Here is a 72,089-nt window from a genome sequence, read left to right as displayed (position 1 = left end):
AACACTAATCTGATCTGTCAGAGCTGAAATGTGGAAGTTCTGGCAGGAAGCCACACACAAGGCAAGAGTGAATCAGCTCTTAACTGGCTGGATGATCTGAAATGTAGGAAACATGACTCCACTCTGTGGCACTGTCCATCTTCCCCCTGGGGACAGAACACATGTGATAATCATGATGAGGTGGCTCTCATTACCTGCTTGGGTAGGCAGTTTCTCTCTGGTAGATCTAGTAGATATTACAATAAGCAAAATTATTTCTGTCTAAAATTAGACACTAAGGTTACAGAGGAAGATCTGAGAATTGTGAAATAACATATGTAAAGAATCTGAGTGATTTCTTGGTCTTTAAAGTTACATTTGTAAGCAAAGCAGTTCAATAAATAAATGCACTTTTCTGTACAACAGGAGAGAAAAAACATTTTGCGCAGCAAAACCATCTGAAATGCTCCTCATTTATTAACCAGAGACAATGCTCAAGTAAGGACATTGAGATCTTTCTTTAAGAATGTTCGTGTTTCTGCTTTTCACATCAATGCTTTATATGCAGTATCTGTGTTATTGTGATTTCTGAGATTGCATTAATTAATCAGTGTCTCTATCTCCTGTGTGATGTGTGTGATGTAGATCACCTGCCTCTCAGGCTGAGGAGAGGAAATGGAAGCTGCTCTGGGAGGCTGGAGGTGTATCATAACGCTGAGTGGGGGTCCATATGTGATGATCAGTGGGACATCAGGGACTCTCAGGTGGTCTGCAGGCAGCTGGGCTGTGGGCCGGCGCTGGGTGCTGATGGGAGTGCTGTCTTTGGTGCTGGTGAAGGGCCTATCTGGCTGAACAGAGTGAAGTGTAGAGGGAATGAGATTCACCTGTGGGACTGTCCTCATTCCCTGAAGAACCACACTGACTGCTCCCACAGGCAGGACGCTGGAGTCACCTGTGCAGGTCAGAGGAGTCTGCTGACTTTCAGGGTTGTAGATCTAATCAACATTTTTCTCTTGGTGTTAACTGCTTTCAATGCAACTGCAATTACATTTTATTATTTTTATTCATTTTATTGATTGCACAATATTGACAACAGAAAAACCAGAATGCCAGGAATGTGCAGGAAACTCCTACAGCAGCCGTTTGAAGGCTTGCCATGATATTAAGTTCAAACAGATCAAAACATGTCTTTTGAACATACTGGTTAAACAGTTGAGTGTGTGTATAGGAGGTCATTTGCACATGGGACCAAACATGGAAATATCATTTAACCCTTTAAAAGGCCTAGGCCAAAGTTTTATTACACAATTCTATAAACTAACAATAGCTCCCAGTTTTTTTTTTTAATTCCTTGTAGTTACTGAATGACAAGCCTTAGTAAGTACTAAGCCTGGGATTTTAATGGGTTAATACACTTCAACCTCTTGTTGGTAAAATGACTGCCAGAGTGATTCAGGCATTATTTTTGTGGGACTGTGTCATGTTATGAATCCATACTGCCATGTTTAAGTTAAGGAAACATGCATCCCCGCTTCACATGCTGGTAATCCTTGTTTATGAATGAACAAATGCATTACTGCCATGTTATTTGAACTTACCGTCATGGTAAATGCATGCACATAAAATAGATATAAGCCTGTGATTAAATGATACTGGTTGTCTGGTTTATATAACAGGAAAAATTCTGTCCATTGCAGTTCATTAGAAAATACACTAGCACATGAGGTCTGGTTGGTACCCTGAAGTAATGGTTCTGATAATAACACAGGCACATCTTCCAGACCAGCAGCAGTGTTTTGAGTTTTAATACTGTTCTTCTCCAGTAAAGTTATAAATTAAAATTTAAAAGTATTTAAAATACTTCACTTTTACTGGTGATCAATGTATTTTCAGTGTTAAATTTAAATTCATTAGTATATGTAGTTTGGGTGCACCTAGTCATGAGTTCACTGATAGTGTGCCATGTGATTTTTATGTTGTTCTGTTTTGACTGACTTTTTTACAAATGGAAAAGACGGATTGGTTCCTTGAATAATCTTCTTTTCAAATGCAGAGTGAATATTTTATGCATTACTGTGAGTTTGAACATCATTCAAGAAAAGCTTGAAATATATTCAGTTTATTAGTGTTGCTTTCTTGAGGTTCTCAAAGTAATAGTTATACTAGTTGTGTTTATGGCTGTAGTTGTAGTTCTAGCTGTGTGTAAGACTGGCATAGTTCTAGTTGTGTGCATGAGTGTAGTTTTAGCTGTGTGTATGGCTGTAGTTGTAGCTATGTGTATAGCTGTAGTTGTAGCTGTGTGTATGGCTGTAGTGCTAGCTGTGTGTATGGCTGTAGTTCTAGCTGTGTGTAAGGCTGTAGTGCTAGTTGTGTGTAAGGCTGTAGTGCTAGCTGTGTGTATGGCTGTAATTCTAGCTGTGTGTATGGCTGTAGTTGTTGCTGTGTGTATGGCTGTAGTTGTTGCTGTGTGTACGGCTGTAGTTCTAGCTGTGTGTATGGCTGTAGTTCTAGCTGTGTGTATGGCTGTAGTGCTAGCTGTATGTATGGCTGTTTTAGAATTAGAAAAGAAAAAGTGGTATTGTATCATTCCTAGTCATGATATACTTCACTTTCCATTGCAAGTTTTAGGATACATACTGGCAAGTTCTCTTTCTCTCTAAATAATTCTGACTCTAAATCTCAATGTCAACATTGATATGTTCTCATGAGCTCTCACACGTTCCTCACCCTGTTTGAGTACATGCAAACTGTAGTTTCTGATTAAGTGACATGGTCTCTGTTTGCCTCAATTCATTTTGCTTTTCTTTTTGCAGACATATCTGTATCCCCCACTGTTGCATCTGAAGTAAATACTCTTACTATCACAGGTACATAATTAATTCCTGTGATTTTTCCAAATGTCTCTAAATGCATAAAAGTATAGAGTTTGTCTTCTGTATTTTTATTCACAGTTAGTCAGACAGAGAAAGGAGCAGTTACTCCTCCACAAACTCCATCACCAGCTGTTTCATACATCTATCCAGTGTCTCTCCTGGTTCTGGGAGTGCTGCTCTTCCTGGCCTTAGCGTTTCTGGTTGTGCTGTTTTACCAGAACAGAGTGCTCAGGAGAGGTAGAGAGATTCAGAGATCATCTACAATCCACTTTCTGTACATTCTCTAAACATCATTAGTCCTTCAGTCTGTCATCAGTCTTCTCTTCTACTGAACTGGCTCCATGTTTCTCTCTGTCTCCCTCACAGTGCTCTCTAAGAGAAAGCATAAGACTCTGCCTGAGGTCATTTATGAGGAGATTGACCAGAGACTCATCTCTAAAGGAAAGGCTCAAAGGGGTAAATGGCATGTGCAGCATTGTACTGAAGGCAATCCCAGGGTCCTCTTAATGATTAGAACATATTTTAGCTTTCTCTTTTTATGTCTTATTAATGATGCTAGAGTGGGTAATTCATTGTTAAACAACACTTGAAAAAAGTTAAACATCCCTGTCAGTACAACCTGTGCAATAATATGTTATTGAAGTTCTCGGAACCGCAAATAATCATCCCTGGACAGGTGCATATGATTTCTCTCAGACTGATCTAAATGGTAAGAGGGAAGCCAGCAGTCACTTGAAAGGAGTTACAGGATGACCTTAGAGGAGCAGGAACAACAATTACACAGAGAATAATAAGCAATGAACTGCACTGCAATTATATCTCTTCCTAAACCCCACGCAGAACTCCTCTGGTAAAAAAGAAGCACAGAGACGCACATCCATCATATTTGTGCATCATGTTTGGAGAAAGAACGGCTGTGTGTAGGATCCCAAGAACACAATATCCACACTGAAGTATGGAGATGTGATCATCATGATATAGGGCTATTTCTGGCAAATGGTGCTGGGGCATTACAGATCATCAAAGAAACCTGACTGGAGTGATGGACCAGGACATATTACAGGTCAATTTAGTCCAAACAGCCAAGAAATTAAGGAAAATGAATGTTTCAATAAGACAACAGCCACAAATATACAGTCAAAATTACTCAAAACAGGTTTTTAAAAAATGAATGAATTGGCAAACTGGTGAATTGGCTCGCATGGCCTAGCCAATCTCTTGACCATTGAAAATTTATGGAAGAGGGGCAGAGGGGCACTCTTAATCTTGAGAAATTGAAGACAGTTGGCCAAGAAGGATGCGTCATTGCTGCAAAAAGCTATTTACTTCTTCTTACAGAGGCATAATGCTGCAAAAAGACAGTTATTTCCAGTTGCAACTGTAATTGCTGACAGCGGTCATACAGCAAAGTACGGTGATATTTTATAATGACATTGTTTAATAAACCTTTAACTAACCATTAATAGTTGAATTCATTAGTTAATTAGAATTCTAAAAAAATTAATGTCACTGACAACTTGGTGATCTGACAGGTTACACAGTCCAGCACAGTCAAGGCTCACCTCCTCCGTATAAACATGAAAAAAAACATGACATTTTCTAATTTTTAATACAAGACTTAAATTATTAAAATTGTATGCAAACTTTCACACATTGTATCTTTCACATGGAGGGGTCCAAAGCGTGCCTGATTGCAAAATCGTGCTGTAATGCAAAAATATACATGAGAAGTGTCTGTCAGTAAAAAGAGCAACAAAGAGCAACCACCTCTTCTCTTTCTCTTTTTGAATCTTCAAACTCAAATGAGTTCAGAAACTACAACAGCATGTTGCTCAGGCTTCATTTTGGCAAAGTCACATACATTAGCCATAAGGTAATACATATATACATGTATATGTATATGTGTATATATATATATATATATATATATATATATATATATATATATATATATAGGAGGATGTAGAATGTAACAAATATTACATCTTTCTCTCAGTTCACTGTAATTAATGGGAGATTTTATGTGCTTTTGTTCGACAATGAATGTATTTCTAACAGGAAGTATCCTCTCTGAAACACATCATTCAGGATATGAGGATGTGGATGAGGAGCTTCTCTCAGGTAAGAGGACCAGAACATGTGTGTGTGTGTGTGTGTGTGTGTGTGTGTGAAACTCAATTCAACAGAGGAATATTAGAAGTATAATTATAGAAATACTCCAGTATTGATTAATTAATTAATCAATTAATTAATTAGTCAGTACTTCCAGACCACCATGTTAGTCTTGGACTTACCAGTGTGAACTATTTTTGTTTTTACAGTTTAAAATATTAAGTTAATTTGTTTTTTTTAATTATTTATTTATTTATTTATTTTCTGTTCTGTAGCTGATTATATTGGACACTCTCACATTAGTGCAGTGTTGTGTAGGCTAATGTCGTCCATGCATAAGTATTGAGATTGGCACATGTTTATCTCCTAAAATTAAAATATCATAGCTACTTTGGAAATTAGCTTCTGCAAGACCACCCAACCTCTGAGATTAATCTTATCCAGAAGCTTCCTTTGGAATTAACCTTTATTTTAAAAGAGTGATGGAGAAATTAACTTTCTTCTTTCTCTTCCAGCAAAGATTGTGAATGAGGAAAAAGCTGAATATTATGATGATGTCACCACCAGTGGCCTGAAAAGTGGGTGCCTTTATAGAGATCACTTCACTGAAAGATTTTAGGAAAAGCTCTCTGAATTCATTGTAAAAACTGTTTTGTATGTGATTCAGGTGAGGTAGGAACACAAGACACTCCAGAGAACTATGATGATGTCATCTCTGCTGGACAGACTCCAGAAAAATTAACAAGTGTGTTTCTATTGTGTAATATTTGCAATGCAAAATCAGTCAGTCATACAGCAACAAAGCAGCTCTGCTTGGTTTGTGTGGTGTAACAACATATCTGTATAATGATTGAACAGAGTAGGATTTAGATCTAAAGAAATGATCAGAAGACAGATTACATGAAGGCAACAGGTCATGACATACACACCATTTTTAAAAACACTTTACTGTGTTTTACTGTGATCACTGCAATCTGTCACGAGACAAAAAATGTAAAATTAAGTTTAAAAGTCAAGCTTTCTGACTCTGACACTGACATTATTTTCTACATTTTGACAGAGAACAAGGTGGAGATTTATGATGACGCCATTCCAGCTGGAGAGAATCTACACATTACAGCAGGTTTGTTTCTGTAGAAGGTCATTGTGAACTCATGGTGAACCAGCATCAGTAATAAAACCACATTTTATGCTCACTGTATCAAAATTTGTCCACATATGTTTGTGCAGGGTACACACCAGATAACTATGATGATGTCATCACTCCTGGACAGGATTTAGGAGATTCAGCTGGTGAGTCTCCTTTCTTCTTTATTGAAGTGGAAACAGAAGAAATGAATATTGTTTTCTTGCTCTTGCACATGTCATTACAGAGTGCTGTTAGTTAAACATGGATTTGCATCACTGTAACGTTACATACATGAAGGACTATAATATAATGGTAGTGATGTACATGTGGAGTAACGTCATGTCTTTGTTTAATAGGTTTGTCACTTAATTAACAACAGTTCAATAGAAATAGTATTTGTCAATGTGTAATTATTCTTGTTTTATTTTCAGACTATGATGATGTGGTAGAGGTGTCTAAGAATGAGGGATAGATCATCTGAAAGAGACCCAAATAATATATCTGCTCAGGAAATGACATTTTAACCTCTTTGGATTTGGCCAAAGGTGAAACAATACCAAATATTTTGTTTTGTTTTGCTTTTGTTTTTTGAATTCATTCTGTATTCCTTTGTGACAGTTCTTGTTAAACTTTTTTTTAAAGGAAAATTAAAATATTCTTGTTTATCTCATCACACTGTAAACCACTTTGCCTTTTTTCCAAAAAAACGGAGAAAAACATGCAAAATGTATAATGCAAAACCTGTTTACCTTACACACATTAACTTTTATTTCATTATCTATCTAATTGAAACTGTTCTTTGCAATTTTTATTTACATTTAATTTCTTGCTTTATTCATTTGCTTTGTTGCTCTTTGTATCTGCTCACCAGTCAGGCTACACATTCTGTATTATGCAAATGATTTATCAGTTCAGTCTTGATTGTGTACTGTAATAGGTAAATAAACAGATCTCCACATATCACTGTAGAGAACAGAGATGTGGGAAGGTGTTTTAAGTTGGAGGTGCTGAAAGTTTTAGGATCATAAAAATGATGGATATCATGATTCTTGCTAAATACTGTGGGGTTTTTATTTTTGTTTTTTCATTCAAGTTGCTTGGAGAGAGACGACACGATACAGCTGTACTTATAAAACCAGCCCAGCAGTCAGAGCTGATGCTCACCCTGCTGGCTCTGCAAATGAACTGAGCACTGATAAATCAGATTGTTAACATGGAGGAAAACTGCTTGTACTACAAGCTACACATGCATCTAATGGGACATTAAAACGTTAGTTGAAAAATTTTAAAACAATGTTTTAAAAGCACACAGAACTGGCCTACAACTCCAGCTTGTATGTTAAGAGGCACAAATATTTTAAAGGTTTGTTTCTTTGTTATTTTTTATCGTTTGTTATTATATGATATTTTATGTTGTCACTGTTACAGAATGTATTTTACATGATCAGCATTTCAGCCATTAATATTAAATTAAAATATTTTGGTGACATTTTACTGTATGTCACTGTTCATAAGGCTGCCTTTCATAAGCTACAAAGTGTGTGTAGGTTTACATCAGCTGTCATGAAAGGCTTATGTACTTGTAATGTAGCCTTATGAACATGATCTATGGTAAAGTTTCACAAAAAAAATGAAACTGAATGTGTTTTAGTTTGCTTAAATATATTTTTATTCAAAATGAATAAAGAATTTTTTTATTACTGAGACTAAATTCTGAATTTTCTGAGCACATTGATAAACAGTAAATGTGATTCCAAACTACAGTGTTCTACAAAGTGCACACTTATGATAAGGTGGAATCCTCTTGTTTAACATGACTGTCACAATCAGTTTTATAATATGAAGAACAATATTGCAACTCTGATAATAAAGTGTGATTTTTGTGGTAACACTTTATTTGGAGTGGTCCTTTGTAGATGATCAATAAACTCTCAAAAGCCTATCAATAACATGTCAACAACATGTGTAAATTTGCAGTAATGAAGAACATGAACATTCAAGTGAATATTTTCTTAGTTTGTAGATGAACAGCAATGCTTTCTAATTAACATATTGACATGAAGTAGATATGTTGTTTATATGTTACTTACATTAAGTAGATGTTTTGTTGACATTTCTTACACTAAGACGTTTTGTTGATACATTACTTACATTAAGTAGATTTTTGTTGATATGTCAATTACATTCAGTAGATGTTTTGTTAATAAGTTACTATATTAGGTAGATTTTTTGATGCATTTGATACATTAGATTTGTTGATACATTACTTACATTAAGTAGATTTTTTGTTGGTGTTAATTACATTAAGTAGATGTTTTGTTGACATTTCTTACACTAAGACGTTTTGTTGATACATTACTTACGTTAAGTAGATTTTTTGCTGATACATTAATTAAATTCAGTAGATGTTTTATTAATAAGTTACTATATTAGGTAGATTTTTTGATACATTTAATACATTAGGTTTGTTGATATTACTTATTAAAGAGCTGTTTTGTTGATACATTACTTACATTAAGTAGATTTTTTGCTGATACATTAATTACATTAAGTAGATGTTTTGTTAATGTTACTACATTAAGTAGCTGTTTTGTTGATACATTACTTACATTAAGTAGATTTTTTGTTGACACATTACTTACATTAAGTAGATGTTTTGTTGATACATTACATAAAGTAGATGTATTACCTTAAGTAGATGGGATATGTTACATTAAGTAAATGTTTTGTTGACACATTACTTACATTAAGTAGATATATTGCTGATGTGTTTCATTAAGTACATTTATTCTTGGTGTTACTTACATAACAGCTTGTTGAGCACCTAGAGATGACATGTATTATACCTGTTACATGTTCAGTAACTTCTCATGTAAACATATACAGTTATGAAAGAGGACACTCCAAATAAAGTAAAAAACAAGTGCATTCAGTAAATTATTAACAGACTTTATTTAAACAACAGTTAAACAAAATATTTACATACACAGTTTAAAAGGGTAACAAACCTTCAATGCATTGTCATTTCAACAGTTCAAAACAAACAAAGGACATGTAACATGTACCTCTAGCATAGGCATATAAAATCCTAAAAAAAAAGATAAAAGTTACAAAACATTTGTGTGTATGTGAGAGTATTTGCAATAGAGGAAGTGTATGTGTATGTGAGTGTGTGCAATAGAAGAAGTGTGTGTGTGTGCGTGTGCACAACATGAACATCCATTTTACTTTTTGTAACAACAAGGCTTCAGACAGGAAGACTAAAACTCCAACTCAAAGCTACACATGACATTAACACACAGGCCTACCTGAGAGAACAATTACTCTACACGAATGTCCTTCAGAAGCCGTCCAAGAACTCCTTTTCTGTGCTTCCTTCCCAGCCAATAGGTCCATTCAATAAACAAGTAGCTGATCTTTCAAGGCCTTTTCTTTTCGGTTTCCTCGAAGACGCCACACCTCATGTTTATAGGTGTTCCATGCCCTCTCAATGTGTTGGGTATGGTTCCCTGTGACCGTGCAACAAAGTTGACGCTGTGGTTCACTGTATGGTGGACATATCCCACTTGACTAAGAGTGGAGTATGCACGCCATTCATCACTGATGATTACACTTTGCGGCCTCACATGTTGTTTGATGATGGGAAGAAGAGTCTGCTTGTTTCTTCTTTTGACTAGTCGTAGAACAGGTCTTCTGGAATCACCACGGATCTCCAAGATTCCAAAAACCCATGTTCTCCTCCTCCAGGTGTTGCCAATACGGCCTCTGGCATACTACACTGAAGAAGAAAAATGTATGATGTATTATTAACATTAAATGACACATTGTGTCACACCAGTACACTGTAAAGATTTTTTTTTTAACAGTGGAAATTCTGCAGTAATCTACAGTATTCCTTAAATACAGCAAAAAAATGTGCACTCTGTATAGCTTCTTGTCAAAGAAGTTAAAATATTGAATTTTACCATAATTAGCTGTTATTTGCAGATCAAATGGGGGAAATGGCTAGTACTTTGGACAGTCTTGAGCAGCTTGTCTCTGAATATTGTAGTGATGGTAGTGGGGCTTCCCAGCATTTGGTTATGCTCCATTTACATAGACAAAAATTTCATTCTTTGCTATCAAAAATAATTAATTAAATTAATAAGAAAAATTGGTGCTGTTCACTCTTATTTTTATGTTATACTAGATAATGTGGTAAAACTAAGAAAAACAGGATTACAAAAAAGAGTGTAGAAATACAGTAATCAGCTGTAGAGAATCAGCTTTAGAATCACAGTAAAGTAATGTTATGGTATTACACAGTATGAATACTGTAAACAAACATGAAGTCGCTACAGAAATTACTTCCAGTAAATTACTGCAATTTTACACTGAATTTATTTAAAGTGTAAGTCCTTCTCAGTTGAATAATTATACATTGTAGTTACTCTGAACATGTACATACACTAAGACACTGCTAAAAAAGCTTATGTTTTTCAAACTTAAAAAAAATCATTGTTCTGGATATTCAAGTAAATGTAAGGTTTTTTATGTGCTTAGGTTTGTTGACATAAATTTAGTTATTACATTATCTCTACATGTTTTAAAATGAGTTAAAATTCATGGATTTGTACTAGAGGGTTACTTGAAAATACCCATAAATCATAATAATTATCATTCTTTGGTGCAAGTTGTGCAGTGGTCTAGACCATGAATTTGAACCTAAAAAACATTAGCTTGAGGCGAGAACACAACAGCAATAATAAGCAAATTAAAAGTTTAGACAAGGGTGACTTATGACCTGCCACACCTTTTGTGTGAATCCAGAGAAGGGAATCTCTTTTCTTAAACATCCTGTTGAAAACAGTCTGTAGACTTACCTTCCTTTTGTGGCAGAATTTGCTCTCATCTATATGCACAACAGCATTGATGCCACCAACCCTTTGTCCTCTCCTGCCATATTTTTTCATGCTTTTATTGCATCTCTTTCACAGTCTCTTGGACATTTTTGAGAGGGTGGCACTGCTGCCTGCGATCCCATCCTGGATCATGCCCACCTGTCTCATTCTCAGACCTTGTGCAAACCTGAATACAAATAAACCAATATGATTCTGCTTCTTCAGATGAGTCCCATATATTTAGTATGTGAACAAGCTGTAGCCTCAGCTTGATGTTTGAAGCACCCCACTAACCCCCAACCCCTACATGATAATGTATATGATAGTTTTTGTAGCTGACAGTTTTAGTTAATCATATTGCAGATATTCATGTGGAATAGTGACATGGCCTGATCATACCTGTGTATGTATTTCATCCATGTGAACAGGGTAGAATGTGATGTTGAAAGAAACTCCCAGTTCTTACGCTCTTTGCTGTTCTGCATGGTGTCTTACATTTCCTATAAATATATGTTAAAACTGTTCAAATTGTTGCCAGCTACACTCTGTGGCCATTTTATCAGCAACACCAACCTTATAGGTGCACGTTGTAAGTTTACAAAATCAGCCCTCATGAATTTGCCTTGAGACTGAAGGAATTGTAATACAATTGTAACTTCAAAAAGTATTAAACTAGGAAAGAGAATAAGACTGCTTATATAGTGGTTTCAGCATTAAATAAAGTTAATCTGCTAATGCTGCATCGTTAAAAGATGTTCATGCGGGGTACAGTGGACACCCTCTTGTTCAAACACAGCTTTTAAATGGCTTTGAAGCAACACATTCAGCATACAGTGCTGAACAGTTGAGAACAATTAACTGTACATGTAACTGTTTAAACAAAACCTTGTATCACCATTTTTGTTTTTTTGTTTTTTTAAATGCTAGTTGGTCTTTACATTAATGAATGGATAGAATGAAGTTCCAAAATTACTTAGAATCTTGTACCATTAACTTCTATTCAAAGTTGAGATCCTTCTGTTCTAAAGTTTACCATTGTTCCAACTATATGATTTATACACTCATTGGTTGTAACATTTTACAGCCACTGTTGCTCTCATTGGACACGGATGATGAAAATGAGAAACTATGTTCACTCTACGCTCATCCAAATAGTGGATGTGTGGACTTGAACATGGGTGTGGCTTGATTCCCAAATGAATATTTCTTAGCTATATTATGCAATGTGGGGTTCAACATCCAGTATTTAAACTGCTCTATAGTGCACTGTGTAGGGAGCAGGGAGCTGTTTGAGATTCAGCTCCAGTGTGAGAAGAGGGGCATCATCAGATTGGCACAATATAAGACTTGTGGTGGTAATTTGGTGGCCAAAAAGTATGTATAAAGCAAACGTGCATTAAACAGTGCTATGTTATGTTCATTGCTATATGACAAAAAGTTAAGTTTATAAAATGGCATATTATTATTATTATTATTATTATTAGTAGTAGTAGTAGTAGTATTAATAGTAGTAGTAGTAGTGATAGTATGGATGGTGGTTCTGTGGAGGTTGCAGTTGAAATTTAAAGAAGAAGAACAGTACTTAATTAGCTTAGAACTACTGTCCTTGTAGATCATCATTCAAAGACAAAGAATCACATTAAGACAGGTGTGCCTAACTGTCATCCTGGTGATCTTCTGCTTTGGAGATTTTCAACACACCTGCCTCTACTATTCAGATGCTCCTGAAAGCTTTTATTAGATGGATTAGACGTGTTTAGAGTGGAGTTGGAACCACACTTTCCAGAGCAGTAGATCACCAGAACTGGATTTAGACACCTCTGCATTAAGCTGTGTTCAGTGTCTTGGCAGGAGTGATATTGTCACTGATGAAGTGTCACAGCACATTTAGAGTTTTTATTTCCATTATTGGAAGAAATACATATGTTCCAATTAAGCTTATTTTGCCCACTCATATAGATTTAACAAAATTCGCTGATTTTTAAGTCTTCATGGTCAAATTTGGCAAATGAGATTAATCATATTACATTTTTTGTTGTCTGTTTTGTTGTTTCTATCAGATAATCAGTATAAACCCAAGATCCTGGAGGATTCAACTGAGAGTCTGGAGGACTCGACTGATGATTCTTCCTCTTCTGATGAGGAAGACTCAAGTGAGGAAGCCTCGCACAAGGAAAAGAAGAGAAACAAGATGAAGAAAGTGAAATTCAAGAAGAAGGATAAGCATAAAAGAAAGGAAAAGGACAGGAAAAAACGAGATATGTATATATCATACATCACACTAATCCTGCTTGCTGCCATGTCTTAAATGCGGGAGGGACTTTACAGTGATTTCTATTTTCAATAAGCAAACAGTAAATAATTTAATAGTTATTCTAAACCTATTGCTGTAGGTTGTTTGTGTTACATTGATTGTCCTTATGATTTTTTATATTTTCACCTTTAGAATTTATTTGGCCAAATTTGTTTGGTCTTTGATTACTCAGTCTTTGATTTTTTTATTTTTATTTTTTAGGACTGGGACTATAAGAAATTTTGAAAAATCTATTAATGGTTTGAAACTGGGTATTTTATGGGTACACCTGAGATAGCACTACAATGGCTTCACAACTTAGCACCACTTGAAATAGCACAGCAATGCTTCACAACAACTTAGCACCACCTGAGATAGCACAGCAATGGCTTCACAACAACTTAGCACCGCCTGAGATAGCACAGCAATGGCTTAACTACAGTTTAGCACCACCTGAAATAGCACAGCAGTGGCCTAGTTGTATCAACTTAGCAACCATAGCATAATAATAGAAATTGCTGTGGTGTTGCAAGGTGGTTGCTAAGGTATTGCTAGGTGGTTGCTATGGTGTCCCAATATTGTCCATGTTGCTCCTGCATTTTTGTTTTTGTGTTTTTGTTTTCTATTCAGTGTCAACCAGAAGAGAAAGCCTTCTCCTTTTGAGCCTTTCTAGGTTTCTTCCTCTCATGGGGTTTTTCCTTGCCACTGTTGCCCTTAGTGATGTTCATGGGGGCTTGGACCCAGGTTTTCTCTAATGCTGCCTGTGACATCAAGCCTGTTGCCTGTACATGCAAATATATTAGTGATGGGCTGGTCCACATTTTTTTCAGTTCCGATCTGATTTAGATACACAGATGCCGATACTGATACAGATTGCGATACAAGAGATAATTTTTTTACTTTAATATTGTCATTATTGTTGGTATTGTGTTTAAGGTTGTATTTAAGGTGTTTAATCTTCCGATCACTAAGCATGCCTGTAATGGACGCTGCAGCTGAACTGCTGGTGTGTGACACCCTGCACTTTTTTACCTGATTCACTGCACTCTGTAGTGCATATGTTCACCAAGTGTACAGTGACACTTATTAGAGACACTGGGCCCACATCTGAGCTGGAAATATCAGTTTTGAAGCTCATGGCATCTAGCTAACTGTGCTGTTAGCGGTGATGACACCTGGTTGGACAGTTCAGGTATAGCCATCTCTGAATCTCTGAATTATATTTTCTGGATTGCAGATGCAAGTGCTCCAGCAGGCTGTGAATTCTGACATTTTCCACTACAGACAGCTGTTGTTCATCGAGTATGATGAAGTTGAGCAACTTCTCTGTGATCTCTTTAGCCTTTCAGTTGTCTGCTGGAAGTGTATCACATTTCTGTAAAGCATGTTATATAATGTTATTTGCTCAGTTAACAGACTGAAGTTGCCGTAGGTTCACGGTAAGATGTGGAATGGAATACTGATATTGGACCGGATTGGTCCCATCTTTAAAAAATATTTTCCGGATACAAGGCTGGCCTTCTGGTTCTGGTTCTTGGATTCATCCAAGGGGTAAATTCTGCACCAGATAGTTGCTAGGGTGTTGCTAAACGGTTGCTGTGGTATCCCAGATGGTTGCTAGGGGGTTGCTAGATGGTTGCTGGTGGTTGCTATGATATCAGGGTAATTGGGTCAAAGTAACATTACCATGCTGGGAGTGGCAGAAAAACAAAAAATCCATCCACATCCACAAAGCATGTGCTAAATACATCTCAGAGCAAAGAAATACCCAGGCACACTCATTTAGCAAACCAATTTAAAAGGGACAGGTTGTGTGGTTAAATCTAGTCTCATGGTGTAACACGACAGAATCAACCAGACGTTCGCCCAAAAGAAGAGTAAAAGAAGCAAGGGTCATCGTCAGTAAGGGTCAAATCTAGTAAAGACAAAATATAAAAATAGATAGAGAAAACATAACAAACAAGATCATGCAAACAAATCCAATAAATCAAAAACAGAGTAGAAAGGTGAAACCAGAATGAAATAAAAACATCAGGAAAAGAACCCTCAGTAGCTCATAATAGAAGCAATACCTTGCTGTCTAAAGCTAAAAGCCCAGGCTTATTAACTGTCATAACTAGGTCATATAGAGCATAGAGCAGGTGCACAGAATCAGTAATCCAGTGAGGCAGATCTCTCATAGGTAGAGTGGGATGATGTCACAGTCATGTGTTGAAAAATATTTGCCCATTTTGAATATGATGGCAGCAACACTTTCCAAAAAAGTTGGGACAGGGGCATATTTACCACTGTTTCATCACCTCTTCTTTTAACAATACTCTGTAAGCATGGTGGGAACTGAGGAAACCAATTGCTGTAGTTTTGAAAGTGAAATGTTTTCCCCATTCTTACTTGATATAGGATTTCAGCTGCTCAACAGCTCAGGGTCTCTCTTGTCGTATTTCTCGTTTCATTAAGTGTCAAATGTTTTCAGTGGCGACAGGTCTGGACTGCAGGCAGGCCAGTTTAGCACCCGGACTCTTTTAATACAGAGCAATGCTGCTGTAATACATGCAGAATGCGGTTTGACATTGTCTTGCTGAAATAATCAAGGCCTTCCCTGAAAAAGACGTTGTCTGGATGGCAGCATATGTTGTCAAAACATGTATGTATCGTTCAGCATTAATGGTGCCTTCACAGATGTGCACATCAGCCATGCCATGTGCACTAATGCACCCCTATACCATCATGAACACTGGCTTTTGAACTGTGCACTGATAACAAGCTGAGGGGTCTTTAGCCCGGAGGATGCAGCATTCATGATTTCCAAAAAGAATTTCAGATTTTGATTCGGCAGACCCCAGAACACTTTTCTACTTCCCCTCAGTCCATTTCCAGGTAGTTAGGACATTATTGATAATTACTTATAATTAGATATTACTTAATTTTGTTATAACAATAGCCCATAGTATCTTTTTTTGTTAATTCTGAATGTAAAGGGTTTGTATTGTGCTCACATGTATGTATGCCATACACTGATTTTTAGCAACTTTTTATGTGTTTTTTTTATGGTTCTATTGACTTATTGACAAAAACCAAAACAAACAATGTGTATCAGACTAGAGGAACAAATGCTGAAAAATGGTGTCAAGAATAACAGCTTAAATGTTGTATTTTTGCAGTGATCGCTCACATAAAAAATTAAGGCAAAATAGGAAAAACACTAATAGTTTATCAGCATTTCCTAGCTCCTGTAGTCTTGAAGACATCACACTGCTTTATTACACTTACTAATAATTTACAGGAACTGCTTCCTACACACCATCCACAGTTGTTTTTATTCTCCACACATTTCCTAAAGGAAAAGTGCCATAAAAGCTCAGGGGGTTTCAAATGGCCCTGAAGTTAACATTTGAAGCATGTAATCCATTCAAGTGGCATTTGTAGACTTGTATATTGCCGTTTTACAGTGAATCATATCAACAGTATTTTAATTCAAGTCCCCGATATTAATGATGGCATTGTTTAGCATGTTTGCTATCTTTTAGCCTGTTAGCAAGCTGACCAGCTTAGTTCTAGTTAAGAAGATAAGTTGTCACCCCTTCAGTTAAAAAAAAAACTTACTCCATCAGCACACATTAGGTGGTCCATGCAAGCAGCATAAGATTCAAAGATTGTTCCATTAACATCACACATTTTAGAACTGGAATTATCAGTTTTATAAAGGAACTTAATTTCTTGATTATTAATAATAATAATAACAACTCTTGTCTGTCTGTTGTGTTTTCTTTTAGCAAACAACATTGATGATGTGGTGAAGCGTTATCGGAGGCTGCTGAAACACACCAAAAAGGGACTAACCATGACAAGAGCCTTCCAAAAGGAAAAAGTGTCCCGAAATGCAGTGGCCCAGCTGGCTCCAATAGCTGAGCTGTATATTGCTGACCAACAGCATTTTCAGTCAGTCCCTTTCAAGCCAGGGAAACTAGCAGAATTTGCCACCAAATGCCAAGAAAAAATAGCAGGAGAATTGAAAGAGAAGATCGAAGACATGAAAAAGAATGGTTTGCTTTTGCCATTCAACCTCCCTAAGTGAAATGGACATTCCTGTTACCAGTTTCAGAAAGTGAGGTTGATGATATCTGCGTATTTACACTAATACAAACACACCACCCCTCTCTCTCTCTGTCACACACACACACACACACACACACACACACACACAGAGAGACACCAAGAATAAATGTACTTAATGAAACACATCAGCAATATATCTACTTAATGTAAGTAATGTGTCAACAAAACATTTACTTAATGTAACATATCCCATCTACTTAATGTAATATATCTACTTTATGTAATGTATCAACAAAACATCTACTTAATTTAAGTAACATATCAATAAAACATCTACTTAATGTAAATAACACCAACAAAAAATCTATTTAATGTAAGTAATGTATCAACAAAACTAATGTATCAAATGCATCAAAAAATCTACCTAATATAGTAACTTATTAACAAAACATCTACTGAATGTAATTGACATATCAACAAAAATCTACTTAATGTAAGTAATGTATCAACAAAAAATCTACTTAATGTAAGTAATGTATCAACAAAACAGCTACTTAATAAGTAATATCAACAAACCTAATGTATTAAATGTATCAAAAAATCTACCTAATATAGTAACTTATTAATAAAACATCTACTGAATTTAATTTATGTATCAGCAAAAAATCTACTTAATGTAAGTAATGTATCAACAAAACGTCTTAGTGTAAGAAATGTCAACAAAACATCTACTTAATGTAATTAACACCAACAAAAAATCTACTTAATGTAAGTAATGTATCAACAGAACTAATGTATCAAATGCATCAAAAAATCTACCTAATATAGTAACTTATTAACAAAACATCTACTGAATGTAATTGACATATCAACAAAAATCTACTTAATGTAAGTAATGTATCAACAAAACGTCTTAGTGTAAAAAATGTCAACAAAACATCTACTTAATGTAAGTAACATATAAACAACATATCTACTTCATGTCAATATGTTAATTAGAAAGCATTGCTGTTCATCTACAAACTAAGAAAATATTCACTTGAATGTTCATGTTCTTCATTACTGCAAATTTACACATGTTGTTGACATGTTATTGATAGGCTTTTGAGAGTTTATTGATCATCTACAAAGGACCACTCCAAATAAAGTGTTACCAGGTTTTGCTATGTGGTTGCTATGGTATCATAGGTGGTTGCTAAGCATTGGACAATCACTAAAAAGAAAAGTAATCTACACACATTTAAACGGAAAACAATACATGATAATATCATGATAACACTGATTGAGCAGATGCTACTATGACTGTTACTGAAAGATGTTGCAGCAAACAGCACAGCTCTGAGTATGGAAAATTAATAACTGAAATTATGAAAATGACAGCTGGTAAATTGATGGTATTGATTCATGTGAAAACAGACAATGAGAAGCTGAAGATGATGGCAGCTGAGGCCGAAGCAATTGACCACCTCAGGAACATTTATCTGGATGAGACTCAGGACACCATGGAGAAACATCTGGGTACGTACAGAAACTGAGCTGATGGCGTGATGATAAAACAGCAGAATAACTGCTGATATTCTATTAATATAAAAGCAGGAACTCAACTTAATAAGAAAACTAATAAACTAATAAGCAAAGGTCATTAACAAACTAATGTACACTGACCTTCAGGAGACTGAAGAAATCTGGGTGAGAAACGAATACCAAAACAAGCTAACAATCACAGAGATATCACTTTAAAAATATGAATTCATAACGATATCTGTTAGATATCTGTTCTTTTTCTTAAATACAGCTGTTTACATGGTTCTTGATTTCTGTAATTACTGATATTTATTCATGTTAAAGCAGGAGACAAGATGTTTGAGACGACACTCACTAAAGCTGAGGATGAAGCCCTTAAAGAGCTAATGCTCCTTTTCATCAACAACATGGAGGCTGCATCGCTGGGTAAGAAATAGAAATTAATAATATAAAATAAACCCAACATGACACTGATCTTTAACAAATATTGATTAATAAACGTATACTGAATAATAGATGCTTAATAAAACTATTCACATGATGTTCAGGAAACCTGTAGTATTACAGTACTCCAGTACCAAAGAAAGGCATCATCTCATTCACAGATTCCTTCACTTTACCATTACTTAGTTTACTCAAGTTTACCATCACTTTAAGTTTAATCAAGATTCTATAGAAAATTCTGTTCCTATATCTTTGAATTAGGATATGAAGTGCTGAACGTGGCAGATACTGAGGCTGAAGCCCCTACAGACAGCATACAGACTCATCCGGGTGAAAACGACACACCTACTAACCAACCTCTGGGTGAGTAGTGCAAATGAACACTAGACATCATGAAGAAAATAACAGTTAAATTGTTACAAATGTCAGAACAGGATTTGATATAGCAATATCAGCACTCCTCCTCCAACCACCATCTTCAGCCTTCACCAGCTAATACTACATAATATTGCATACATAATACCAAATACCAAATGTCAAAATGACATTGGTCTTTCCTGTAAGTGCAAATGCTGAAACTATTTAATGTTAAAACAAACAAAAAAAAAAACATCACATAAAGGTGGATGTTAAACTCTGACTGAAGGTATTAAACATCCAGCGCAAATAACAAACTTTAGAACCACTAGTTTTGAGCCACTGGGAGAGTAAACATCAAAAAAATACAAATCACTACTGGGAAAAAGGTTGTTCATTTCTATAATTGTTGACATTTATTCATGTTAAAGCAGGAGACGAGATGCTTGAGGTGCTGGCCACAGAAGGTGAAGCACAGGTCATTAAAGATCTAGTGCACACTGACCTTCAGGACAAAGAGACTGCAAAATCTGGGTAAGAAACGTACACCATGACAAGCTAACAATCACAGAGATATCACTTTAAAATGATTAATCATAATCTTAATTCATTTTCTTAAATAAGACTGTTTACATGTTTGGCCTGATGAAAAAAAACATTATTAATAAGAAATAACTTCAAGTATCACTTCAAATCACTCTCTTCACAACCTGTAGATTCATTCAGTCCTTCATTACTTACTTCATTAATATTCATGACTACAGAACTAATAAATCATCTGTAATGTTAAATCAAATGTTTACGGAACTTCCTTTTACTGTGACTTTAAAGTGATGAACTCTGCAGATACGGAGGCTGAAGCCATCAAACAACAAATGCAGATTCATGGAGACGAGACAGACACTCCCAATGACCAACCTCTGGGTGAGTAGTGGAAAAGATGACTAGATATCATGAAGAAAGTAAGAGCTGAACACATCAAAAACTTAATAACATTCAAGTATCAGCACTCCTCCCCAGAAGATTGTCTTCAAATTTCACCAACAAAAAGTCAACATAATGCCAAATGTCTCCTTGTTTGTTTATTTTTACAAAATGAACATTACAAATCTAAATAACTAACGCACAATTTAATGAATATTTATGATTATCCATCCATCATCTAAACCGCTTATCCTTCTGGGTCGCGGTGGGGTGCTGGAGCCTATCCCAGCTGTCATGACAAAATTATGATTATACTATTGAAAATTACTATTATAGTACTGAGAAGTAATACTAGCTGCTGGTGATGTTTAATCAAGATTCTATAGAAAATTGCGTTTCTGTATCTTTGGATCAGGATGTGAAGTGATGAGCACTGCAGATGCTGAGGCTGAAGCCTCTACAGACAGCATGAAGACTCATATGGAGGAAAATGACACAACTAATGACCAATTTCTGGGTAAGTAGTACAAGTGAACAATAGACATCATGAAGAAAATAACTGTTTAATTGTTAAAACTGGTAAAACTCACATCAGGATTTTAATGAATGAGTCTGTCTACTGCATGAACAGATGTGGAAAAGAAGTCTGATGCTGATACAGACTGGATGTTTGATTATGAACCCATTAAAAGTTGGGCAGATTTCATGGAGGAAACTGAAGGAACCATCGACCAGGCTGGTGAGTACAATGTAGAGATGGAACTGATCTGATACAGGGTATCTGTCTTTGTAATAAAACTTTAAACATTTCAATATTAGTTACAAAGTCTTTGTTCAAAGTAAGATTAATGGAGATGAGCTTTGTTGCTGATTTCTCTGATTTTTTTTCTACTAGCTGAAATAGAAGCATGGAAGAACTACTCTTCTGTGAATGAAGCCAAAACTGATCAACAACAGAGAAACACCAGGAGAGAAACATGCAGGAAGAGTCAAGGAATAAGATATAAAGGAAACCAAGAAGAGAGGAAGAGAGAAGCAGATAAAGAGGAGAACAGCACCAGAACATCAGGAGACAGAGGCGTCCGAGTGGGAGCTGTAGGTCAGTGGAGACACCAGCAAGGAATCAGAAAGACAAGAACAGAGTCAGAGAACTCAGGACCCTGTGAAAGAGCACCTGAAACTGATCCTCATCAGCAGAGGAGGACACAGAGAAAGGAGGATAGGAGAGAGACGCGCCATTGGACAGTAAAACATCTTCAGAAGACCCTACAAGCCCCTCCTGAGGAAAAGAGTGCTCCACAGAGAGACAGCAGAAAGAATGGAGAACAAACATATGGAAAGAGAAGAACACAGCCTGAGAACTCAAGAACCTGTGAAAGAGCACCTGACACTGATCCTCATCAGCAGAGGAGGACACAGAGAAAGGAGGATAGGAGAGAGACGCGCCATTGCATGGTAAATCATCTTCAGAAAACCCTACAAGCCCCTCCTGAGGAAAAGAGTGCTCCACAGAGAGACAGCAGAGAGAAAAGAGAGTGTCTCAGAGTCAGAACGGCTGAAATCAGGCAGAAGACCCATCCTAGACCAGCAAACAAGCCCAGAGACAGAGGATGTAGAATGGATGAATATGGCTGGAGAGGAGCTGCCCAGTGCTGGCAGAGCGAGTCCAGATTCCAGAGGAGGGATGCACCACGAAAAGAGGAATGAGAGGAAATCCTGCTCAGTGTACTCCTGCACGCACTGAGAGAAATGAATGGACTGTGAGAAAACCGTACTGGTGGCAGCATGATGACCGCTCTGGAGAACCTGATGAAAGAGAGACCAGAGTGGAAACAGGCAGTGGAAGAGTGGAGGAAGAACTGATGCCTCATATTGACCAGTAAAAAAACCTTCAGAGCAGCCAAACATCACCAAAAACACAAACCTTTAAAAACAGCACATCCTAAAGTCATTAAACATTCACTGCTGGAGGAGACTTTAATCCTGACTCTACAGACTGACACAGACTATTAACTCCATTTCTATGCTACAGCCAATCAAATCCATCTCTTAAACAGCTATCCCACCGGACAGAAATAAGTAGAACAACACTTTTAAAGCCTAAAACCAATAAAAGACTTACAGCAGACTTTGTTGGAGCCTCTTTTATTAGTCAGGGTTTTGCTTTTCTAATTATTTTCAGCCATTTTATTGAATAATCTGGAGGCTGCATTCAGTACAAAGTGTAAACTAGTGTTTACAAAGCACAGTTACAGTACACAGAGTACGCTGTGGATGAAGAAAAGCAGGCAGAAACTATGAGAACCAGAGTTTCACTCTGGGATCCTCTACATTCCTGTGTTTGCTGATGGGAGTGGGCAATATGACAATATTTAGTGTTATCGTGATAAAATATGTCACGTTATGCCACATCCTTTCCTAAGTTGTGTTGGGAATTGTTTTTATTTTCTAGTTTTCTGTTCTTTTTCTTTGTTTTATTTGTTATTCATTGGTAAGCAGGTTAACGCTGAAGAGTTGTTTTGAGAAGTCAGCTGTGTTCTGTTCTCATGGTTTGAACAATAACAGCAAATGTACGGCGTTACTTTACTGCCAAAAGTCGAGAGCGCATTTTCACACGATTCACGCATCACTCACGGATTTCCTTTGATCACATGCAGAATATACATCATAATTACAAAGTAATTGCATTACCTGGGGCCATTGACTCTGTGGATCCATGGTGAAGCTACAGACTGCAGTGTGTCCATATATATATATATATATATATATATATATATATATATATATATAGTTATATATATATATATATATATATATATATATATATATATATATATATATATATATGTGTAGTTATATCATATATACCCTTGGGAAAAAAAAGTTAACATATCCTCTAAATATCTGCTTTATTTTTTTCAATATATTAAACTCAGTAAGTAAATAGATATTGTGAAAAATGCAACATATGTAAGTTTTTTCTCTGTAGAGGATGTGTTACTTTTTTGTACTGAAAAAATTAATAAAAGGATGCCACCTGTGCAACAAGTCCAGTTGTGAAATTTCCTTGCTACAAAATATTCCACAGTCAACTGTGAGTGGTATTATAACAAAGTGGAAGCAATTGGGAACGACAGCAACTCAGCCACGAAGTGGTAGGCCACGTAAAATGACAGAGCGGAGTCGGCAGATGCTGAGGTGCATAGTGCGCAGAGGTCACCAACTTTCTGCAGAGTCAATCGCTACAGACCTCCACACTTCATGTGGCCTTCAGATTAGCTCAAGAACAGCGTAGAGAGCTTCATGGAATGGGTTTCCAAGGCCGAGCAGCTGCATCCACACCTTACATCACCAAGCACAATGCAGAGCATCGAATGCAGTGGTGTAAAGCGCCACCACTGGACTCTAGGGCAGTGGAGACGCGTTCTCTGGAGTGACGAATCACACTTTTCCGTCTAGCAATTCAATGGACGAGTCTGGATTTGGCAGTTGCCAGGAGAACGGTACTTGTCTGACTGCATTGTGCCAAGTGTAAAGTTTGGTGGAGGGGGGATTATGGTGTGGGGTTGTTTTTCAGGAGTTGGGCTCGGCCCTTTAGTTCCGTTGAAAGGAACTCTTAATGTTTCAGCAGACCAAGAGATTTTGGACAATTTCATGCTCCCAACTTTGTGGGAACAGTTTGGGGATGGCCCCTTCCTGTTCCAACATGACTGCGCACCAGGGCAAAGCAAGGTCCATAAAGACATGGATAAGTGAATCTGGTGTGGAAGAACTTGACTGGCCTGCACAGAGTCCTGACCTCAACCCGATAGAACACCTTTGGGATGAATTAGAGTGGAGACTGCGAGCCAGGCCTTCTCGTCCAACATCAGTGTCTGACCTCACAAATGCGCTTCTGGAAGAATGGTCAAGAATTGCCATAAACACACTCCTAAACCTTGTGGAAAGCCTTCCCAGAAGAGTTGAAGCTGTTATAGCTGCAAAGGATGGGCCGGCATCATATTAAACCCTATGGATTAAGAATGGGATGTAACTCAAGTTAATATGCGTATGAAGGCAGACAAGCAAATACTTTTGGCAATATAGTGTATATCCATCGATCTAAGAGACCTACTCAATTTATATTCCGTTATGTTGATGTACTCTGGGTCTAAACCATTCAGTGATTTATAGACTTTAAAATCATTCTGTACATAACTGGAAGCCAGTGTAAAGATTTTAGAACTGAAGTAATGTGATCTGGGTACTGTAAGTCCTGTTTAAAACACTTACAGCAGCATTCTATTTTGGGAAGTCCAGTTGAGAGATCATTACATTAGTCCACACTGCTGGCAATAAAAGTAAGGATGAGTTTCACTGGGTCTTGTTGGGACACCAAATTTTTTATTCTTGCTGTAATTTAAGATGATAGGTGGCTTTTTTGATGGTTGACTTTATATGACTAACGAAAGTGAGGTCTCAGTAACTTCTAAGGCATCCCAGAGCAGCTCCACATCAACTACTTCACAAAAATAATGAAAAAGGACTCAATGTCTGGCCAGAAACCTACATAACCAAGCCAATTACATCCTAAACTCACACACAACTTCTGAATTTAGAGAAAGAAGATAAAGAAAAATACAAATTCACCACACTGTATACACAATAAATAAATCACACAAATCATCCTACATGTCTAAAGAGTCATAATCTTTATCATTGTCAGTTTCTGGCAATCTCAACAAAACTTCAACTGCTTCCATCTCTATCCCAAGGGAGATCACCTTGGGACTACCTTATGAGTATTTCCCATCAGAGTTAACATTCACATAAAATCCACATATTTTTGGTAAGAACCAGTTCACAACCAGTGTTTGGAAACTGCTTATGATGCACCTAGAGAAACCAATACACATGCGTTAAGGGCATTAGAAAGCAATGTTTTCTCTATATCCCCATCCTCTTGCTTTATTCTATCCCAGTGTCACCTGCCTGGCTTAGAGACATACACACAGTCCTTGGATGTTGGCATCATTGTACCATACAAATGGCTAAAACAAAATCAACATAGGCCAGAATTGGAGTTTGTGAGGGTTTTTTCAATTACACAAAGGCCTCTTGACAGTCAGAGGCCAAAACGTTCAAGAACTATCTGCATGGGCACCACTGACAGCAAAGATAGCCACAAGCCAAAAGAAGGCCTGTAGTTGTCTGACTGTAGCTGGTACTAGAGAGTCTGGAATAGCGATTCCCTTCTCAGTGTCTTGAATAAGGTCCTACCCCATGGCCAGCAACCATGTGTCCCAGAAACACCTCTTCTTTGTGTAACAGTTTGCACTTGTCTGATCATAACTTCAACTCATGCCTCTACAGCTGTGTGAGGACCATGTCTAGATGGTGGAAGTAGGTAGGGAAATCCAGCTACTCATATGCTGCTGCATCAAGTGTTTAAAATGGTAGGAACAAATGGCAACCAGTCAAACTCAAATCAACCCAGAAACCTCAGCGAGTGGCAGGCTGTACATATTCCATGAAGCTATCTCTCTTGGTGGAAGCAGCTGTTCTGACTTTTAGCAAAGGCTTCTGGCAGTAAAACAAGCATGTGCTTGTGAGTTTCGGCATTCCAACAGACAGAAACAGAATGTATGTAGAGGATAAAGGAACTGGGCAAATGCTCATCTTCAGTGACAACCATTCCATGAGTAGGAACTTTCACTCCTTCAACTTTAAAATCCTTCACAGCATAACTGTGCAGTTTGTGTCCTGTTCATAATCTGCTTTGAGGGTCAGCCATTTTGCTGCTCTATGTTTTGCTGCCTGGTGTTTCACTGCTGGACATCGGGTGCTTCACGTTTTGCTGATTGCCATTTCTCTGCTCATCATTTTGCTGCTCAATGTTTTGCTGCCCTTAGCCATGTCAGATGGACAGTGCAATTTTCTAGTCTCATCTCTTCATCCGTAGAGAAAAGTTATCTCAATTTATGCAGCCACACTGACCTAAGCACTCATGCTCCTATTGACAAGTCCTTTTAGCAATCCGTATCTGTGATTTATGAAATCTGCCAGTTAAACAATACATTACCATCATGTTAATGTCAGTTATCTACTATAGAAACACAGGTGCAGCAATCTGGATAAATATACATTTTGCATATTATATACACACAAAGAAAACCCAGATACAAACAAACCCACATGTCAGATATAATCTAAGAAAACATTTGAACATTTTTAGTTTTCTCACAATAATATTTTAGAAGTCAGACTGGTTGGTGGTTCTCGATGTTCTGGGAGAGTGGAGGTGCTTCATGGAGAGACCTGGTCCACAGTGTGTGATGCTGACTTTGACCAGCAGGATGCAGAGGTTGTGTGTCGAGAGCTGGGCTGTGGGCTTCCTGTGGAGGTGCTGGGAGCAGCTGCTTTTGGCAGAGGGAAGGGTCAGGTGTGGTCAGAGGAGCTTCAGTGTAGAGGCAACGAATCTCAGATTTACCTCTGTCCAAAATCATCGTCAGTCAAACATAACTGCTCTCATGACAATGATGTGGGACTGGTGTGTGCTGGTAAGAACTGATTTCACATTACAACATATTAAAAACTATTTTTGTGGCTAACACGAGTTCATGATGAGACAGAGTACATCATCTGTCCATCTATTCTGTTTAACAGTCTCTTTCATTCTGTCTTTTGTTTTCTCTCTTCATTTCTTACATACAGTCAGTGTGAGGTTGGTGGATGGTGGCAGTCGTTGTGGTGGAAGATTGGAGGTTTTTCACAGAGGACAGTGGGGAACAGTGCATTTTTGGTGCGAATGTGAAAGCTGCTACAGTAGTGTGTAGAGAGCTGGGCTGTGGGGAGCCGCTGAGTATTGATTCTGCTGTGGACTGTAATGGATCAGAGCATACACTGAAGAACTGTGGATCATTGGGTTGGGGTGAACATAGCTGTAAACATTATTTTGATGCTGAAGTGATCTGTTCAGGTATGCTTCAATGAGCCTTACCAGTTTACATTTTTAACACTAGCAGATAAAAGCATATAAGCAGCTTGTTCTGGTCGAGTGGAGCTCCAGTACCTCAGTGAATGGGGCACAGTGTGTGATGTAAGCTGGGATATGAGAGCTGCCAGTGTCCTCTGTGGTCAGCTGAAGTGTGGGAGTGCTGTGGCTGTGTTGGGGTCAGACTGGTTTGGGGAGGGGAGTGGATCTGGGCTGATGTGTTTGATTCTCAGGGAAACAAAACACACCTATCAAAATGTCCCATTTCATCATGGAGTCGAGCTGCATGCTCTCATAAACAGGATGCTGGAGTCATCTGTAATAGTGAGTTCTTCGCGACATGTACATGTTCTAATTAAAGACGTGTTTAATGTATGATATAAAAAGTAATGCATCTCATGAAGTCAGCAAAATCAAAGATATTTTTGTGGCAAATATTCCATTCAGTTACATCGCTGGTGTTACATGAAGGGTGACTGCGGTTGTCTGGAAGGATGAAGTGTGAGGGGGAGGTGGAGGTGTACTTCAGGCAGGACTGGAGGAGAGTTCTGCTGGACTCCTGGAGTGAGTCTGATGCCTCTGTGGTCTGCAGACAGCTGGGCTGTGGCTCTGTGTTCAGCTTCTCCAGCTCCTCTACATCCAGTCCTGAACACAGACACATGTGTGTGACTGGTTACCATTGTTTTGGGAGCGAAGCTCACCTGATGAACTGCAGATGTGCACTTGTTCCATGCAGATTAAGGGAACAGCTGTCAATCACTGGCCTGAGTAAGTAAAATATTAGTATGTCACAAGAACTTTTGAATTTGAATCGTAAAATCATGAAAGAATAATTTATAGCCTGACACTGACAGGATGTGCCTACTTACACCATGCCTTGTTATGTTTATGTATGAATGTGTCTTTCTGTGTATGTGTGGCTTTGATTTCAAAGCAAACACCTCCATCAGGCTGGTTGGTTCTGGGGGAGACTGTGCAGGAAGGCTGGAGGTTTTCCACAGCGGCTCATGGGGGACAGTGTGTGATGACTTGTGGGATATTAAGGATGCCCAGGTGGTCTGCAGACAACTGCAGTGTGGATTGGCCCTCAGTGCTCCAGTACCAGCCAGGTGTGGACCTGGAACTGGACCCATATGGCTGAATGAGGTGGAGTGTGAGGGGAATGAGACGTCCCTGTGGAACTGCAGATTTCAGCTGTGTGGAGAGGATGAATGCATTAGATGTATAATGGTCTAGGACTGTTTTCAAGGTCAGATCCAGTGAAAGGTAATGTAAATGCTACACCATACAAAGGAAAGCCCAGCACACTACTAGGCAGGTGTAAGGTGTAATGGAGGTAAATATAGTCGTATACAAGAGTAAATCTTACACAGTTGAGACTTAAAGAGTTGGCAAGGAGGCAGAAGTGGCACACTTGATTCTCTTCAGGTCAACTTTATTTCAAACCATTGACCAAAGAAAGAGTGAGAAACAACTAAAATATTTTCTTAAATTCTTTTTCATTATCATTCTTTCAGTTTTAGCAGTATTTGAAGGCATGGTTTGTATATGCAAATCCAATTTTTTGTTTGTTTCTGTATGTGTAGCATGTTAATGGTTGACTGTGTTACTGTTTTCTGTTTAGACATATCTGTGTCACCTACATCCAAAATAACCACCATTTCCATCACAGGTACTGTGTTTTATTCTCGTATATATATATATATATATATATATATATATATATATATATACCTACATATATATTTGTGTGTGTGTGTGTGTGTGCGTGTGTACTCCCCAGACAAAAAAATTAGTCACCTTGCATTTTTAAGGTAGTAACTTACTAGGGTCCTGCAGATGGCAAGGATGGTCACAAGGATGATCGGGCTATAAATACCTGTGGGGTCTGTGATGGAATTCATATATTGAGAAGAGGCAGCACAATGCAGTGAATGTCTCGTGCGATGTGTGGAAAAAGGGTAAGCAGATGTTAATGATTGGCAAAAAGGAGTGATTGCATTTGGGCATGCCAAAGGCCATTGTGTGAAGGAAATAGCTGAATTTGCAGGTCTATCGAAGCGTACAATCATACGGGTCGACCAGCAGTGGCAAAAATCCCAGTCTACAGGAAATTCTCGTCAGAAACGTGGCCGAAAGACGAAACTGACGGACAGGGACGGTCGGTGTGTTTCACAGCTTGTGAATAAAAATCACTTCATTTCCAGGCGAAGAACGCTGTGCAAGGAACTGCATACCATTAACATATGGAGCAGAGTGGCATGCAAGAGGCCTGATGTTCTGGGGATGTTTTAATTATGTGGAAATGGGTCCTTTGGTTGAGGTGACAGTAAATTTAAACCACAGTGCCTACACTGAGCTGCTGGACAACCAGGTTTTGCCTTTTGCTCATCATCTTACTGAAGAACATAACATTCCTATCCCTGCATTCCAAGATGACAATTTGCATTCACAGGGCTGCAAATGTGACTGATTTGTATGATGAACATTCAGAAGAATTCATACATCTGGACTGATTTGAAATGACTCTTGAAAATCTGTGGGACTACCAGGAACAAAGCATAAGATGCCAGGGAACGCATCCACGAAATCTGGCTGAACTGTGCAATTCTTTGATGCAAAAGTGGCTGAACATTGATGTTACCTACATCCAGAAACTTGTCCAGTCCATGCCAAATTGAATTGCAGCTGTTATTCGTGCTCGTATTGTAAGCTACTATGTACGTTTCAGTCACAGGTGGATAACGTTTTTGTCTGGTGAGCTTTATGTATATATATATATATATATATATATATATATATATATATATATATATATATATATATATATATATATATATATAGTGTTCTAAATAAACTGTCCAATTTTGTACTATGCATTTTTATTTCCAGTTGGTCAGACAGAGAAAAGAACAACATCTCCCCCACAAACACCATTACCAGCTATTCTGTCCATCTCTCTAGTGGCTTTACTTGTGCTGGGAACTATGCTCTTCTTGGCCTTAGTGCTTCTGGTTGTGCTGTTTTATCAGAACAGAGTGCTCTGGAGAGGTAGAGAGATTCTCATATCGTCTACCATCTACTTTCTGGTCGTTCTGTCCATGCAGTGGTTCTCAGTCTTAGTCTGCAAAGTTTTGTGTTTTCCCTACTCTTACACATCTGTCCTGGCAAGGAGTTTGTTCATTAGATAATTAGATGAATCAGGTGTGGTAGATGAGCGAAAACACAAAAATCTTGTATATGTATATATTTTTAGAACAATACAACTGAATCAAGAACTATTGTTGCAGATGAGCATGCTCCTACCTTAGTGGTACCTTATTTCTCTCTACTTCTGCTCACAGTGCTCTCTAAGAATGGGCAAATGGTATTATATGAAGGCTTGAGGAAGAGGACTGATGTAGTGTATGAGGAGATCAACCGTAGATCTGTTAATACAAGAACGACTTAAAGAGGTAAACAATACTTTGAATTTCAGATTTAAATGACATTAGGATCCCAGATTTTCCCAAAACAATAATTTACTCAGAATGTGGAGATTTCTATGCACTGAAAAAATGGTGTGTTGAATATTAAAATGCGTCAAGTAGTTGAACATAAATAAAATTATATAAATCAACACAATTCTTGCCCTAAAAACTTAGACAGTAATTATGTTGATGTTTTGTATAACTGCTTGACACAACTGAGTAATGGACCAAATATTTCAGTGTGTCTGATTTATTTGAGAGGTTGTACTTAATCACAACATTCAGACTGACAGAGTGGAGGGGAGGGAGAATGAGATTACTTCTGTTCTGTACTGTTCTCTGAAGTACAGAATTCAGGATATGAGGATGTGGATGAGGGGCTTCTCTCAGGTAAGTGGACCAGAACATTTGTGTCTTAAACCAGGGTTTCTCAACACAAGTGGGCCAGTGTTCCAATTGTAAACAATAGGAATACAGGCCCTGCAATTACAGCACACAGAGGCAGCTTTGTCAACACTTAAACATAGCTGTTTTGAAAATTTCCTAAAAGTGAAATGTTTGAGCAAAAGTTTTGGTTTTCTGTAAGCCTGCATGTTTTCTAATGATAAATAGGTGGGCCATGAGGTGGAAAAGGATGAGAACTCTTATCTCAGGGATCAGCAACATGTGCCTCTTTTACTTAAATATATTATCTTATTAAATATACCACACTCACTCTCCATTCTTTCTTTGGTATATTCATATAGTCTAGGGACAATTAGTTCTATTCTCAAGATCGTAACACAAATGCTAAAAGAAAGGTGCTAGATCATCACACAGGCTCATGTGGGTGTGGCAGAAATATTTGTGCAGATGGTAGCCTGGTGTAGAGCTAAATGTAAAAGGGGGCTTGGTATAGAATACATATCAACAGGCCTGGTTAGGTACAGCAATATTCTTTCAGATCAACTCCTCTCTGTTTTAACTTATCAGTTGATAAAGTTGATGGAAATGATGCAATTATGCTTCCAGCAAAACTTCCAACAGTATAAAAATGACATTCCTTACCAAGCAATTGCAAGGATTTTAGGTATTTCACCCTCTACAGTGCATGATAACATCAACAGATTCAGGGAATCCTGAGAAATCTCTGTGCATAATGAAAAATCCCAAAAACCATACTCGATCCATGGCACTGCATTAAAAACTGGCATGATTCTATGAGGGATATCACTACTTGGGCTCGGGAGTACTTTGAAAAACCGTTGTCAGTAAACACTGTCCGTCACTGCATACACAAATGCTAGTTAAGTTAAGACTGTACTATGCACAGTGGAAGCCATGTGTCAAAAGCATTCAGAAATGCTGCCGACTTCTCTGGGCTTGAGCTCATGGACTGAAGCACATTGGAAATGTGTATTGTGGTCTGACGAATCAACCTTTCAGATTATTCATGGAAATACTAGATGTTGTGTTCTCTGGGACAAAGAAGAGAAGGACCATCCAGACTGTAACTAACGTATCTGTGAAGGCACCATTAATGCAGAACACATTTTGGGGCAACATATGTTGCCTTTCAGACACCGTCTTTTTAGGGGTGTTTTCATGTATTTCAACATGACAACACCAAGTCATTCTGCATGTGTTACACAGCATGTCTGCATAATCAGAAAGTGCAGGTGCTAGACTGGCCTTCCTGCAGTCCAGGACTGTCTCACATTGAAAATGTTTGTCTTATTAAGGTCAAAATGTGATAACGAAGGCCCTGTATGTTTGCACAGCTGAAGAACAGGACATGCAACAGGAGAATGACAAAAAAAAATTCTGCATTTAAAACTGGATCAGTTTGAATCTTCAGTCCCCAAACATAAATTAAGTGTTGCTAAAAGGAAAGGTGAAGTAACACAGTGGTAAACATTCCTCCATGTGAACTCTTTGGAACGTGTTGTAAGCATCAAATTTGGAATGAATGTATGTTTACAAAAAACAATGAAATTGTGAAATGAAAAAAAACTTGTCTTTGATGATAAACTTTTAAACTGGAACAATATGGAAACGTTGAGAGAGGAAATACAGCTTAAATCATACACTGACATGGCCTTGACATTATAGATGCAGCAATTACTGATAGCAAAGAGTTGATTTTCCAAATCTTTAATGTTTTAATTGTCCCAAGATACATTACAATTCATCTTTAAACATTAAACAGTTTATACTGTAGGTACACTCTTTAAAAAGATGGCTCTTCAAGGGTTTTTAATGAAGAAGATGGATCTAAATAGAACCTTTTTAAAAGGGTTCTGTGGGGCGCTCGCGGTTGGGAGAGACCACAGAACACGCGGACACGAAAGGTGAGTTTAAACAACACTCCGGCTATCAGCCAGCTTTATTCCAGGAGAGAGGGGCAATGATAGTATTCAAACAAAAGGAAAGAAAAGGGGGAAAAAAGCAAAAAGGAGCTCAGTCAGTCCATTTTGATGTCCTCGGCTCCTGAGCACTAAATAATCGTACTGTCAAAGGTGAGGGACCCGACGAACGTGCACGTCCTGTCTGCCGCTGGCTTCAGTCTCCTGTAGAGAGATGGAGAGGGAAAGAGGGCGAAAACGAGAAAACGAGAAAACGAGATAAACCCCCCCCCCAAACCCGGGAAAAGGGGACAAACAAAAAAAATAAACCAGGCATTAAGCTCTCGTCTGATCGGGAGTCTCCAGCGTCACTCACTCGACTGATCTTTCCGCGGATCTTTTATGGCGGTGGCTCTGTGTGGCAGAGGGGTTGCAGCTGAGGCGATCAGTAGGAGCCAGGCGTGCGGGATTCCAGGCCCCGCCCTCGCGGCCACGCGGTCACCTACTATCCACAACAATAGGTGCTGAAGTGTGACAGCTCTCTTCAGCACCTTGGCGAGATGCCTTTGGCCGTGATGGCTCGAGAAAAGAGCTCCGGCGGATGGCTCGAGGCAGCTGTCGTCCACAGTTCTTTATATCACAAAAAAGTGTTCTGCTACACTGTCAAGCTAATAACGATAGAAGCAAAAAGGGTTCTTCTATTGTTATAAGCTTGATAGTGTAGCAGAACCCTCTTTGGTGCTATATAGAAATCTTTCTTTACTAAAGAATGCTTGAAGAACCATCTTTTTAAAGTGTGTAATCAGTCAATAAATAACATCATCTGTACTTGTAATTAAGTAACAGTATAGTAACTGAAGGATTGTGTACCTTTACCACCACGGTTAATACAGTCAGTTAAATGAATGTTACATTCATATAAGTGGAAATGTGCAATTAGATGTAGTGCATTGTGTATTGTGATGTTGTGTATTGTGATGTTGTGTATTGTGTATTGTGATGTTGTGTATTGTGTATTGATCATTAGGCAGTAAACTGTATCATCCTGTAACGGTTCCAGGTTTGGACAGACAGAGAAACCACACTCTGGAGCAGGGTGTGGGTTGGTGTTGATGGCAGCAGGTGCATCGTGCTGGCCTGTAGTGTGTGGGGTCACCTGCTGTCCTCTTCAAAAGGATGGACGGCAGCAGGCAGTTCACCATGGACTACAAGCAGCTTAATTGAGTTTAATGCACATCATTGTCTTTTCAGGCTCATCTTTGTATTTATTGTGACTATTTTACTACTACGTAAATTTGCCTAAAAAGGCTAAACCATAATAAAGTCTCCTTTAATCACAATTCAATAAATGTGAAACTAAAGGACTGCAGTTTGGTCTCTTTGACAGAGAAGGAAAATCACACTTCAGATCAATGCTTATCTTTGTTTTCACTGGTTTAACCAGGGGTGTTCAATCTAATTCATGAAGGGCTGATATAGCTTCAGGTTTCCATTCCAACAAAGGGTTCCATTGCTTTAATCAACCAATCTGAATCTTTAAACAACTGATCATGTGTGCTCCTGCTTTCGCATTGAACCACATCAGCCTTTTTTCAGATGAGTTTGGACACCCCTTTGTTAACCACACTGTGCTTAACCATCTAAGACCCATAACCCACTACTTACACATGAGTAGACAGTTATAAATAATCTACCCCTCTCTGTCCCATAGACAAAAATGGTAAAATGTAAAACCACTGTAGACTGTCCATGCTCCTGTAACATGAAGAACGGTTGTTGTTGTTGTCTTCTCTCCACTGTCACCTGATAACAAATAACATCTCAGTAATTCAGTCCTGTCATGGACTGACATTTCTTTCCACTCAAAAAAGTGTCTCTCAGATTCCTCCCACTGCATCTCTAAACCACAGTAATACCTAAAAAGTCTGAGACATCCCTATAAAACTCTGTTCTGTCCCCCACTAGATTCTTCTTCTACCTTTAATCCACTTTTTAAAACCAAAGCCGGCACTGACATTAAAATGTAATTTACTGTAATTAAATAAAACTGATGGCTGCCCTGTATTAGAACATATTTACAGTAGTGCAGTAATTCTGTATCTGATGTGGTAAATCTGTAATCTGATAATAATCCGTTTGGCAGCTGAAGCTGTTTATCCTTTGATGTTATGGAGAAACAGGAAGCCACGTATCAGCAGGTGTGTGTAGAGGAGTAGGAGAGAGAGAGAGCTGGGGATGTGGTGAGGGAGTAGAGAGGAGAATCAAATTGAGTGATCTTTATTTTTCATTCCTCAACTCTGTAACTTCTTAAGGTCCATGGTGCAACACAAACAGCAGAACATTACACAGAACTACATACAGTGTAGCAGAACAATAAATACAGAATATACAATAATTACACCAGAAAATAAACATACAGGACAATAAATACATAAGTGTGTGTGTGTGTGTTTGTGTGTGTGTGCGTGTGTGTGTGTGTTTGTGTGTCTGTGAGTGTGTGTGTTGTGTGTTTGTGTGTCTGTGAGTGTGTGTGTTGTGTTTGTGTGTGTGCGTGTGTGTGTGTGTGTGATGGTTATCAGTGTGTGGATCAGCTCTATGCAGGTGCAGCATTAATGCTGTATTACACTGGAGTGTTTCCTCTCTCTGAAGTCAGTCTCCTGTATGTTGGTGTGTTTCTCACCACACTGCTGCGAGCGTCTCTCCTCACACACACACCTCTAGAGACGGAGGTGGAGTTCTGTTCATCAGTGCTGACGCTCTTTTGATAAATATGGAGAAAGAAAAAAACGCCTCCTCTGATTTGTCACTGAAAATGTTTGATGATTTCCTCTTCTCTTTCTAATAAGGTCATAGTGAGTGTGATTGGCGGCTGTGGGGAGCCTCTCTCTCTCTCTGTCTCTCTCTCTCTCTCTCTCTCTCTCTCTCTCTCTCTCTCTCAGTTTCTTCAGTCTCTCTGGGGGAGTGGAGGTGAAGCTTGTTCTGCTGCTGAGTTGAACGGACTGTGTGCAGGTCAGAGGGAGATGGACAGCTGTGTGGCTGTCATTCTTCTGTCCTCCACAATCACACTCACCACAGCTGGTAAGTAATTATTGTCAACAAATGAAAAAAGAGAATTATAAATAAAACATTTCAATGTACAGTCAAAGTACTAATCACAGTTATGGTTTGAAAAGCATTTTCTTAGAGTAATATAATTCTAAATTACATTCTCTCGTTGAAATTATATTATCACTGTGGTAGCACTCGAGTACTTAAAACCAGCAGCTGTCCATATGAGACCATATATAACATTTACTTTCTACATTTATGTTTTCTGTCTTTCTGCTTTTCTTACTTTCTCTCTCTCTGATATATATAGATGTTGTAAAGCTGGCAAATGGAGGCAGGCGCTGTGCTGGAAGAGTGGATATTTTTCGTACGGATGAGAGTGGAACAGTGTGTGATGATTATTGGTATATGAAAGGTGCTGCAGTGGTGTGTAGAGAGCTGGGCTGTGGAGAGGCTCTAGATATACTGAGTGATGCTCACTTTGGACCAGGACCAGGAGCAATGTGGAATTATTTAAGAAGATGTAACGGATCAGAGTCTACAATCAATCAATGTGGAGAAAGAAATGTGAAATCAGATGAGCGTGTCTGTGATCATACTAAAAGTGCTGGAATGATCTGTTCAGGTAAACTGCAATAATCCTCATTTTGAAATGTAATAATGTCATTTAATGTCATTCATTGGTCTCTTGGTCAAGATTTGTTACTTATTACATGTTTTTTTAATTTCTGGTCTTTTGGAACTTTTTTCAGCATTTGGAACATTATTATAGACTTTGTATATAAATCAACATATCAGCTATGCGCTTAAAAAAGATGGTGCTTAAAGGGTTCTTTAAAGAAAATGGTTCAGTATATGTATATATGGTTATATATAAGAACCCTTTTGCATGATTAAAGTGTTTTTGCATCATGAAAGGATTATTTAGACTGATGAAGAATGTGCTGTAGATGGTTCTATATAGAACCTTTTTTAAAAGGGTAGCATTTAAAAGGGTTTTTCTATTGTTACGGTGGGTGCTGTATAGAACCCTTTTCAAAAAAGTTCTATATAGGACTGTCTATAGCACTTTGATGCACATTTTCCATCAATCCAAAGAATCCTTTCATGATACAAAGAACCCTTTAATCGTGTAAAGGGTTCTTTGACTGTTCATGGTTTTATATAGAACCATTTTCTTTACTAAAGAACCCTGAAGAACCATCTATTTTAAAAGCGTACTTTTTTTTAAGTCCAATAATTTTGCAGCTTCACATATAGTTCATAGATATTGTACTAAAACTAAAATTATTTTTAGAGAAATAAAAGTACTATATTAAAGAAATAGCTTAGCAATTTTCTACTCACCCCAAATACAGTCAATCAGCCAAACCATGTTCAGTGTACAAGTTTGCTTCTTTAGTTTAGAACTGGAGCTGTAAGGCTGACCGTGCTAAAAAACACTGAAAATACTCACCTGTTAACCAAACTGTTACATACAAATACATGCTTGTTCGGACTTACATAAGCATGTAAATGTGTTTACCAAAAAAAAGGTAAAATGGCATGTACAGACATGATTTACCACTAAAAGCTAAAATTAAAACTTTAATATCATCATCATGGTTTGAGCTCGTTGTGAGAAATTTTGGGAGAGATGTATGTTTTGCGAGGCTATGTACTTCCAAACATGTCTTAACTGAGCAAGTGCATTTGGGGTAAGCAGAAATCATGTAAATTAGATATTTTTTTATTTTTATTTGTTTAATTGATTTTATTTGATTGTAAAGCTGTTTGTGAGCTTATGAAATTGGGTTAAACTGAACACAGCTTTCATAAGCTCACAAACAGATCATGCCTAATAAATAAGGATTTTTACCATCACTAGGGATTAAAATGTAAAACTCTTGGCTCCAACCAGAATCCTTAGTAAGTATCAGTATAACTGAACCAGATCAGTAGGAGCCAATTATTCACAAATCATCAGCAGCACAAACGCTAGGCAAGGATGATGAAGAGCAGGAATGACAGACACCTACTATTAATAATGATGCTAATAGCATTTCAATACATACTGCAAGGAATTTGAATAAAAGTGGGAAGCACAGCTTTCTTGTTTAGAAAATCAGCAAAGCAGAAGACAATCATAATTTTGTGTTCTAGGTTGCAGATTTTCCTGTCAGAAACACTTTCTCATTTCTGCCATTTCCGATTTGAAGCAAAAACTATTAAACATCTTTTGGAAATATTTCAAAAATTAATCTAACCTCACCATAAGAATTTCAACCTAAATGTGCAATAGTTTTAATAGTTGGTCTTCTGCTAAGCAATGTAATAGATACATAAGTTAAGCGGTTATAGACTTGTTCTATAAACCCAGGCATAGTCAATTATTTCAACTAGGAAATATGTGAATTATTAAAAGCATACAGATTGCTACCACTTAGAACAACATAAAAGCTCACAATTTTTCCTTTATGTAAATATGACATTGATTCCCATCACACTCTTGGAACTCTCAAAATATGTGATGTGAACACTGCCTATTAGAAATGAAACAACGTAAAGAGCATAAATATATTTCCTCAAAATAAAACCAGCTATTTTGACACTCATGCCTCTTGAAATTGCTGTATGAATGAGATAATTTAGGAATTATTAGGAATAATTTAGAAAAAAAGATATGACACTGTCATAAAAAAGTCCAAATCTGTGCTAAACATATCAAAACATATCCCTGCTTACAGAAACTCTTAAGCTAAGTTAACTTGTGAATAAAATTATTTAAATCAATATTAGTAAAATTAATACTTTTGTCAAATAATTATTAGCAAAATTAATTATTGGAGAGTTGTATGATCTAGTTATAATCATCTGAGGGGTTGTAATCTCCTATTCACTCTGGAAATTACATGTAGGAATGAATGTAAATGAATACATCAGTAAATTAATGATATCACTAATAATTGTGCATTCCATCTTCTCTGTTTTCGTGATGTTAGAAGTCAGGCTGGTTGGTGGTTCTCGCTGCTCTGGGAGAGTGGAGGTGCTTCATGGAGAGACCTGGTCCACAGTGTATGATGCTGACTTTGACCAGCAGGATGCAGAGGTTGTGTGTCGAGAGCTGGGCTGTGGGCTTCCTGTGGAGGTGCTGGGAGCAGCTGCTTTTGGCAGAGGGGAGGGTCAGGTGTGGTCAGAGGAGCTTCAGTGTAGAGGCAACGAATCTCAGATTCACTTCTGTCCAACATCACCTTCACTCAAACACAACTCCTCGCATGACAGTGATGTGGGACTGGTGTGTGCTGGTAAGCAATGGATTTGTTTCGCTAAAACAAAACCTCATATCATAATTTTTCCTTTTTCAGTTTTGACAAAATTTGAAATTGTATGTTGTTATTTACATTGTATATAAATTTCGTAATAAATAGACCAAAATAAATGGTCCAAACACACACACACACATATATATATATATATACATACAACCTCAAAAAATAATGTTCAAAAATACATAAAAAATAAATTTGCATTCCATACAAAATGTTGTAACCAATAAACTTTAAGTTTTACTCTGAATTATTATTTTCTGCATTATAACAAATATAGGGAAATGTATAGGAATAGTAACTTTACTTTAAAATACTTTTTGTAAATGTTATACCATTTTCTATGATGTTGAGATGAGGCCTTTGATATATCCATGGTGTTGCATGTTAATTTTATTTTTTAAGTAAAAACAAATAAATTAATTAATTAATTATTAATTAATTAATGCTAGACTAACATTGCTAACAAACACTGGTGTTGGATTGTCACCAAACTCATCTCCATTAACACATGCCCAAAAACTTCTCTCAACCTGCTGAAACATATCCAGATCTTCATTTGTTTCTCGCAGACACACAAATGTAGTTTAGAACACAATATGGCTCACTTTAGTTTATAAAAATAAAAATGAACTTCTCTGGCGGACCTATGTGAATTCCTAAATACCCAGACAGTGTTTAAAGTAAATTGGCAGAGAAGCTAAACTTCTGCACTCGGAGGATCAAAACAATGTCCAATTACAATTTGGATGACCACATTTTCAGTTGTATATGTTCGAACTAGAGAACACACATGAAGAAATGCATCAGCTGGATGCTGGAACCACCAGTGACTCAGCGGACACACCTGTGGCTCCTCATCCAACAGGAAATAAGTTAACTTGTGGAAAGTGCCAGGTGATGCTAACTGAGAGCAAGTGTCTCTGCTGTAGGGAGTGGGAGCTACTGATGCCAGCGCTTAACACATCAACATTGAAGACGGTAAAAAAGATATTTATTTATTTATACAGCCAAACTGCATAAAGCAACGTTGGTCAAGCATGTTAGCTGGGTCTGGCATGACAGTAGCTTCCTTGTAATCGTCAAGTGAAAAATGATCACTGCATGCACATAGTTTTTGATGAGACTGAAGCTGGATTCTTATTCGCCACCTTAAATGATGCAGCAGTTAATTTCTTGCATTTTCTCTGTGACCAAATGACTTGTAACAATTTCAATTCAGTTGGTTGCTTCAAGTTACTTCAAGTCTGAGGCCAGGCCCACTCTCGCTGCCAAAATATGAGGACAGCTGACTGTATCAGTTTTGTCCACCCAGGTCAACATGTTCATGCTGGCCTCAGTTTGACTTGGAGTTCTTTGGAGGTCTGGCTTCCTTGATGTCAGCGAGCTACACAGAACTCCTGTCCAAGCTTCTCAGTGTATCCCTCTCTGTCCCAAGCTCAGTTTTGGTTGTCGTCTACACCCACAAAATGGAGTTATGAAATAAATGTTTGGCAGGAGGACCATGCCCAAAACTCCTCCCCCTCTATATTCCACGCTCTATAAATTCTCCCCTCCCCCTTCAGTTTCCACCACCCTTCCTCTTTCCATTCTTCCATGACTACTTTCTCTTGCTGAGGGACAGGGGTATCAAGCTTTCTCAATCTCAGCAAGCTACCCAGAACTCCTTCCCAGTATTCTCAGAGTTCCCTCCTCTGTCCCAAGCTCAATTTTGGGTGTGGCTCTTTCTCTTTCTAGGATGAAACGTTCACTCAAGATTCACTCAAGATTTGCTGCCATGATGGGGTGGAGGTCACTGAAGAGGTCTTCATTGGCCAGATTTTACTATAAAAGTAGCCAAAGTGTGAAAAAATGGTCTGCCATATCTCCACTTCAGTGTTGGTTCAGTTGTCTACAGAGCAGGGAGGTAGAGAAAAGAGACAGAGAAAGATAGAGTTAGTGAGGCAATAGCTTAGAGTTTTTCTACTCATTTTGTTCCCAGGTCTGCATTTTTATATAGGCTGAGGGCAGTGGCATAAGTCATGTCAGGTGCCTATAATCAGAAGCTGCCATTTGTTTGCATGGACTTGTCTCTGCCTCAAAGCTACGTTGTCCTTACTGTCCAAAAAAACAGCTCTGAATTTAAATGAGCTGTTGACATTCAGCACCTTAGTTTCAGGCTCAGTGTCTCAAATATTGTCCCCCTCATTAACCAGGAGTGCTTTGTCCTCTTTGTCTGTGCTGTGTCTTTTGGTTGTACTTCGAGTCCCAAGATCTGAAGCCAAGGAAGTTATCTCTGGAACATTGCACCAAAAACACGTTTATTCAAAAAACCTGACAAAAGTGTATATACATGTCACTTCCCCTCCTCATAAATATGAGTAATGTTTTTAAACTAAATTTTAAGAAGTTCTGTATCTAATATGTAAGTATTAACATACCCAAAACATTATCGTATTATGGCATAGAAGAAGAAGTCATGGGAAACATGGTGCTTCAAATGAGTGCTCTTTTATTTACATAACAGCAGAAGAAACTTGCTGCTTGGTGCCACTGAACAGCCCTGAAGCAGGGTAGGTCACTTTCAAGCCACATGTGTCCAGGCCATGGTGACCACTAGACCTACCCAACCAGCCTCACAGCCTGGCACAGAACATCACAAACAACACATGTACACATTCCCAAGTCCACACCAACATCTATTTACATGTTTAAGTCTCTTTCACCACTGCCACGGCAGTACCCATGGTGCTTCACGCTCCCCTCCCACCTATCCGTGGATGAACAAGCCAGTAGCGGGACACTACAATACATTACAAATGCCCTACATTTTAAGATGCACTGCAGTGTGGGTTGAATTCGAGGGTAGGACCCAGAGTCTTTAAAGCCATGCAAAACTTTATTTACCAAAACAGAACAAGTAAACGCAAGTGAGGCACAATAAATGCCTAGTCAGCAGAACAGCTCCTTGGTCAGCTAGTCCACAGCACACTCCAGACAAGGGCAAGATGCCCCAAAATAAGTAAAAGCTCAATATGGATGTCCTACCATTTCTGCAAAAAATATAGAATATGGTGTATGTATTGTTCTTTTATTTGACTTGATTTTATGAATCAGACAGATGAAGTAACTGCAACATTTACACATTATGACATAGCATGGACAGCAAAGTCATTTCTTTGCTTCTCTCTCCATTTTTTGTACAGATGGTGTACATTTGGTAGATGGTAGCAGTCGCTGTGCTGGGAGAGTGGAGGTTCTTCATAGAGGACAGTGGGGAACAGTGTGTGATGATGGCTGGGATATGAGAGATGCTGCAGTGGTGTGTAGAGAGCTGCGCTGTGGAGAGGCTGTAGATGCACTGAGTGATGCTCACTTTGGATCAGGATCAGGACCAATCTGGATGGATGATGTGGACTGTAGTGGATCAGAGTCTACACTGAAGAACTGTAGATCAAGAGGATGGGGTAAACATGACTGTGATCATAGTAAGGATGTTGGAGTCATCTGTTCAGGTGTGCTGCTATATTTCAATATAATCTCAAAGATTTTATATATATCCACCAAAGAAGTTGAAACACTGTGTAAAATGCAAGTAAAAGTATTAAAAAAAGTACAAAGACATATCAAACGTTACAACTGAGATATTTTATTGTTTTTTGAAAAATATATGCCCATTTTGAATTTGATGCCAGCAACATGTTTCAAAAAAGTTAGGACAGGAGCATATTTACCACTGTGTGGCATCACCTCTCCTTTTACCAACACTCTGTAAGCATTTGGGAACAGAGAAGACCAGTTGCTGTAGTTTTAAAAGTTAAAACATTTCCATTTTTTCTTGATACAGGATTTTTATCTGCTCAACAGTTTAGGGTCTCCTTTATAGTATTTTCATAATGTGCCAAATATTTTCAGTGAGTGACAGGTCTGGACGGCTGGCAGGCCAGTTTAGCACCTGGACTCTTTTACTATAGAGCCATGCAGCTGTAATACATGTAAAATATGATTTGACATTGTTTTGCTGAAATAAGTAAGGCCTTCCCTGAAAAGATGTCATTTGGACTGCAGCATATCGCTGTTGTCACAACAAAACTCCATATTTCCAAAATGAGAACTTTACAGGAGATGGAAAAAAACTTACTTTACTTTTAATGTAAGACAATGGAATCAAAGTCATTTTGGGCCATTTCTTTTGGTCCATTCGTCATGAAATTAAGACAATGTAAAAGACAACAAATATTTTTTAAATTATGTCAAAAACTGAAATATGTCAAAAATGGAGATACAAGGTTTTGTTCTGACAACAGCAATATGTTACTCCAAAACCTGTATACAGAGTTCAGCATTAAAAGTGCCTTCTCAGATTTGCAAGTCACCCATGCCATGTGCATTAATGCACCCTGATACCATCATGGATGCTGGCTTTTGAAGTATGTGCTGACAATGTGCCAGGTGGTCAAGCCCGGGGGGACATCACGCCCATAATTTCCAAAAAGTATTCCAAATTTTCATTCGTTCGACCACAGAACACTTTTCCACTTCGCATTAGTCCATATGAAATGAGTTTGGGTCCAGAAAAGGCAGTGGCATTTCTGGAATCTCTTTATATATGATTTGTTCTTTGCATGTTAAAGTTTTAACTTGCATTTGTAGATGCAGTTTTCCACTGCAGAATCACATCTGTTTTTAATGCAATGCCATCTGATGGCCCAAAGATCACAGCCAGCCAGTAGTGGTTTTATGGTTTGTCCCTTGCTTACACAGATTTCTCTGGATTCTATGAATCTTTTTATGATATTATGTACTGTAAATATGAGTTTATTGCTGTTTTACATGAGAAAAGTTATTCTTGAATGAGTAATCTTTTATACCCAATCATGTTACTGACCTGTTGGCAATTAATCATCAGGTGTTTTTTCAGCATTACACAAGTTTACCAGTCTTTTATTGCCCCCGTCCCAACTTTTTTGAAATGTGTCGTTGGGATCAAATTCAAAATGGATATATATTTTTCAAAAAACAATAAAATTTCTCAATTTTAACATTTGATATGTTGTCTTTGTACTGCTTTCAATTAAACACAGGGTTTAAATGATTTGCATATCATTACGCTCTATTTTTCTTTACATTTTGCACAGTGTCCCAACTTTTTTGGAAACAGGGTTGTGTAAATGCATATATATATTTTGCAAACAAATTTTATACTTTGTGTACAAGCTTTGGTATACTGTTGTGGTGATATAAAATCTCTAGTACATTTTAATTAAAACTGGATATGTATTTCCTGAAGAAAACCTCAGTGCTTGCAAAGCAAAAAATAAAAAATAAAATTTAATAAAAATTTGAAAAATGTAAAGATTAGAACAAAAGATATAGATACATAAATGTTCACTTTTAGGAGTCAGGCTGGTTGGTGGTTCTCACTGCTCTGGGAGAGTGGAGGTTCTTCGTGGAGAGACCTGGTCCACAGTGTGTGATGCTGACTTTGACCAGCCGGATGCAAAGGTTGTGTGTCGAGAGCTGGGCTGTGGGCTTCCTGTGGAGGTGCTGGGAGCAGCTGCTTTTGGCAGAGGGGAGGGTCAGGTGTGGTCAGAGGAGCTTCAGTGTAGAGGCAACGAGTCTCAGATTCACTTCTGTCCAACATCATCTTCACTCAAACACAACTGCTCCCATGACAGTGATGTAGGACTGGTGTGTGCCGGTAAGTGATTTTATTTATTTATTTAGTCAGTTATTTGTAGTAGTAGGTTCTCTCTCTCTCTCTCTCTCTCTCTCTCTCTCTCTCTCTCTCTCCCTCCCTCCCTCCCTCCCTTTATGTCTTTCTATCTGTTGTACAGACAGTGTGAGGTTGGTGGATGGTGGCAGTCGCTGTGCTGGGAGAGTGGAGGTTCTTCACAGAGGACAGTGGGGAACAGTGTGTGATGATGGCTGGGATATGAGAGATGCTGCAGTGGTGTGTAGAGAGCTGCGCTGTGGAGAGGCTGTAGATGCACTGAGTGATGCCCACTTTGGACCAGGATCAGGAACAGTTTGGATGGTTGACGTGGACTGTAGTGGATCAGAATCTACACTGAAGAAATGCCAGTCAACATTATGGGGTAAACATGCCTGTAATCAGTCTAAAGATGCTGGAGTTATCTGCTCAGGTAAGCTATTCTAAACCTTAATGCAAAATTAGTCAGTCTACTTTTTCTGAACAACATTGATTTATTCCCTTTTGTCCTTCAACATTTTCAAATACACATACAGATGGGTGACAATGTAAAGAAAACACCAACATAAAATGTCTTAGTAAGTTTTTTCCATATTCATCAAGCCATTCAGTAACGCCTTATGCTCTGTGGATGGGAAAATTTTTATCTTGGAATTGTCATCTTGGAAGAGATCATTTACATAAAAAAATATAAAGGTGATTAGGCAGAGTAACTTCTGTGGGGTGCTCAGAGTAGAGAGAAACTGTGGACAGCTCTGGGTCGGATTTATTCAACATTCTGTTAAAATTACGTGAAGGAAAAAATGTCTTTTTTGAGTTTAGATGCCTTCATGAGATTGAGGGCCATCTCTCCATTTGGAAGATCAGTTTCAGGGGCAAGTCACTGGGGCTTGGCTCAGTTTCCTGGGAAAATGTGAACATAGGTCCGGCGGATATGGTGAGGCTGCCATTGGCCACACTGCGTATTGATTTTCAGTGACTCTTCCCTCTAAGAAACAAGTGGACTCAAAGCACGTCAGCAAAATGTACCACACAGCATAACATAGACACTAGATCCCTTCACTGTGGGGGTCAAGCATTCAGGCCAGTACCATTCATTTTACAGCACATATGTACTCACCCACTTAAGGAGAATATGGTGAAGGTTGGCTCCTCTGGCCGTATTAATTTTTTCCACATCTCTGTAAACTATGTGCTATAATTCTTTCACCACTGAACAAATGTGCCTTCATCTCTGTAATGAGGGGTTTATGCATTTAAACTCTATTATAATATCCCTGTTTTTGTTTTTGTGGTTGAACTGTTCTTGCTGGCACAATCTGCAGGTCATGTCCTGCACTGACATTCTCAGTCACCTGAGGAACTATTGGACTTCTGTTGTTCCTTACATATTGAAATAAAACTTGAGTAATCACAGTCAATGTGACCACAATTTCCAATACAATTAACTAATGACATTCTCATAGATCTAAATGTAGATATCACTTTAGTCACAGATCCTACTGAAACATCAATCAGTCAGACTTTATGACTGAAACTCTTGCATCTGTGCCCCAATAATGAACCCTCGATTAAATTAACCAATTAACCTCTCACTGTCCCAGACAATGCTGTGCTGCTCCCAAGCTGGGCATACTTAAGTAGTAAAATGTCAAGTTTTCCTTGTTGAATCAATAAAGTACATATCATAATTATATAATACACTACACCTACCAGGGTCTGGAAGCATTAGCACTCTTTATGTCTCTCCATTCATTTATTTGGAGTTTTCCTTCAATTTATTATCTCTCTTGTGTATTTTACCCAAGACATTCCATCCATCAAATAGTTTTATTGTAACACTAATATTATAATCATTGTTATTGTTAATCATCACTGTTTAATGTTCACTTTTAGGAGTCAGGCTGGTTGGTGGTTCTCACTGCTCTGGGAGAGTGGAGGTTCTTCATGGAGAGACCTGGTCCACAGTGTGTGATGCTGACTTTGACCAGCAGGATGCAGAGGTTGTGTGTCGAGAGCTGGGCTGTGGGCTTCCTGTGGAGGTGCTGGGAGCAGCTGCTTTTGGCAGAGGGGAGGGTCAGGTGTGGTCAGAGGAGCTTCACTGTAGAGGCAACGAATCTCAGATTCACTTCTGCCCAACATCATCTTCACTCAAACACAACTGCTCACATCATAATGACGTAGGACTAGTGTGTGCTGGTAAGAGCTGCATTCACAGTTAATTCTTACCAACCCCGGCTAATTTTGCTTTTTTTGTATTTTTGTTGATTACAATTACAGATTATTATTATTATTATTATTATTATTATTATTATTATTATTGCTTATACAGAAAACAATTTTTGAAAAAATACCTTTTCAAAAATTGTTGACTAGAGTGTTTGTGAGCTAAAATTACAATAATTTTGATGGTTACTTGTTCTGATGTTTATTATTAAGGTAAAATGTATATCATAAGGAGACCATAATTTTTATCATTTTCTGTCATGTTGGATCCATAGAGAGTGCTAAAACTTTGATAACCAGCAAAGCCGGCCATTAAATATTTTGCTCAGGGAAGGATAAGTACTAAGCATGATCATTCTTATTACTCAGCTATCAGCTTTTCATTATACTTGAAATCAATTTTAATTGATCATCTGATCATCTGATTTATTGATTTATTATATGATTTAATGTCATCTGATTTATATAGTATTGTTTAGAATGATTTAATATCATCTGAATTACGGACACTACATTGAGCAGAAATTCATCAAAGTTCTTAAACCTGACCCCCCCTAACCATAACAAGCCCCCAAATGCTGAGAGCATATGCTGTACATGTCCTCTCAGTCTCTCCCTCCCTCATCAGTGGTTTCCACTCTGGTCAAGTAAAATAAGCTGTAAATAGAGTACCCTATTGTTTTTTCTGAATGCTTTGAGGTATCATAGAACTCTGATTAGTCATTACACATGCCACAGAGATATCAAGAGAGAGCACAGGACCAAAAGAATGAATACCTTTACTACATAGTATGTGACATTTGTGGAGTATCACAACAGGGATATAACATAAGGACAGTAAGTGGATTTAGGGTCATGAGGGTCATGAAGGTCTTGGGGTTAACTAATGGGTTTTGGGTTTTTTTTTCGAGCTAGATTATTCAATGACGCTTTGTCACACCTTGATCACACTCACTCCTCTTTCCTACAAGTAGTTTTTCTTTGCACAATTTAAAGGTGACATCAGAGCACTGAAGATGTTTTTTTTTCCATTTTCTGTGTGATACTATCTCTCTTTATGTCCTTCTCTCTGTTATACAGACAGTGTGAGGTTGGTGAATGGTAGCAGTCACTGTGCTGGGAGAGTGGAGGTTCTTCTTAGAGGACAGTGGAGAACAGTGTGTGGTGATGGCTGGGATATGAGAGATGCTGCAGTGGTGTGTAGAGAGCTGCGCTGTGGAGAGGCTGTAGATGCACTGAGTGATGCTCACTTTGGATCAGGATCAGGACCAATCTGGATGGACTATGTGGACTGTAGTGGATCAGAATCTACACTGAAGAGATGTTTGTCATTAAAATCGAGTAATTGTGATCATTCCAAAGATGCTGGAGTCATCTGTTCAGGTAAACTATTTTCAGCTTCAGAAAGATTTTAAATGATCACATTCTCATTTTTACTCCTCTCACACTTTGTTACATTAGTTATGAATTGTTTTTACATTTAATGCACTTGAGTTTTTTCTGTATATTTTGGTATGGAAAAGTTTTTCAGGATTTTTTGCAGTGATCACAGAAATTACATACATTTTGAGGCAATTACAATAATTCAGAAGATGTAGCTGGTGAAAGAGTTCTAATGTACATACATTACCAAGCAGATTTGACAGTGAGAGCATCCCAGCTAAATATTCCAAAAACAAGTGGCTGCAGGAAGAAGCAGAGGTACACTGCCCCAAGGGTTCACCAGCCCGAAACAATCTGTAACACATGTGATGTGAGAGTGTCACTCTTTTGTAGGCTTGTCCTGTATGTTTTGTTCCTTAATGGAAACTCAGCGTTACTGCTGCCAGGCAGCACAGCAGGTGGTGGGCTGATGGTCAGCTCTTGGGGCCAATAAGAGGCTTAACGGTGCAAGTGAACCATTACTGTTCATTGACCTGCCCCAACTCACACCCAGTACCCTCTAGTAGCAGGTGTCATAGGCCCTCCTTTGCACAGCTGGGGAAAGTAGTTCTTTGACTGCCACCACAGATTAGCAGTTCCTGTAATATGCAATATAGACAGTTGGCTAGGGCGTCTTGGCAGGAGCACACCTGTAACTGCACAGCATGTTCAATAGCCTGCTACTCCTTTAAAGTATGCTGCTTATTAGTTGCAGCAAACAGAACTGTAAAAATAATGATTCAAACAACTCCCAACAAATGACTAATTACCAGTTCTCTAGGCACTACTTTCTCTGTCAAGTGAAGATGAAAAGGTGTTACTATAGAAAGTTTCATTCAGAAGCACCCAGATCATCTGAAAGGTGGTGTTTTTTTATAAAAATGTCAAGGTTATTGACAAGGAGCTCTAAGGTAACTTCATCTTGATTTCTGTATTTGCAAGTGTTAATTTTTTTTAGGATGTTTTAGCATAAAGAGCATTACTGTATAGATCACTGTAAAGATCAGTTAGCTAACTAAGTTGGCTTTTCATCTTAGCTGCTGGCAGTTAGCCAGGATAATTATTAATGCACTATGATTGAGGTTTTGCTTAAACATCTAGTGTGCTAAAACATCTTGAGCCAAGGACTCCTTAGCTCCTCAGCCTGTAACATTGCACTGCCTAGCTCCACAGCTAGCTCATTGGTTAGCTTTAGCATTAGCTCTTTTGAAAGGACAGTCTCTGTCACGCCAAGCCCTTGCTTCATGCATCTCATAACATGCAGTGGCAAAAAGGTTTTACTTGTTTGATGAATGTTAACATGGTTTCCACAGACATTTTTGTTTGGGGACAGCAAATACAAATTTGCTTATGGTACCAAATAGGCCAGAGCAACCAGTAACCACAGTCACTGCTGTTGACTGCTGTGTTGTCTCTGCCACTTTTGTTGTTGCTGTGCTCTGGCTTTCTTTGTGTTTACAATTTCTGTAGAAGAGAACTGCATGGAAATGGGCATAGTGGTAACACCACAGGTGTAGGAGCAAAATTTAAGCTTTTTTCTTGTTAATAATGAGAATATTGAGTGTGAAGGGGAATAGTACAGTATTCCCCTTCACACAGTGGTGAAAGGTCTAGTAACACTGTGGAAATGATGGTAAACAAAATGACCATCAGTATGCAGTAGAGTATCTGTTATTCCATAATTACCATCATGTACTGTTTCATACTACAGAACAGAGGCGTGACCAGGGGCCCAAGCCACTAGGGGACCCCAACAGGCTATTAAGAGAAAATCTGAACAGCTGTTTTGACTTGCATTGGGAACTTTACTAAAGGCACAATCAAAACTTATTTCATATGGATTTATGAATTTACAATGGTCTGGAGGATGATGTGCATGTCTTCCCTAGTCTTTCCCTGCCCCTTTTTCTCCTCACTGGATAGCAAACATTACTGGATCACTGGATGGCAACCATCTGCCATTACTTCAGCCAAGGTTTCAGTTGTTTAGTAGTGAGATAGTTCCTTTGAATGTACTTTGAGTTGAAGAGTAAAGGATGCCCATTTTCAAAGCCATATATAAAATTTCAGCCATCCATGTTAAAGAATTGACAGTTATATATATATAAGATTATAATAAATCATCTAAATATGTAGAAAGTAAAATCTGTCAGCACTGCCCCCAGGGTTAGATCAAACTAAGCCTAAAGTTAGCTGTGTGTGCAAGAAATACTGCATCATGAGACAGACCCCTGGATCAAGAATTCTGAAATGGTTATCTATAATTTAAATTGTAACTTATTAGAACCTGAGATAAGCATCCAATCATCAGTAAGACACAAATTAGCCAGTTATAGATGAACATTATTTAGACAACTTGTGGAATTTATTGTCATTAGTTAGCTTCTAATTTTACAGTACATCAGCTAGCAAGATGAGGGGGGACAAAAATCCTGTTAGGGCTCCCAAAAGGCTAGAGCTGGCCCTGGGCATGCTATATACTACTTTTATACACTTTTCTGTAAAAACCTTGTTGCTGATATTGTGCTGTTATTGGAGTAGTTGTGTTAATTAGTTTAATAGTGTCTGAAGAGGGTGGGTTTGCAAGTGTGTTAGACATGTCTACCCTGCTCGTATGTTGTGTCCTTCCGTGTTAACCTCTCCTTGTGTTTCGTGTTGAGGTGGCACTGGGCAGGGCATTTCTGGCCTTCGTAAAGACTCACTTTTGAAGTACCTGTTCAATAAAAAAGCATTTGTCTGTACGTGCCATGTTTTCCACATCTTGTTGTACTTTTTTGCTTCTATTTAGCAGTGTGTGGCATGCCTTCCACCTTGAGAGATGCAGGTGGGATCAAATAGTAAAAGGCCCAACAAGAATCACCAGAATATTTGAGATTTGATACACACAACTAACGCAGAAGAGATTAAAATGTATAATTTATTAAGGGGTCTGTTTGATCATACTATGGAACATTAATTGGAACAGTGTTTTACAAACCAGTTATTTGAGTAAATATTCTAATATGTTATATGATAGAAATGCTTATAAAACTTTCTTATAAAGATATTTGTCAATTCATAAAAAAAGGGACATTGCTCTGAAAAAACTTTAATCTCAAAAGCACATTTAGACATTCTCAGATTTAAAGGGCTCAGAAAGCAAAAAGTTGTGAGAAGCAAAAACGGCTTATTTTATGCAACTGAACAGTAGCGAATAGTTCAGTTCTTTGGAAGCATATTAATAGGCTTACTAATCATACATACATACATACATACATACATACATCATCTAAACCGCTTATCCTACTGGGTCGCGGTGGGGTGCTGGAGCCTATCCCAGCTGTCATTGGGCGGAAGGCAGGATACACTAATCATAATCTATCTAAACAAAAATCTATTACCACATTATAGAAAACTGGAGCAACCAATGCTGAAAGTACTGAATGGAAATTGCTAATAAATTTAATACCTTTGAATGATACACTAGCATCGTTTTGTATTGTGTAGGTTGATAAAAAAATTAAATTAAAGATTATTAATGAATTAAAAACTTGCAAGATATATTTGGGGCAGACACCACCATAATTTTTTGGTTGGTGCATTTGATCAAGTCTGTAGACTCTATTGACTCAAAATAGAAACTGTAGCAGCCATACATATCATCTTGGCATACATTTTATTCCTTATTTCCCCACCCTCCACACAACAAAAAAAGAAACAAAAAGAATACACTAATAGTCTGAAAAATTGAAAATGATTGGCAGTGATTGGTAAGTGGAAAGCTTTGCACGCAGTGTCATCAGTATTGGGTCCATGATCTACATCAATTATTGTAATTCCCATAATACATAATACATACATTATTGTGCTTTTTCAAAATTTCTGCTTTTTCTAACACCCCTTTTTTGGCAGCTATAACATTAAAACCACGTCTTTGTTTCTACACTCATTGTCCTTTTCATCATCTCTACCTCCCATATAGGTGCACTTTGTAGTTCTACAGTTATAGTCTATAGTCCATCTGTTTCTTTATATTCTTTGTTAACCCCCCTTTAACCTGTTCTTCAATGGTCAGGACCCCCACAGGACCACCACAGAGCAGGTGGTGGTGGCATGTTAGTGTGGTGGTGGAACGTTAGTGTGAGTTGTGCTGGTACATGTGGATCACGCACAGCAGTACTGCTGGAGTTTTTAAACCATGTCCACTTACTGTCCACTATATTAGACACAGCTACCTTGTTCGTCCACTTTGTAGATGTAAAGTCAGAGACAGTAACCCATCTGTTATGCACAGTTAGTGTTGGTCATGCTCTAGTCCTGTTGGCTGGATATTTTGGTAGGTGGACTATTCTCAGTCCAGCCCTGAACCTGAGGTGTTTAAAAACTCCAGCAGCTGGACTGTCTGATCCGCTCATGCCATTGCAACACACACCCCTACCACATCAGTGTCACATATTACAAATCCTTCTTGTTCTTTTTTTTGCCTTATTGTGAAACACATTAAAACTGTTTTCATAACTCTGTTATGGTTTAAATTCAGTTATTTACTCTTAAGCTACCAGGAAACACTGATCATTTGTTTATGTATAATTCTGCTGCCTTCTTGGAGTCTTTGCAGATGCATAAATGACTATGTTGTGTGCATGTATTTGAAACTTTGTCCCTTTACTTCTTTAGGTAAGTCATTTATGTACAAGGGAAAAAAACAGGATCCAAAATTGGGCCTTGTAGAACGTCCACACTAAAACTTCGAAAACTGTGTGATTACTTTATACAGTTTATTTTAACACATTGCTTCATATATTACATATATAATCTAAACCAACCTATGGCCTGTTGAGAGAAGTTAAGCTTCTTAAGTTTATTTATAAGTATTTCATGATTTACATTATTAAGCACTTTCTTGAGATTAAAAAATATGGTTCCCATTACTTTACCTTTGTTTAATGAACCTTTAATGTTTTTAATAAAATAATATGCAGTCTTTTCTGTTGAATACTTTGGCTTAATCCCAAATATTAACACTTCACATTAAGGGTTGCAATTAAATAAGCAATTAAGTACTTTAATGAAGTCAAGTAATTAGGTATTCATTAAGCATACGTTAGTAACTGATTATGTACTTGTAAATGGGGGCAGTCATGGGCTGGAGGTTAGGGAACCAGCCTTGTGTCTGGAAGTTCGCTGTTTTGATCCTCTGAGCCGACAGCACGTGACTGAAGTGCCCTTGAGCAAGGCACCTAACCCCCAACTGCTCCCCAGGCACTGTGGGGAGGGCTGCCCACTGCTCCGGGCAAGTGTGCTCACTGCCCACTAGTGTGTATGTGGTGTTTCACTGCATGGATGGGTAAAATGCAGAGGTGAAATTTCCCAGTTGTGGGACTAATAAAGAGCACTTAATGTTAATAATTAATAAATAGCTGATTTTGCACTTACAAATTAGTAATTGATTACAGTTTATGGACAGCTTAGTTATTAGTTCAAAGCTTACTTACTCATCAAATATTTTAGTACAGCAATGATGTCCTCCTATAAAAAGTAGAATTGTCAAATTAAAATCTGTGAACCATCAGACATCTTTAAATGATCTTTTTTTTTTTTCTCGTGATATTAGAAGTCAGGCTGGTTGGTGGTTCTCGCTGCTCTGGGAGAGTGGAGGTGCTTCATGGAGAGACCTGGTCCACAGTGTGTGACGCTGACTTTGACCAGCAGGATGCAGAGGTTGTGTGTCGAGAGCTGGGCTGTGGGCTTCCTGTGGAGGTGCTGGGAGCAGCTGCTTTTGGCAGAGGGAAGGGTCAGGTGTGGTCAGAAGAGCTTCATTGTAGAGGCAACGAATCTCAGACTTACTTCTGTCCAACATCATCTTCACTCAAACACAACTGCTCCAGTGATAGTGATGTGGGACTGGTGTGTGCTGGTAAGTTATTTTGTTTATTTATTTATTTATTTATTTATGTAAATAGTTGGTTAGTTTGTGTGGATATCAAATTTTAACAAATGAAAAGGTTTTGTGTCGCAAACAAATTGTACGGTGATTTCTAATTTAGTCTTGCCGTCTGTTTATTCTTTCATTTTTTTCTTTTCTTTCTCTTTCTCTCTCTCTCTCTCTGTTGTATAGACAGTGTGAGGTTGGTGGATGGTGGCAGTCGCTGTGCTGGGAGAGTGGAGGTTCTTCATAGAGGACAGTGGGGCACAGTGTGTGCTTTTAACTGGGATATAAGAAATGCTGCAGTGTTGTGTAGACAGTTAGAATGTGGGGAGCCACTAAATATGGATTTTGCCATACCAGGATCTGGACCGATCTGGATGAGTCATGTGGACTGCAGTGGATCAGAGTCTACCCTGAAAAATTGTGGATCACTGGGATGGGGCAAACATAGCTGTATTCATTATATTGATATGGAAATTATATGTTCAGGTATGTTTCAATCAATCTTAATGTAAAAATTTGCTACTTAGAGAAAAGCTACACAGACACCAAATTGTTCAATATTTAATGGTCCACCCTTTGCCTTCAAAGAAATCTGCAGGGATATTTTCTTGTTATAATGCTGAACAAGCACAGAAAGACGCTCGCGGATCTGAAAACAAAAGTTGGTTTAATGAGAGAACCAAGTCAGGGCAAATCCAAAAACAGTATCCAAAAACAGGCAAAAGTCAAAAACCAGAAAATACAAAAACATAGGCAACCAGAGCAGAAAGGGCAAATCCAAAAACAGTATCCAAAAACAGGCAAAAGTCAAAAACCAGAAAATACAAAAACACAGGCAACCAGAGCAATAAGGGCAAATCCAAAAGAGAAACAATCGTGAAACAGGCAATGGGTTCAGTACACAGGTCATGAAAATAGAAGATAAACGCTCAGTAACCAGTAGTGTGTCAATACCTCGCAAAGAGGAGAACAAACCAGGAACCTTTTAAGGTCTAAGGCAAATGGGTATAGGTGTGTTGAATTAGTATTCAGGTGACTGAGAACGAGGCAGCGGTCTGTGATTGGTGGAAGGGATGATGTCATGAGGATTGGGATTCTGAGAAATGGAGTCCTGGAGCGTATTAGGCAGGGGAGGAGGACCTGGAAGCGTGACACTTGTAAGCTTCTTGTAAACACCTCCAGACCTTGAGGCCATGCCATCTAAAACTGCTGGTGCAGTGTCAGCGCATGAGTGAGATTTCAAACAGAGAGAGCGCTGCAATCAGAGGCCTGCCAGTGAGTGTAAAGATCCCTAAGTACTCTGGTAAAACAGATTGGGAGGCATTCCATGCACAGTTTGAATGCATAGCCAAATTGTTGAGTGGCCTGATGAACTGAAAGCCCTGCATCTGGCGCTTTGGTTGACTGCTGCTTCTTAATCTGACTGAGAGATCTGACTACCATGCATTAGTGGGGGCACTCCGGAGGCGTTTTGGTCAGTGCCACTGGCCTGAGCTTTTGCAGTCTGAACTGTGCAACCATGGTAGACTGTCAGGGGAGTCACTGAGGGCCTAAGCTAATGATATTGAGATTCTAGCCAGATGGGCTTATACTCACATTCCGTCCCAAGTTCAAAACGTGACCGGAGTGCTGTCCTCAGTAAAGCTTTGTGTTCACACAGAATTAGCTCGCCTATAAGATTTGCAAGAGGCTCTGGACTATGCATTAGAGAGGGAGATTGGTGCTGTCACAGTGTGAGATGGTGTGTTTTGCAGTGTACAGATACGCATTGTGGTGGCGGTGAGCCAGAAAATGCTGGGTGTGCTTGGAGGCAGCGGAGAAAGGCGAGGGCATAGGGGGGACAAGAAGATGTTGCAAGAAGAGCACGCTCTCCCAAAGACGGTGAAAAAAGGCAGCAAGCCGTTGTGCAGCAGGAGCAAATGGGGGGCATTTTCCCAAGCTCTGGGGGAGAACCCCTGAAGACTCATGGTATTTGGGAGGGAGGGGTGTGACGATCCACCCCATACACAGATTAGCCAGAGAGAAAAGTTATCTGCAGGGCAATTAGGGGTCTTATGTCTTCCATGTTGTCCTCACATAATGCTGTTTTCAGCCCCAAAAATGACTCAGGGAATTTGGCAGCCAGCAGAATGCTCACCTTTCCACCCACAAGAGTTCTTTGTGAGTCCAGCAGTGCACAAATCAGAGACGCTGGCCCCATCTAATGGAGGGGAAAATAAAATAACAGCCATGAGGGAAACTTGGAAAATGAGCACAGGTGAGTAGGATGAACAGTAGTGAGATATGTTGTGGCAGATTTTAGTGGAATTTCAGGACTGCTTTGCACTAGAGGAAGAGGAGCTGGGGCAGACTCGCCTAGTGTAGCACAACATCGTCACTGGGGAGGCCTTGGCAATACAGCAGCGGCTTTGGTGTCTCCCCCTGGGCCAGCAGGAGGCTGCAGACCAAGCCTTGGATAAAATGCAGTGTGCAGGCATCAAAGTGCCATCAGAGAGCCCTTGGGCATCACCTATAGTTCCTAAGAAAAGAAGTGAGTGTTACTTTTGTGTTGACAATAGGAAGCTCAATGAGGTCACAAAGAAAGACTCATACCCCATTGCTCACATGGATAAATTTTTAGATCTAGTGGCCAGGTCCACCTGGTTTTCCTCCTTGGATTTAAGAAACAGGTACTGGCAGGTCCTGCTGTCCCCGGAGGCTAGAACCAAAACACTTTTTAAATGCTTGATGGAAAGGGTGCTAGAGGGGGTTCTGCAACAAGAGTATCTGGTCTTCTTGGATGACATGCTGGCGCACTGAAGCACATTTATCTCTGCTGTAGATTTTTTTAGGGTTAGTCTCTTATTACAGAAAGTTTGTGAGGGGTTTTTCTTGTATCGCTGCCTGCTTGTATAAGATGCTTGGAGAAGGGCAAGACTTCAACTGGTCAAAGGACTGTCAGATTTTGAGGCCCTGAAGCAAGCTCTAACAAGCTCACCCATTCTGGAACCCCTGGACCCCAAGCTGCCCTTTATCCTGGACACAGACACCAGCGGTGAGGGGGCATGTGCAGAAGGTGCTTTTGCAGAAGTGGCCTGATGGAGAGAGAGTTGTGGCCTACTTCAGTAGAATAATGAAGCTGAGCGAAGGTACTGTGTTACTTGATGAGAGCTATTGGCCACTGTCTTGGCTATCAGACACTTCGAGCACTTCAGGGCAGGCCTTTTACCTGACGCTCAGATCATGCTTCTGTGCAGTGGCTGAAGACCTTAAAGAGCTTGAGGGATAGGGGGGCCATTGGCAAGAGGAGCTACAGACTTATAAATTCACTATACCAACCGTGGCACTCTGTACTTAGAGGGTGGTGTTCTACAGAAGGCCTGGACTGAGCCCGTGACTGGAGAGAAAAGATAGAAGGACGTTTTAAAAGCCATGTGGGGTCTGGTCACTTCAGAGTCACAAAACCACTTTGTTGCCTCCAACAGACTTTCTACTGGGGATGGCTGAGGCAGGATGTAGGGAACTTTTGCAAAAGGTGTGACCTGTATACTGCAGAAAAAGTATCCCAAGGATAGTCCCAAACCAAGATGCAGCAGTTTCCAGTGGGAAAGCCCTTGCAACAGGTTGTAGTTGCCATAGTAGGGCCATTTCACGCACTGCTGGGGGGAACCATATTGTGTTGTCTGCCATGGATTATTTCACCAAATGGCCAGAGGCCTTTGCACTGCCAGACCAAGAGGCCTAAACTGCCGTTGCTGCCTTGGTTGAAAGAATGTTCAGTAGGTTTGAGGTTCCTCAATCAATCCATAGTGACCAAAGTTGAAACTTTGAATCCAGGGTGTGAGTGGCTGGGTATCAGAAAGACCTGCACCAGCCTGCTCCACCTCCAAAGTGATGGGTTGGTAAAAAGGTTCAGCTGCACTCTGGCAGAGCAGCTAGCTATTCTCACATCTTTACACTAGCATGACTGGACAAATGCTTGCCCTGGTCCTCATGGCATGCTTTTCAAGATTCAACTTGGGGAGCCCCGTTCCTACTAATACTGAGGAGAGAAAACCGGACCCTTGTGGAACTGGTTTTTGGTCACTCCTGGAGCTTGTATGGGTTTACAGCCCGAAGAGGAAGAAGGGCAGTTGCACTAAATTGGAGAGCGACTGGGTAGGACCATGCTGGGTCCTAGGAAGGTTAGGAGAAGTTGTGTACAGAGTGCAGCTCCCACCTATGTGACAAGCTGGCCCCGTACAGAATCTGCATCAGACTACAGGAAGACCACAATGGGGAAGAACTATCTCAGTCCCCTACAGCAGTGCTGTAGGTGCATCATCTAGCCCAGACAGGGCAGCTAATGGAGCGCAGGGAACCCCCGCTGAATCTGATTCCCCTTCCAGTGCTTCTCCTCAACCCCAGTCAGTGCAGACTACTCCCTAGCCTGGGGGGTTCCCCACCCAAGCATACCCCAGAAGGAGGAGAAGGAGGAGAAGGCTTCTAGTTCTGTTTAAGGACTTCATAATTCCTCAGGAATGAAGACTTTTGTAAGGGCTGTGGGGGGAGGGGGGTGTAGCGAGTTTGGAAAATGTTTTCATATTTATTTTGATTGTTTATTCTGCAGAAAAATATAAATAAATAAATGTTGGCTTCCTATTTGCTAGCTTCTTGTTTGAATTTTCTGTTCCACCTGATACAGCAGTCACATTCAGGCACCTGTACAATTGCAGGTAACTGCTGCACAGTTTAAGATGAGAAGCTGGTGAAGAAGCTAACTCATCTCATAGCTAACTAATCTCATAATGAAGCAAAGTCTGACCAGAAAATAAGAAGTGGCAGTTTGGCATATTACATTCAGCTTTCAAGTCCAAAAAAATGGATGATCTTGTTGGTGGAAAAACAGGACTGTGGTCACATGCATAAAATCTTATGTGAATTTTTAAGTTTTCTCTTTTGTCTTAAGTGGTCTTTGCAAAATCTCTTCAGGAAAATATTAAATTGGAAAGTGACAAAATATCCATAATTGCTCATTGTTTTGATCTACGTTTCAGCACTTAAGTTTCTGACAACACAAATTTAAATTAGAACGTACAGCTTTAAATGACCCTTTGCAACCATTCAGCAGTATTCAGACGCGTGCGGATTAAACTGGCAAAAGAGGTTTTATTATCTCTAAGCAAGCTCGTTGTCAATACACAGGCAGGGGTCAAAACCAGAGAACGGAGAATGATCACAATGGTGATCATCACACCAGGCAAACAAAACCAAAAGGACAAGGCAAAAGACGTGGTCGAAAAACAGGCAAGCAAGTTCCAAAAACACGGATCCAAAATACAGGGCAACAGTACAAAAAGGGGCAGGCAAAAGACAAAGTAACAAACGAAGCAAAGGTCAGATAATCAGAAGCATACAGGTAGAAATAAACGCTCAGTAAGTTCACCAGGAAACAATACCTCACACTGGCTCGACCTACAGCCCATGCTTAAATACTAAGCTAAACAGATCATATGACACATGAGCACAGGTGAAGCAGGTTAATACTCAGGAGACTGTGAGCACTGACAGGTGCGTGAGACTTGGTCAGAAGTCACGTGATCCCCGATTGACTTGTGGGTATTGGAGTCTATCTCTGACTCTGACTCGGAATGAAGTCTCTCAGTCACATGATCTCCCAGAGTATTCTGGGAAATGAAGTCCGTCTCCTCCTGAGAGTTCGTTAAACGCGTGACACCCTTAAGCATTTAACTAAATACATTAGCTATTTTATACAAGTGGGATCTGGTGCTTAATTTACAGAGAGAAATGTAAATAGAGAATAATGCATTTAAATTGTATTTGCAATACTGAAATACATATATACATTTTAAAAATAACTATTATTTGTAATTGTGGTGATTATTTTCAATATTTCTAATGCATCCTGAATCCCAGTCATGGCTACAATGGACTTTTCCATGTGGCTATGTGATAACACAACTGCGTAAAGACAGACCGGTGTAAATAAGGCAGTTAAGTAGTAATCTACATTACTGAGACAAAGTTATTCAGCATGATTTTCTGGGTACTGAGAGAAAAAAACAAATTAAGTCTTCCAAGTACAGCAGAGAAATGGAAAGCAAAAGCAAAATGTTTGTCAGTACGTTTTATTTTTTCAGCCAAAAGAAAGTGCTACACAGGCTCAGCAGATCATACAAAATGATAGCATTAATGTGAACTGTGGGCTTCCTAGTATAGACAGCTCTAGTGTTGGGGTATTTATTCAAAAAGTAATCCAGTGCAAGTTACTAAAAATCTCAAAATGAAAAATAAGATATCTTAACTAGATTTAAAATGATGTCTCTTGCAAAGATGGAAGGATTGAGTGATTTTGGGGTTTTAGGCAAAAGACACAAATGGTGCCCACTGGATGCATATTTTTAAATTAGTTGAGGCTCTGGGCTGCTGGGTGGCGCAGTTGTGTACACTGCAGAAATGATATCTTGTTATTTCTCTGCTGTAGCTGGAAGACTTTTTGGTTTTCCCCCTAACACCCAGAAAATGAAGGACCTCCTCTCCTAAATGTAGATTATCTCTAAATTGCCTTGTTCACAACAGTCCCTCTTTTCACAGATGTGTCATGAATACAGAATTGTCAGTTATAGTCATTAAATAATCTTTTTCTGAAAAATATTTCAGTACAGGTTATTTAACATCAACACGTACAGGCTTATGGAGGCCAAAGGTCGCTGCCTACCTTTGTCTTATGCAAAAACTCATGGATGATCTCATGGATATTACACTATATCTATTGCTAAGAATGCTTCTGTCTGAAAAAAGTTTGTTGTTTGGCACATTAAGTCAATATAGAATTTTGATATCCACCATAATATCAAACTTTGGAAAAAAACTCTTTCGGAACATAGAACATCAAATCTATTGGGCACTACCAGTGAACATCAAGTAGATTGAAGTTAAAAATATATATTTCTAAGTGACTGTCTTTTTGTATATATTCCAATTCATTGTGTGTTGTGCGCAGTTTAAATGTGGTTACATTACATACAGGTCACAGAATGTCCAGGCTTACTGATGGTCCTCATCTGTGCTCTGGGAGAGTGGAGGTGCTTCATCTGATGACCTGGTCCACAGTGTGTGACGCTGGCTTTGACCAGCAGGATGCAGAGGTTGTGTGTCGAGAGCTGGGCTGTGGGCTTCCTGTGGAGGTGCTGGGAGCAGCTGCTTTTGGCAGAAGGGAGGGTCAGATGTGGTCACAGGAGCTTCACTGTAGAGGCAACGAACCTCAGATTTCCTTCTGTCCAACATCATCTTCACTCCAACACAACTGCTCCCATGACCGTGATGTGGGAATAATATGTTCTGGTTAAGTATAACATTTGATGTAGTATTTGATATTAATCAGGGCTGTGCAATGCAACAATACTGTTACATGTACTAGGAGAAATTAATCCTGTGTAAATATAAACAAGATCATGGTCACACAACAAGTCCAAGTGCTCTTGGAATTTGTTGTCAGTTATTCATAGTCAATTAGTGGTGAGCTATTGTGACTACATGATGTGTGTAATATTGAACCAGCTGCCCAAGTTATCTGCTTGGTGTAGTTGCACAAGCTGTAAAGCAGGTTTTAATGTTTACGGAAATTGTAGTCCATCAGATAAATCTGACAGTAAAGAACAAATCGAAATATTTGTGAACAAAGGGCTGCACAATGTACAGATTTCCCAGACGTTGTTTAGTTTGGGGTTGTAATGTCATATACAAGCCAGTAATGATTTAAGATTTTACAGTTCTCTGAAATCAGCAGCTTAGACACCCCCTGCTGTCCTATATTATCTAGAGCCTATATCCTATAACCTATAACATCTATAGTTTTCATATGAATCGGCTACATTAAAAAAACAAACAAAAAAAAAAAACAATATTTTAATAACAGTGAGTCTTTCCTTTGGGCAATAAACTATTTTGCTCTTGTTTTGAAATTTGAGGCTCTAACTATATGTGTATTACTGCTGGTGTGAGAGTCCCTGTGTTCAAAGATGCAGAAAAAATGCTACTTAAGAGCTAATAGTGACCCCTTGTCGATATTTTTAATTATTCAACCGGAAAATAAATTCTTTGTAAATTTCACAAACTGAATATATACACACATTTTCTAAACCTCTTATCCCTCCGGGTCGTGGAGCCTATACCAGTGGTCATTGGGTGGTGTCATATTTCTGTTTATTCACACCTGAAATGACAATATGTTTCAGATTTGTTAAGATTAAGTATTTGATATGGATTTTATGTCAGTGCTATAAAAATTTAGTTTGTGCTTGCCACTTTTACATCACTATACGGACATGCTCAAAGATTTTATGTACAGCCCTGTTAATTACTTACTTCACATTTTACTGTATCAATTACCTGCTGGTTTAATAAACTCTTTGTGTTTTCAGGTCACACTGAGGCTCGGCTGGTGAACGGCTCTGACTCCTGTTCTGGTCGAGTGGAGCTCCAGTACCTCAGCGAGTGGGGCACAGTGTGTGATGTAAGCTGGGATATGAGAGCTGCCAGTGTCCTCTGTGGTCAGCTGAAGTGTGGGAGTGCTGTGGCTGTGTTGGGGTCAGACTGGTTTGGGGAGGGGAGTGGCCGGATCTGGGCTGATGTGTTTGATTGTCAGGGGAACGAAACACACCTGTCAAAATGTCCCATTTCGTCATGGAGTCAAACTGCATGCTCTCATAAACAGGATGCTGGAGTCATCTGCAGTGGTGAGTTTGTTGTGAGTTTGTTGAGTCACAAAAAAATAAAGAATCTCATGAAATTTGTAAAATCAAAAATAATTTTTTGATCCTTTTAGTTTCCTCTGTGGCGGTTCATGAGGGGCGAGTGCGGTTGTCTGGAGGGATGGAGTGTGAGGGGGAGGTGGAGGTGTACTTCATGCAGGACTGGAGGAGAGTTCTGCTGGACTCCTGGAGCGAGTCTGAGGCCTCTGTGGTCTGCAGACAGCTGGGCTGTGGCTCTGTGATCAGCTTCTCCAGCTCCTCTCCATCCAGTCCTGAACACAGACACATGTGTGTGATGGGTTTCAGTTGTTCTGGGAGTGAAGCTCATCTGGGGAACTGCAGCAGCGCACAAGCAGTCAACTGCAGCTCCAGAGAACAGCTCTCAATCACCTGCTCTGGTAAGTGCTCATTTAAAATGGACTGAGGGGAAGTGGAAAATTGTCCTGTGGTCTGACAAATCAACATTTGAAATTCTTTTTGGAAATCATGGACACCGTGTCCTCTGGGCTAAAGACCACACAGCTTGTTATCAGTGCACAGTTCAAAAGCCAGTTTTCATGATGGTATAGGGGGGCATTCGTGCACTTGGCCTGTGTGAAGGCACCATTAATGCTGAACGATATATACAGGTTTGGCAACATATGCTGCCATCTAGATGACGTCCTTTTCAGGGAAAGCCTTGCTTATTTCAGCAAGATATTGCCAAATCACGTTCTGCATGTATGACAACAGCATTGCTCCATAAAAATACGACAAATGAGCCCCTGAACTGTGGAGCAGCTAAAAAACTATATCAAACAAGAATGAGAAAACGTTTCAGTTTCAATTTGCATTTAAGCAAATTTGTGACATTAACCATGTTGAGGCCATGTACAAAAAGGTCAGATGTTTTTAGTCTTATCTCTTCCTTGTATACACATGTTCAGATGATTATGTTGGTCAGATGTCTTTCTTTGTTTGCGGCACTGAATTTATGTGTAATTTTAGCTCATAGCTCCTTCAGGCTGGTTGGTTCTGGGGGAGACTGTGCAGGAAGGCTGGAGGTTTTCCACAGCGGCTCATGGGGTACAGTGAGTGATGACTTGTGGGATATTAAGGATGCGCAGGTGGTCTGCAGACAGCTGCAGTGTGGAGTGGCCCTCAGTGCTCTGGTACCAGCGTGGTTTGGACCTGGAACTGGACCCATATGGCTGAATAAGGTGGAGTGTGAGGGGAACGAGACGTCCCTGTGGAACTGTAGATTTCAGCTGTGTGGAGAGGATGAATGTGGACACAAGGAGGACATCGGAGTTGTGTGCTCAGGTAACATGATGACTGACATTAATGTAGGTAGTGTGCAGACATGCAACTTATCACTACTGTCATGAGAAAACATGAATCTCTGAAGCAGTAACTGTACAGGTGAGGAAGAACATTCTGAACATCTTAATGAACCTAAAGGGACTGCTCTTGTAAACTGACATTAGGGAATGTTATTAAGGCACATTTTATATACTTATGTTTTTGATGGATCAACTAAAAACATGTTCATTTTGAATCTAAAACACTATGTTGATTCTGAACACATAATAGTAATTATCTTTTTCCCACCAGAGTTTAAAGAGATCAGACTCACTGAGGGCTGTGAGGGGAATCTGGAAGTGTTCTACAATGGAACCTGGGGTAATGTGTGTGTAAATGAAATGGATCAAGAAACAGTTAGTTTAATCTGTCAGGAGCTGAACTGTGGAAGATCAGGCAGTTTGAGCCAAACCAAAGCAAGAGTGGAATCAGCTCCTAACTGGCTGGATGATCTGAAATGTAGGAAACATGACTCCACTCTGTGGCACTGTCCATCTTCACCCTGGGGACAGAACAACTGTGATAATTATGATGAGGTGGCTCACATTACCTGCTCAGGTAGGTGGTTTCTCTCTCTAGTAGATTTAACCATTGTAGAAGATATTATAGTAGAATTATTTCTATCTGAAAGTAAACATAATAATTACAGCAAAAGTGAAGATGTGAAAAGTGTGAAATGAGATTGGTAGGTAATCTGTATGACTTTGTGGTCTTTAAAGTTACATCTGAGAACAAAACAGTTAATTGGTTAATAAATAAATGCTGTTTTTCTGTATTACCAGAAGAGAAGCAAAATTCTTTGCTGCAAAACCATCTGAAATGTTCCTCATATCCTAACCGGAGTCAATGCTCAAGTAAGGACACTTAACCACTTGTTAAGAACAAGTTTTTCTCCACAAGGGAAATTTTTATTTTTTTAGCTGTCTATCACAAAATTTTGGAATTGACATTAATTAAATAAAAAAGATAAAATAATCAATGTCAGCCATCTGATTTCAGTCCAGTTGAGCATGCATTTCACTTACTAGAGGCAAAACTAAAGGTACAACACTCCAAGAACACATAGGAAATAATGACAGCTGCAGCTGCCTGGCATAGTATCCCAGGGAAGAAATTCAGTATCTGGTGATGTCTATGGGTTTGAGATTGCAGACAGTCATTGACTGCAAAGGATTGGTAACCAAGTATTAAAAATGACAATTTAATTTATGATTAGTTTTTATGAAATTTATGAAAGTTTCTTCGATTACTTTTGTGCCCCTACAAATATGTGCTATTAATGAAAATAATTCCTATACAGTTCACTGAGTTAAATACCTCAAATGAAAACTCAAAGTCTATCAAATAAATTATTTCATCATTTATTTCAGCTCCAATATGCTGTGGTAGTCAGCTAAAATAACATTAACATTGCTAACATCTAAATATTTATAGATATGACTGTGCATTCTTAACAATTTTTCAACCTCAACTAAGCTTCAGTTTTGTGATTGTTGACCCCAAATATGTTTCCCACTGTAGCAATACATACTACTTAATTGTACCATACTATATATTGTTCTGAGTTTTAAAAAAACAGTAATTAATCATTTCTGTGAGTTTCTGTATCTCCTCATGTGTGATGTGTGTGATGTAGATCACCTGCCTCTCAGGCTGAAGGAAGGAAAGGGAAGCTGCTCTGGGAGGCTGGAGGTGTATCATAATGCTGTGTGGGGATCCATCTGTGATGATCTGTGGGACATCAGGGATGCTCAGGTGGTCTGCAGGCAGCTGGGCTGTGGGCCGGCGCTGGGTGCTGATGGGAGTGCTGTCTTTGGTGCTGGTGAAGGGCCTATCTGGCTGAACAGAGTGAAGTGTAGAGGGAATGAGATTCACCTGTGGGACTGTCCTCATTCCCTGAAGAACCACACTGACTGCTCCCACAGGCAGGACGCTGGAGTCACCTGTGCAGGTCAGAGGAGTCTGGTAAATTTCAGTATTATTGATCGAATCAATATTTTTCTCCTGGAGTTTTTTTATTTAAGTTAACTGCAATTATTTTTATCATTTTTATCATTTGTATTTATTTTATAGTTATGGACCATAAAGGTAAAGAATAACATAACAAGAACAACATTCAACCGACTTTATGACCAGAAAATAATGTGTAGAGAATGTTGAAGAGTCTAGAAAGGCCTTGTTCAAAAAGAAGTTAATTAATTAAATTAGTTAAAAACAAACATAAAACAAAAACACAGTAGTAGGTGTTTTACAGTATTAAGCACATATTAAGCATATTTAACACATACTTACTATGTAGTTTAGTTACTCATTAACAATGCATGCAACAATAATGTTACTATTGTCATGTGTTCTTGTTTAGTTACATTACTATGAGAGTGTAAGTACTCTCACAGTATAGCTAATTACACAATTGCTGATACAAAACAGCGGGAAAACAGTAGTTTGCCCCATTTGCATGTGTATTTACATCATAGAAACTGTACTGTTACAACTATAAACTATAAACCTTGTGTAATTATATGAGTAAACAGTGTAGTGGATACACTTGTGTATTTACACAAACTGCAGTCAATCTGTAACACTGGTTGCATGTATTGCTGTAAATACACAGGTATTACAAACACAATAGGTTTGTAAAATCAGATGAGTTTACACCTATTTTTGAAGAACGTTGCAGTTTTCAGATGAGGTATTAGGCAGCTCCACACTGAAAGTCCACGATGAAAGAGTGTAAACCAGGGATGCTCAGTCCTGGTCCTGGAGCTCTGCCTCCCTGCAGAGTTCATGGTCAACATACCTGGAGCATCTAATAGTCAGATAGCACTGAAAGCCTTCATTGCCTAGATCAGTTGTGATAAATTGGAGTTGGAGCTAAACTCTACATGGTGGCAAATCTCTAGGACTACGACTGGGCAACTCTAGTGCAAACTGTCCTAACATCTCCATGGAGGTTATTAAAAGACCCCCTGGAAAATGTTAACCTTGAAAAATTTGCTGATAGCTGTTTTTAAAGCAGTCAGGAAGGAGGCCAAAGGAAGAAAATATATATAAACTGACATATATTTGAAAGTGGTTAATTTCATACACTTAGATGAATTGAAGGTTTTGAAAGTGTGGGCAAGACCTTACATAATAATTAGCTGAAGTGACCATTCTAACAAAGCATTTCTGCACAATATGTAAACAGCTTTTGAAAGTTCTAGGCCAGATAAAATGACAGAGGTAAATATAAATCAATGTGTAATACAAGTTAAGTTTATGTAAGTGTACTTGGTAATATTTTTTGTTATTAGTTTGATGTTAAGGAAATGTAGAGTTAGGCCTAGATAATTCTGTGGGTATTATGGATGTGTGCCCAGGGGCCTAAGCCACTAGGAAGGCCCGAGCCTCTACTAAACAGGAGATCTCATACTTCAGCAGAGTAGACGATGCTAATTTCCACAGCCAAAAAAGTTGCATCTAATTCTAGGTGTTCTTGTCAAACGGGGATGCATACTTACAGAGAAATGTTGCATTGGTTGTTGGGTTTATGTTTACCTGTACTCTTGTTAATGTGCGAATAATTTTTCTATTATTGTGTTTTGCTGTGTTTATAACAATGATATGCCACACCGAGGTTAGAATTCTACCATCATGATGCTGCATAGTCCTTATGTAACCTGCTGTGGTATCATAAAAAAATAGATACTAGGTTAAAAACAAAGAAAAAAGAGATACCAGGAGCCTTTAACTTCATGATCCAGGTCAGTTTGGAGTGTTCTATAGATATTCTCAAAAGGCTAGATCAGGGCCATAAAGGTAGAATATTTTTGGAGTTTGTTTATAAGACTGGTCAGTTCTATTAAAGCAATAGGATGAAATATGAAAGCGTTAAGTTGTGGTGGAGGATCTGGTGGTAAAAGCAGTGTACATATAAATACACAGCAGTATATGTATATATCGCTGTTGCCAGAAGAAAACCTTGTATCTCCAAAATGGTAACTTTACAGGAAAAGGAAAAAATCTACTTTACTTCCAGTGTAAGTCAATAGAACTAGACTTTTTTCCAAGTCGTTTTGTGCCGATTCTTTTGGTCCATTCTTCATGAACTTTACACACAATATAAAGGGCAACAGGCATTTTCAAGTTGTTCATGTCAAAAACTGAAAAATGACAGTATGTGGCAGTAAATGGCAGTAGTAGTTCTAGCTGTATGTATGGCAGCAGTGGTTCTGGCTGTGAGTATGACTATAGTTGTAGGTGTGTGTGTTTCTTGCTTTGTGAATCTCTGTAGTTCTAGCTGTCTGTATTGCTGTAGTTCTAGTTGTGTGTACGGCCGTAGTTCTAGCTGTAGGTTGTTGCTGCTTTCATAAGTGCTCTCTATGTTTGGCTATGTTTGGGAGAGCTTACACTTAAAATTCTTCAGTCCAAACTAGAGATGGCATATCAGTATCAATGAGTATCAGACTGATATCATCAGAAAATTGTGTCTGGGATATCAGAGGGAAAAAATTATGAATCTGATTCAGTCGTGTAACACATCTATTCTGAAATACTCTTATTGTGTGATGTAATGTTGTTAGCTGTGTATTTCTTCTTGTAGGACAGTAGTTTGAATGGTTTCAGCATTGTAGCCTACTTTTAGATGATCATCTTAAAGGAAGTGATTTCCTTTTAATATTAAAACAGCTCACTTTAAATTATGGTTGTTTTTTCCCATCTTTTCACTTCTTCAAAGATGTGTTAGCACAGTGTGATATACCACAGGCAGTGATGTAGTTTTTTTAGCCTTACCCATCCCCAGACCAACCCAGTCACCCCTAGACAAAAGATTAAACAAAGATACCAAAACAAAAAAATAAAAACAAAAAGGACTCAACAATAAACACAGTCTCCTTCCTGTGCCACCCCAACCTAAGTGTTCATAGACAGATTACAGGGATAACTCCAATTATCTTTTAAAATATTTTTTTAAATGTACATAATTAAATGTTTAAGATGTAAACAAAGTCATTCAGAGTGGTTTGGTGTAAATGCCTTATCTAGCGAAACTTGCTGAGTCAGAATTGTTTAAAGTGATGGTGATAGGAATCAGACATCTGAAGAGTTTAGTGCCTCTAAAAGCTCCCTCACAAAGTCATTACAAGAAACGATTACATATATGCTGCCTGAAGTCTAAAACATTGTTTATAATAGTTTTGTTATACAATTTTGCTTAAATGTATTTTAATCAATTTTTAAATCCATTCATGGCAGAGGGCTTCATGCAATGCATTGTGAGGCAAAACAGTCCCCATAAAAATGTATATTTTTAGACTTATGATTAATTTACCACCATCAACAGTGCATATAAAAACTCAGAAGACATGTGTAAGTTCACTGGTGGTTTTGGATGGTAACATTGTGACCCCTTGCTCCTGTTCCCACCACTATAAAGAAGTCTGTAAATTTCACTACAATTAACTATTTCACACCACCCTGAATGACTCTGTTCACATCTCAAGAACTGACTTATACAGGAATTTTTCAAAATTCCCCTTTAACATAGACAGACCGATAATGGAAACGGACAAATAAAAGGCCAAAAAGGTCAGAAGATGCAGACAGTGTTTTCTTTTTTTTTTTGTAATATAACTAAACCTGGGTTGGCCAGTGCAGAAACTTGCATGCTTAGTAATTAGCCTGTACTTGAAGACTCATTCTCAAAAATCTTTAAAAAGCAAAAAGAAAGAAAATATTCAAGTTCTGTAATCAATCCTAATTTTAAATACACTAATGGCAGGTACCCTAGTTAGCTGGCAGTGCCCATTATTCCCTCTATCTCTACTGCCACAACCCAATGCAACATGCAGGTTTAAGGTTCCAAGTTTCTTGTAACCTTAAACCTGCATCAGAGTACCATAATAGGTATCACTATATCACGTAAATTTACGTGCCTCCATGGTGTACCAACCTCTTATTGCATTTTAGTTATGAAAGAAAAAAATATCAGATCTGTATCAGTCGATACTCAACATTACTCTTCACATGAATACTTTGAAGCTCTCTGTCTCTCTGTCTCTAAATTATAGGAAGTGAATTTGCCTATAAATATTTGTTCCAAGTCTTATCTCATTTTTTTTGTGTGTTTTTTATTTATTTATAACAGACTTATCTGTATCCCCTACTGTTACATCCAGAGTAACTACCATTACCATCACAGGTACTGTTGTTTATTCAATTCTGTGATTTTTCTTTTTTTTTTCGAAATATGTTATAATATAATATAAATATAATGAAAAGTTTCTCTTCTGTATTTTCATTACCAGTTGGTCAGACAGAGAGCAAAGCAGTTACTCCTCCACAAACTCCGTCACCAGCTGTTCCATCCATCTATCCAGCGTCTCTCCTGGTTCTGGGAGTGCTGCTCTTCCTGGCTTTAGTGCTTCTGGTTGTGCTGTTTTACCAGAACAGAGTGCTCAGGAGAGGTAGAGAGATTCAGAGATCATCTACAATCCACTTTCTGTACATTCTCTAAACATCATTAGTCCTTCAGTCTGTCATCAGTCTTCTCTTCTACTGAACTGGCTCCATGTTTCTCTCTGTCTCCCTCACAGTGCTCTCTAAGAGGAGGCATAAGACTCTGACTGAGGCAATCTATGAGGAGATCGATCAGAGACTCACTGCTAAAAGAATGACTAAAAAGGGTAAATGATGTAAAGTATTCTACTTGAGGCAATCCTAATGAGCTCCCAGTGATTAGAGAAAATTGTATTTGTCCCTTTTTGTGTCTCCTTAAAAATGCTGGAATTTGTAATTGTGAAGGTTTCGAGAATTCCTGGCCTGGAATATTTTGAGCTGGTTGCTGCAGGCTGGGGAGATTTTATGCAACAAGTAGTAATCATGTTGAAGGTTAAGAGCTTCCTAAAATTCCTAAATAGATAACATAAATAAACATCCTTGTCAGTACAATTAGTTTTATAATATATATTCTCTCCCCTCCATGTGTGCTTTGAACAAATGGACACATAGCTAAACAGTGAGATCTTAAAGGCTTGAATTAGGACAAGCACCAAAGTAAAGTTTGGTGTTCATTACTTGTATGTCATGAGC

General features: G+C 38.6%; 2 protein-coding genes across 2 annotated transcripts; both read left to right on the top strand.

Annotated features, from left to right (window-relative positions):
* Positions 1–45,518: 45,518 nt before the first annotated feature.
* On the top strand, positions 45,519–51,739 carry LOC118801496 (soluble scavenger receptor cysteine-rich domain-containing protein SSC5D-like; the record flags this gene model as incomplete). Its single annotated transcript, XM_036561795.1, has 4 exons — positions 45,519–45,816; positions 47,280–47,582; positions 48,690–48,805; positions 51,692–51,739. Coding segments are annotated over 4 exons (765 nt in total), but the record flags the coding sequence as incomplete, so codon positions are not given.
* Positions 51,740–51,830: 91 nt separating this feature from the next.
* On the top strand, positions 51,831–71,691 carry LOC118801494 (scavenger receptor cysteine-rich type 1 protein M130-like). The gene is made up of 12 exons (XM_036561794.1): positions 51,831–51,855; positions 54,625–54,793; positions 55,295–55,432; positions 61,958–62,265; positions 63,345–63,659; positions 63,749–64,078; positions 64,662–64,976; positions 65,268–65,573; positions 65,798–65,869; positions 66,652–66,966; positions 71,306–71,464; positions 71,594–71,691. Exons 1-12 carry the CDS (start codon positions 51,831–51,833, stop codon positions 71,689–71,691), a joined length of 2,550 nt encoding a protein of 849 aa, XP_036417687.1.
* Positions 71,692–72,089: the final 398 nt, after the last annotated feature.

The sequence above is a fragment of the Colossoma macropomum genome, unplaced genomic scaffold, assembly GCF_904425465.1.
Source record: "Colossoma macropomum unplaced genomic scaffold, Colossoma_macropomum, whole genome shotgun sequence".
In the NCBI taxonomy this organism is placed as follows: Eukaryota; Metazoa; Chordata; class Actinopteri; order Characiformes; family Serrasalmidae; genus Colossoma; species Colossoma macropomum.
The sequence above is the reverse complement of the archived record's forward strand: the minus strand, read 5'-3'. Positions and strand labels throughout refer to the sequence as shown.

What these genes read in the sequence shown, in the direction of transcription:
- LOC118801494 (XM_036561794.1), top strand. Translation starts at nt 51,831, where the DNA reads ATGCCTTCCACCTTGAGAGATGCAG. An exon ending in TTCCACCTTGAGAGATGCAG is followed by an intron (nt 51,856 to 54,624) that starts GTGGGATCAAAT and finishes TCGTGATATTAG; the next exon opens with AAGTCAGGCTGGTTGGTGGT. An exon ending in CTGGGAGCAGCTGCTTTTGG is followed by an intron (nt 54,794 to 55,294) that starts CAGAGGGAAGGG and finishes GGATTTTGCCAT; the next exon opens with ACCAGGATCTGGACCGATCT.